General features: G+C 44.4%; 1 protein-coding gene and 2 long non-coding RNA genes across 9 annotated transcripts in view; 2 read left to right on the forward strand and 1 right to left on the reverse strand.

Moving 5' to 3' along the window:
* Positions 1-24130: 24130 nt before the first annotated feature.
* On the forward strand, positions 24131-38752 carry Gm50597. 2 transcript variants are annotated; one of them, XR_001784233.1, is made up of 2 exons: positions 24131-24256; positions 38289-38752. It is a non-coding gene; the product is annotated as a predicted gene, 50597 (long non-coding RNA). The 2 variants fall into 2 exon arrangements; XR_001784234.1 differs by lacking the exon at positions 24131-24256 and adding an exon at positions 32645-32781.
* Positions 31414-45208, reverse strand: Gm34288. 6 transcript variants are annotated; one of them, XR_001784230.2, is made up of 4 exons: positions 45013-45208; positions 38043-38103; positions 34172-34305; positions 31414-31765 (listed from the first exon to the last, which is right to left on the reverse strand). It is a non-coding gene; the product is annotated as a predicted gene, 34288 (long non-coding RNA). The 6 variants fall into 6 exon arrangements; XR_881105.2 differs by having other exon boundaries at positions 43705-45208; XR_881106.3 differs by lacking the exon at positions 31414-31765 and adding an exon at positions 33425-33696 and having other exon boundaries at positions 43705-45208.
* A 2115-nt stretch (positions 45209-47323) lies between these two features.
* Positions 47324-72089, forward strand: part of Clvs1 (clavesin 1) — a 306947-nt gene continuing 282181 nt past the window's right edge. The window contains exon 1 of the mRNA XM_011250126.3: positions 47324-47707. Within this exon, the coding sequence (XP_011248428.1) occupies positions 47642-47707 (66 nt within the window). The 5' untranslated portion in view covers positions 47324-47641. The remainder of the gene's footprint in view (positions 47708-72089) is intronic.

A 72089-nucleotide genomic window follows, 5' to 3' on the forward strand; every position in this document is an offset into this window, starting at 1 on the left:
ATTCTCCCAAGATGAGTGTCCAAGGAGAGATAGACACTTGGAAGAGGAGCCCGGAGAGGAGTTGCCTCACATGCAGCTTCTGAAGCGATGATGTGAAGGTCTACATGAGTCTTTGGTATTATCTCCTCCTCACAGCAGAATATGAGTCCGCAGTGTTTCTCCCTGTAAAAGGCCGACAGTTCAAACCCCACACAGACGCCTGGGAAGCTGGTGAACAGTCCATTTCCTCGCCGGCTAGTGCTGTTAGAAGTGGGCTTGTCTTGGGAGAAATTCCAGTTTCAAGCCATCCTAGTCACACAAGGAAAGCCTGTCCCAATGCAAACAACAAAAAGAGAAGGCCTTTCTATTGGCTTAAAGCTAATCCCCGACTCCCAGCCCCTGCGCGCCTTCAAAGCACAGTGCTGCTCGTCTCTGAGGTTGACTGTGGTTCTCAGATTGGCCATCCAGGTTGCTGCTTCCTTTGCCTCCTCACAGAGGCTCCTCCATTTACACAGACGAAGTGCTCCTAAGCTACCGAAAAAAAGCTATGTATTGGGTCATCAGGTAGAAGCACACCGAGGGAGGTGGGCATGTTAGGCGCACCACAACCCAAGACTTTCCCTCTCTGGCGCTAGCCTGGTGACACAGGCTGCGGCTGTTACACTATGGAGAAACTCCGGGACCTGTGTCTTGTGCATGTCTGTAGAGTGGCACGAACACAGGCTGCTTTCTGCCAGGGAAGAAAGAGCTCTCTGTCTGGCCGAGTGTGGCGCAGGCAGGGCCGTGTATCTCTTTTGGGTTTTTTGTTTGTTTGTTTGTTTTTGTTTTGTTTTGTTTTGTTTTTGTTTGGTTTTGGTGTTCTGTCCATCTTGTTTGGGAAGCCCTCATCTGCGTCACTGAATTCAATCCCCTCTTCTGTTTTTGATTAAACTGCGTTGGGTGGAGACTAACCTGGGGTCATTTATGTCCTTCTGATGCTAATTTGCACAACCGATATTTTCTTTTACACTCTGTAGTTTAAGAGGTTTTCCTTTTCTAAATGAAATGTAGGGTTTCACAATCACATGGGGGACCAGACCGATGGAAGTGGTTCTGCTTGATGCCTTTAAAATTGTACAGAAACGTAAAGGAATTCACTGGGTGCGTGCGTGAGCATCCATTGCCATTTGATTAACATATCTCAAGGGTCAGGGCAGTAGGCATCGGCTCAGGGTGACAGTGGTAATATAAGTTGCCCCACACTGTCTTGGGGGGCTCTGCTCATGGGACATGAAACATGACAGTTAGTTTAGTAGAATCACACAATGGGGTGAAAACTCCCAGGGGCTTGCACATTGGGTCTATTCTAAGCCTGGGTTCTCTTGTGATGGCTTTGGGGGTAACTCAAACCAACCTTCCTACAGAGCTTTAATTATGCATAATCACCAGCAAGCTTTGTTCTGGGCTATCACTTTCATCTGAAGCTCAAAGAGCTCAAACATCATTACCTCATTAAACCTTGCAACACCCCTGCGAGGTGAGGCGATTAACCCATTTTCCAGACGGGGACATAGAGGCACAGAAGGTGTCAGTAACTGTCCTAATGTTACATGAATCAGAGTTAGGTAGACAACAGAGCCCACTCATGTTCCACCCCCAGTCTGCTTCTCAGAACCTTCCTTGCCCCATCACAGAAATAGTCACCCTCAGACCTGGGAACCAGCTCTACCTGGTTGTGCGCTGTGTTGAGCAGTATTCAGAACATCATACCTGGCATTAAATCAATATCAAGATTTAAAAAAAATAAAACTAATGCCTTTTAAGGAAAATGGATATGACAATAATCACTGAAGCAAAATGGGAGTCTCCCAAAGTCCTCAGCGTCTTCTCATAGAGGCCCTTCAACTTTTCTTACATTAAACCAGGAAATTCCACTTGGCCAAGCAGAAATGAAACTTGAACTTTACAAGCCTCAGAACTCTGTTTAAATGGAGGCATGCTAATGTTTGTCTTTTAAGTTTGATAAACAACGGTTTCTCCTTGGCTTCACTTCAGTGCAGGCTGTCTTCACATGAACCTCACGGTTGTTTTGTTGTGGAGTTAGGGGAGGGGCCTTGGTGTGATGGGGTGAGAGTCAACAGGCTTTCTTGTCAATGTTGGGGAACTATTGAAAGCCTGATATCTGGGATCAGGGGCAGAAAAGCAGCATTCAGTGAGAAGTCAGGAGTCTCCCTGGGCCTTTGCGTCTATTTATGATCTGTTTATGCCGCAGACACACTTACACGCAGCTACTGGCTAGGTGCAAAGCAGCTCTAAGGGGAGCAAAATGGAGTAACCATCCTTCAGCAGTTTGTAGTCAGTGGGCAAAGATAAGCCAGCATGGGAATATCAGGGTAGCTAGCCCCTGTGGAAGCATCCCCTAGGCATAGTCAAGGTGATTAGCTCAAATGGCATGCCAAGCTCCTTGAAAAGGTAATGCTTGGACATTGGAGGTGAGTCTAAAGGATTGAAGGCTCTCCTGATGAGGTTGTCATGACTAAACTTCAAGGGCTGTGTGTTTGGAGAAACCTTTCACGTGGATGCAATCCCAGCAGCAGAACCAATGTTTCCAGTGTGTATGAGGAAATTATTCCTGGCTAGAGTACACAGATACATCAGAAATGGGGCTGGTCTTCAGGCAAATTATAACGTGTTACAAAAAGCAGGATAAACTTTAAAAGGCACGTAACAATATAGTTTGACATGTGGTTATTACCACTTTAGAACTTACCCAATAAGGAAAATAGAACTCCAGAGGGAAGGGAACAGAAAGCTGGAATTCTAGAGTTAAGCACAATTCTGGGAGGATGAGAAACTGACTCAGGCCTCCTGCTTTGGGCTGGCTTCTGTTACTATGACAAAATGGCACAAACTGGGTAACTCCATAGAGAAGAGAGATGTATTTCCCTTAGCCCTGGGGGCTAGGACATTTAAACTAATATAGCAACAGTGCTGGCCTGCTTTCTGTCATCAACGATGCGGGCTATCACATGACAAGAGTCACACATGAGAAGAGTCACAGAGTGTGCCCACTGTGCTTTCCTCTTTGCCTTACAAAGTCATGGATTCCATCATGGGGACCTTCTCTGACCTATTGGTTAAAATGATCCATTTTCATATAGTTATCTAGTTCAATGCCACTTGAGAAATGACAATCTTTTCATCCTTTAATTATTTAAATTATGTACATTATGTAAAAAATCAGTTATCGGGCTTTTTTTAGAGCTCCCAATCAAGTTGACACTGTTATGTCTATCTTGTACTAATGCCATAGCATTTTGATTAGGGTAGCTTTGTAATAAGTTTGGAAATTGGGACATGTGAGTCCCCCAACTTGGTTCCCAATCCTAAGGTTGTTTTGACTATTCTAGGTCCCTTTGACTTCCCAGACAAACCTTTGAATCATCTTATCAATTTATGCAAAAATTGAAATGAGCTCACTGGGACTAAGGATTACAAAAAAGTTGTAGTTCGTTTGGGGAAGACTTTCCATACCAATGACAGTTTTAAGTCTTCCAGTTTGTGAACAAAACCTCTCTATTTATTTATCTTTAGCTAACGATCTTTAACCATGATTTTCTGAGTAGAAGTTGTATAGTTAGTTGGTAAATTTATTTCTAAGCATTTTGTTTTTATTGGTGCTTTTGTAAGTGGAATTCTTAAAAACAACAACAACAACAACAACTAGTTGCATGCATGTGGAAGTCAGGGGACACCGTGCAAGAGTAACTTCTCGTCTTCTACCTTTAAGTTGTTGGCTTGACAGGAGTTGCTTTACTTAATGAGCCGTGAAATTCTTTTCTTAATTTCCTTTTATAGTTCATATCATCTAGACACAACTGGCTTTTTAAAATATTATATTTTGATTCCTAAAGCCTTACTAAATTCATTTATTAGTTCTAATGGGAATTTTGAAAACAGGGGATCTTTAGGGATTTCTATGCCAGGCCAAGGCATCTGTGAATCAAAGCAATTGTACTTCTTCTATCTACTCTGTTTTGGAGGCTGTGCCATTGCTATTATGAATAGACAGAGTTAGACTTGAACCTAGAGATCTGAGGCTCCATGCATACCAGACCACTGTCCTCTTCCCCTAGACTGCAGTCCAACTGGATGGCCTTTACTTCAGTTTTTGCCTAGTTTCTCTAGATAGGAATCACAGCTTCTTGAGAGATGTTGTGGTCTATGAAAATGAAAAGCTCTATGCCCCTCCTAAGCTACCCACTGCTAATGTGACCATAAATGTGCTAAACTATGACCCTGGCATCAACTGCTAGACTCTTTTTTCCCTTTTATTGGGTATTTTCTTTATTTGCATTTCAAATGTTAACCCCTTTCCAGGTCTCCCCTCTAGACCTATCTTATCCTCCATCCCTCTGCCTCTATGAGGGTGCTCCCCCACCCCCCAGCCCCCCACTCCTGTCTTCCCACCCTGGCATTCCCCTATATTAGGTCATTGAACCCCCTCAGGCCCAAGGGCCTCTATTCTCACTGATGTCCAACAAAGCCATCCTCTGACACATATGCGGCTGAAACCATGGGTCCCTCCATGTGTGCTCTTTGATTTAGTCCCCGAGAGCTCTGGGGGTGTCTGGCTGGTTGACACTGTTGCTCCCCCCCATGGGGCTGCAAAACTCCCTCAGTTCCTTCAGTCCCTTCTCCAACGCCTCCATTGGGCCCCCGAGCTCAGTCTGATGGTTGGCTATGAGCATCCACCTCTGTATTTGTCAGGCTCTGGCAGATCCTCTCAGCAGACAACCATATCAGGCTCCTGTCAGCAAGTACTTCCCAGCCTCAGTAATAGTGTCTGGGTTTGGTTACTGTATATGGGATGGATCCCCATGTGGGGCAGTGTCTCAATGGCCTTTCCTTCAGTCTTTGCTCCACACTTTGTCTCCATATTTCCTTCCGTAAGTATTTTGTTCTCCTTCTAAGAAGCTCTGAAGCACACACACTTTGGTCTTTCTTCTTCTTGAGCTTCATGTGGTCTGTGAATTATATCTTGGATATTCCGAACTTTTGGGCTAATATCCACTTATCAGTGAGTGAACACTGTGGTGTTCTTTTGGCCTAAACTCTTTTTTTTTTTTTTTTTTTTCGGTTTTTCGAGACAGGGTTTCTCTTTATAGCCCTGGCTGTCCTGGAACTCACTCTGTAGACCAGGCTGGCCTCGAACTCAGAAATCCTCCTGCCTCTGCCTCCCGAGTGCTGGGATTAAAGGCATGCGACACCACGCCCAGCTTTGGCCTAAACTCTTAATGTGTATGAAGGAGAGAGTGGGAGGGTAAAGACAGAGTAGTGAGAGGAGAAAGACGGAAGGGGCAAGGAGGAGGAGGAGGAGGAGGATGAGAAGATGGAGTGTAGACAAGCAAGCTATTCTTCTGTGAGGTGCCCCTGCTTCTGTAATTAGGTGCGGGTGTTCCTGCTCCTCAGGAAGCAATGGCAGTGCAGCAGAGCAAAGGTGTCTTAGCTGCTGCTCTGTTGCTATGAGGAGATACCGTGAGCAAGGCAACTCTTATGAAAGAAACCATTCAGCTGGGGGCTTTGCTTCGTGTTTCAGTTATTGAGACTGTTATTATCATGATGGAGCATGGTGGCATGCAGGCAGGTGATGGAGCAGTAGCTGAGGCTAAATCCTCATACACAGGCTGTGAGAGGGAGCCTCTGGACTTGGCATGAGCCTATGAACCTCAAAGCCCACCCCAGTGACACACTTCCTTCAACAAGGCCATACCTCCTAATCCTTCTAATCCTTTCAAATAGTACCACTAAGCATTAACATATAAGAGCCTATGGGGGCCATTCTTATTCACCATAGAAGGCTTTCATTCCCTTCATGCTGGCAGAGGTAATTTATCTCCCTAATTCAGGATAGGCCCTGTTTTGGATAGAGTACAAATAAGCTCACTTGTTTTAACACTTCCTCCCTGATTGGTGGCATTGTTCAGAAAGGCTGTAGAACTTTTAGAAGGTGGAGCTTTGCTGCAGGGATTAGGTCACTGGGGCTAGGACTCGATGTTTCATAATCCAGCCTGATGTTCTGTCTGCTCTCTACTACGTAACCATCTAGTATACCCTCCTTACCTCCATGACTTCCCTACCACAGTGACAACGGTCTCTCAAACTTTAAGCCGAAAGTAACACCCTTCCTCCCTTAAGTGGCCTCTTGTCAGGGTATTTGGTGACAGCAATAAGAAAAGTAACTTCTTCAGGTAGCATCCAAGAAAATGCACAGTAAGCCATGCAATGAAAAGTTCCACATAGAAAGTAGTGACACAGTTTTGTCAATGGGCCTTTAGAAATGACATTGCTTGGTCTCCCTGGATTCTTGTGAGGACCCAAGTGGAATGAGGGGTTAGGAGTGTGGATGTAAGTAAGGGACAAGGGCTCACTTCAAGGGTCCCCCTCCAAATGCTGTGGTGTGGTGAGGCCATGACACAGCCAGGAGGACGCTGGCTCGGGATCGATTTGGTAGTCTCTGAGTGAGTGTGCTTGTTTTAACTCAGATGAACTGAGGGCTGTTGTATCCTGGTATCTGAAGGAAGTATGATTCTTCAGAGGGTTTGCGGTTTAAGTAAGTATCCTTGAGGTATCCGACTTCTAAAGAAAATTAATCAGCAAATGAGCATGTCTGAATGCAGGCAGCATGAGGCTGTAGACCGTGCTACTTCTGGAATAACAAAAGGCGAGAAGGAACCTTAAGGAAATGGGCTGGCTCAGAATTATGAATCACGGAGCCCATTTCTTACAGTGATTAATGATGAATCACTCTTTTAACTTTGGATGGAATAATGGGCTGCATCTGAGGAGCCCCATTAATCATCATGAGAATTAGGCTTCTGCCGATTCATTACTGCAGGGTCGACATGTGCTAAACAGTTGAGCGGGATTGCAGGAAGGGGTGAACTTTAGGCAAGGGCTGACTTAAAGAATGCAAACATCAGGGGTCTTTTCTCACTGCTGGGTGGGGTTGAGTGGAGAGGACGTCTCCTATGTAATCCCTCAACTGCTGCCTTCCAGAGGCGCAACAAAACACCAGCTACAAAGTCCTTAGGCTTTTAGATCCAGGGTCAGGACACAATAGACAAAATCGGCATGTATCATAAAAACCTGATACTTTCATTCATTTCTTGCTTTATGTTAACAGTCTGCTGTACACTGGGCTGTCGAAAGGCATGCACGCCAGCAAAATGAGCTTATCCTTCTTCTTGAAGAACAAAATCACCCCTACTAATTTTCTTCTTTTCTGAAGATGTCTTGGTATAGATAATAAAAACCCAGGCTGCAGGCAACAGAAGGGAAAAACCTGGTCTATATAAAAGGAAGTCAGATTGGATTCGTCGTTTGGCCAACTTCAAAGCCCCTGAGCTGAAAAGAGGGTTAACCAGTTGTTCCGACAGATTTAAACCAAGGGACTTCAAAGGGACAGGCAGTGTGCACAGCTCTTTGGCGTTGGACAGAAGTGATGGGAACCCCTAGGGAATGTCATGTAGTCCTTGACTCAAGTAGATGCGATTGTCATAGGATAAAAATCACACCTAGATCACAAAGGCTGCACATTGCTTAATGTCGTTAGCTCCAGTGGTCTTGTTGAGTCATGATGCCCATTCCAGTCACCATCTGGACTCTTACCTTGCCCGACAGAATACAGTTTTTAATGTGTTTTTTAAAGGATTATATACAGCTTTAATTTTTTGTAGTAAAAGAATAATTGTAATTGACATGTTTGAAAAGTAAATGCTTTTGTCAGTACTTATGAGAAGGAATGAAGAACTGCTTAGCACATAGAGAGCTGCTATATGTAGCTTACGCCTACCAATGATGCTGTTATGGGACTTCAGTGGCTTCATAGCTGACTTCTCTGTCCCCAGGTCCTTTCTCAATCAGCCCATTTTTCATACCTGACAGAAAGAGCCCCTGAAGGCAGAAGACATCTGAATCCTGCCTGCAGTGAGACCCTAGTGGGGCAAAGGTCCTGGGTCCTCATCTCCAACCATCTTAGGCAGTCAGCATGGAGGAGGGGGAACAAGGTGACCGTCTCCAGTCATGTACACACACCCCTTCAAGACAAACTGCCAGGCTTGTAGAGAGTGAAACTTGCAAGGGACCAACTAAAACATACTTCAAGGCATAGCTAAAGGTATATTTTGCAAGGTGTGGTGACATATGCCTTCCCTCCCCAGAATAAAACATTTAATGCTGAACTTTTAAATTATATCTGAAGCATGAGTTCATTCAAGAAAAAAATAATCTCATTTGGATTCTTTCTTTTAAGCATTTACAAGAAGGAAATAAGAGCAGGACAACATCTTATTATATTCCAGAGGATACATGACCATACACAGACACATACCCAGATACACTGTCAGACATGATAAACAGCAACAAGACTGTGAAGGCAAGGAGGAAGCATTATAGACGCTTTGTTGTCTTCCTCTCGCCTTAGACAGTTGTCTACTCAGTCAGAAGGGACTCTATGCAGCATCAGTAGGGTCTATCAGCAGGGAACACTACTTGGGAATGTGTGGTTCTTTAAGTGAAAGCTTTAAGCTTTCACTGCCACTTCAGTAAAAATATATTGCTACTTTTAAAAAGTGTTTGCAAATTTTTAGATTGTAATACAATTACATTATTCTGCCCTACCCTCTCCTATCTCCAAACCCTTCTACACACACACCCATCCCACTTTCTGTCAAATTTATAGCCTCTTTTTTTTCTTTAATAGTTGCTGTTGCTCTGTGTATATTCGTAAATATATAATAAATACCTTTAATCCCGGTGCTTGGGAGGCAGAGGCACACAGATTTCTGTAAGTTTAAGACAAGCCTGCTCTAAATAGAAAGTTTCAAGTCAGCCAAGGGTTATGCAGTGCCACCCTGCTTCAAACAAAACAAAAATGACAAGAAGAACCAAGATAAAAATTCAAGACAAACAAAGAAAAACAAAACAAAGATTTAGCTTATTTTTTTAAGAAAGAGAGTGAGGAAGAGAGAGAGAGAGCACATGTGTGTGTGTGTGTCTGTCTGTCTGTCTGCACCCAACTGAATATGCCCTTGGAGGTCAGAAGATGGGGTTCGATCCCCTGGAGCTGGAGTTAGAGTTACAAGTGGTTGGGAGCTTCTGTGAATGGAATCTGGGTCCTTTGTAAGAGCAGTATGTGTTCTTGACCACGGAGTAAGCTCTCTAGGCCCACTCTATTTACTTTTGAATACATTTTCTTAATATTAAAAATAACCATTTTCATGTAGAATGTCCCAAAGAGGAGGGGTGGAGGGAGAGGGGGAGGGAGTGGGGAGAGAGAGATCTTCAAACTCCAAACACTTTGGGATCAGCAACTACAGGACGACAGGATAGGCCAAAGCACAAAGGGCAGCTGTGGTGTATGACCCACAGCAACCTAAACGCAATTATTTCTCCACTTTGAGTTTTACTTCCTTGCACCTGGGGTCTAGGATGCTTTCCTGATCCTGTTGCAGTTCCTGCAGGTGAGCTGGCCTTGGCTTGCTGAGCCAGTGTTAGATGCTGGCACCATTTGTCCTGTCTCTCCTCGCTTCTTACGCCCCTCCCTTCAGCAGTTGAGCAGATGAGTGCTCTAGCGGGAGCATTGAGGGCTCTTGGTTAGGGTTTGTCTTGTTGAACTATATTCAAACATGAAGTCAATACCAGGACTGACAAACAGTAAGACTGGGGCATAAATACTCGCTGAAAAAATAACATAATCCCAACAACGTGTAGGCACCACCATGGGGGCGCGCGGGGGGGGGGTGGGGTGGCTAGTGCTTGAATAGCCAGGAGAAAGATCTCTGATAAAACCGAAAAGGTGGGAAAGAGAACAAAATATTTAGAAAGGGCTTAACTTCAGAAGGTAGAGGTGTGGTTTGGAAGGCACAAAAGGCCGTACCGGAGGAGGATTGGACACCTGGACAAAGAGCTCTGCGCTCAGGCCTGTGCATTAGACCAGGAAGCAGGTGCCAGAACCTGAGTAGGCGTCGGAGGGTGGCAGCTCTGAGCTCCAGGCAGGATGACAAGCAGCTCGGGTGCAGATGGCTTGGACGGAAACCCACAGGGACAGCTGGGTTCCGTTCGTCTCTATTCTTCAGAGACTCGGCCGTGGAAGTTTACTTGGCTAGGCCTCCAGGTACTGTGGAGCTCGGAGATAAGCATCAACGCCTCTCTGCTCTCTGGGCCTCTCCATTACACTGAGAAGAAAAGACAGGCTTTGGGGTTTGGAAGCCCGTTGCTGAGCAGAAGGCCAGGTTCCCAGGGCTCATTGGAAGGAACGGGTGACAAGCTGGCTTGTGATTGCACGGTTACCTGTGATAACACGCCAGGCAGGAAGGCTCAGGCCACAACTGACACTCATTTCAGAGAAAGGGACCTCGGATGTCCCCTGAAATCAGGGGGAGTATCTTCTCTTAGAAATTGTCCTGCTGGGCTTTGGGCACTACTGCTAACTCTGTTATTTCCATAAAGCAGTGCAGATACAAATGAAGGCAATTCAGAACTCAAGTTACAGACTAGCAAGTTACAGTCTGAAGATTAGACAGGATTGTTGTCAGGGAGCTTTTTTTCCCCCCCTTCCAAACCAAATTAAATTTTATCATTTGGTTCTTAGTCTAGGAAGACTCAGGTGCTTTGGGCTGCTTATACAAAATATCCTTGCTGAGTAATTGGCGAACGTCAGAAATCATTGCTCGTAAAATCGGAAGTCTCGGAAGTCCTGCATCAAGACACTGGAGGTATCTGTGTCTGATGACGGCTCACCGCTCAGAGACTGAGTGTTTTTCTCCTGGTGGAAGTGATGGCATCTTTCCACCCTCTTTTGGAAGGACACTAGCCATGCTCTTGGTGGTTGCCCCTACTTGATCTCACATTCTAAAGGCCCTGCCCCAATGTCATTACCTTGGGGCCTAGTTTCAACACGTGAGTTTGGAGGCACACAAACAAAGTGTAGCAAAGTCCAAACCAGAGAGGGTGGGGCATTTTCTTTGAAGACAAGTCTACCCTTTGTTTGCAATCCCCATTTTTCCAATGATGTGACTTGGTGCCAAAATTCTAGCAGGGGACTCAAGCAGGAGTGTTCCGTGAACATCTTTGTAGCATCTTCCCATTCTCCGGAGTTTAACGCCTTAGCTTGTCCTTTGCGTTGAGCCTCGTTGTGAAGCAGCGATTTTTACGTTCTTTTGCCTTACATGCTGGAATCTAAGTCATTCGTTGAGTAGGCATTGAGGGTCTAAAGGAAGCACTCTTTCAGGCATTTGGGATTTATCAGGCAACAATACAGAATAAGTTCCTCTGCCCAATATTTAGTACAATGAAATTTGCAATGTTAGCTGATAAATAGACTCCAACTAAGTTTCTCCTTTCCTATGAAAGTGATGGTGTCTGACTCAAACTTTTCTGAGCCATGCATTACTGTTGATCTTGTAATTCTAGTATAAGATGGCTCCACAGAACTCTACTGCAGTCCATTTTAATCTCAAGGTGTCTGTCTGTTTAGTATCTGTCTCCTCCCCATCTTTCTCGGGATCTGCCTTTCATCGGGTAATATGTACCTTCCTAAGAGTGTTTGGAAGAAAACATGAAGATTAGGCAAGATTGTTGTCAGAAACTGATTTTTTGTTTTTGTTTTTGTTTTTTTACTTCCAAACTAAATTTAAGTATTTGATTCTTAGTCTGTGAAGAGTCTCAGCTGCTGTGGGCTGCTTATACAAAATGTCATTGGTTATGCTTTCACGTGTAAGCCCAGGTGAAGCTGTTGGAACCTCAAAGACCATAAAGATTTAGTCAGATTAAATACAAATCTCCACCCAGGATTGTTACTTTGTCCTAATTTAGATTCCCTTCCTTCTGTTTGTAACCTTCCATGTAATACATCTGCTCGCATCTGTCTGTTTATTACAAGTGGAATCTGGATTTACTGTGTTAGAAAGATCTTTCTTCTGCACTGGGCAGGCAGAACCACTGAGTTAGGGGCCAAGCTTGCTCCCAAGTCAGCGTCTTATTTCAAAGTGCTCATCTCTGTTGAGCCGTAAGCAGGATCACAGTGCATCCAGAGGCAGATGGTGGCTTGCTTCACCAGGTGCCTGAAGGAGGAGAGGGTCTCCCTAGGATCTGCACACATCCTTTTCCATTTGGGATTTCCTCTGGATGAGAGCGCAGTCTGAGGAGCTGCTATGATGGAGAAGAGTGAAGGCCATATCTGATTCTCATTAATTCTTTTAGTAACTTCTGTGAGACTCTGTTATTCTCTTTTGCAACATAATGAAAATACCACTTTAAAGATCTAACCTAAGATATTTCCTTAAAAGTGCTGGGCACCTGGAGCTGATTATCATGGCTAGCTGTAGGCTTCCTTCTAATTTAGAACCTGAGAATATGACATCAACTAAACTTACCACGTTGGATGTGCAACAGGTATTTTTAGTTCTAATATATAACTAGACCATAGAATATATAATAAAATGAAAAGGACATGTCTCTATAGGTGTAGATGCTTTACGCAAATATTGCACAAGGACACAATTCTACAAAAAATTACTTCATTGTTTACTTGAAATCTACGTTTTAAAAGACACTAGAGCGCACCTCACTGCTTCCCTTAACTCTTTCATTGTCCCGGGGTGGGGGACAGGGGTTGCTGCTGGTAATCCCCAGTTGCTCTTTTCTCTTTAGGCCTCCAAGAAAGGGGAAATAATGCACTTGTGGAGTTAATCCTGCCTCCCATCATTACATTACCAATGGGGCAGGCAGTGGTCCTGACAGCCAGGAGACACAATTCATCCAGGAGAAACCAATGTGGGCACAGTTGGTGAGCTGCCCTTCGGCCCAGGCTGCCCACACACTCCACTAAGATGGCCTCCTCCCAATTCTCCTGCTCATAGAATCCCCAGGAAAGCCAACTAAATATAACCATCAATGGAGGTAGAATCCCCCTTTCTTGGATTAAAATTTTCTAAGGTTTAAAAACCTCCGATGGCATTATAATTTTTTAATTTACAAAAGTTAAAACAACACAGCTTAAAATTTCCCTTGTTAACCACTTCTTAAGTGTAAAGTTCAGTTGTGTTATGTGTATTGACGGTGTTGTGCAACCAGCGTCTAGACGGTTTTTATCTTGCAAAACTGCTTCTCTGGACACATTAGGCAAGCCTCTCTATTTCCTGCCTCCCCCATGGGCTGGCAACCGTCCTAAACGCTTTGCATCTTTAGGAACTTGGCGACTCTAAGTGCCTTGCATAAGTACAACCATAAGATATTACAGCTATTAAAATATTTATATGGAATTTTGATTGAAGTTACATTAAATTTATAGACTTTAAAAGAGACTTGGTAATGAATTTTGCTATAAGTTACCACAGGAGTCCCTTAAGGTCAACCCTGCAGATTTCTTATTGAGTACCACCTAGGCGTTTTGTGTTTTTGATTGCTCTTTCTTCTCCACCATGCTGGGGCTACATCTAGGCTGTAACACTTGCTAGACCAGTATTCTTTGCTCTTTTTCTTCTGAGGTAGGGATCTCATGCAGATTCATCAGTTTCAAACTCCCCATGGAGCTGAGGTTGGTCTTGAACTCTTAACCTTCCTACCTCTGACTCTCCTATGCCGGGTGGGATAGGAGTGCACCAGATGCCTGCTTCTCTCTTGCCTGCCTTTTATGATTGAAATCTTCTCATTATATTTCAAATTGCTGTTTTTTTTTTAAGGAACAGGAAAAAGAAAATGATATTGTACAATCCTATTGCCACTACAAGATGACTACTGCTATTAAAAGTCACCCCCTCTGACATACACTCACCCTTGCAGTTTCAAACACTGTTTCCAAACACATACTAGTGAATTTCTGCTCTAATCATAAGGACGTTTTCAGACAAAACCATGAACTTGCTGTATTAGATTCATTGCTACATTCTTTAGTAAATTTGCTACATTTCACTATTAAGTTTGCTAACACTGTGTGCAATTCTTTTCGGTTGCAGGTAAGAGTCGGACTATCGTTTTCTCTCTTGGTATTTGTAAGATAGTTTATTAGAGTTTGCTATGTTGGTTGCACAGTAATGAACATTTCTATCATTTTGAAAGCTTTGGAGTAATTCAAGTAGACAGAGCTATCAGACTACATTTTCTTTAAAGGCTTGAAATTCTTAGCCAAGTGAAGTCCTGTAGCTAGTACAACACATACAGGCTGTAAGTTAGAATCAACAACCTGGCTGCCTCACTTTTTAAAAGACTCAGGGCACAGATCAGCTTCTCGTATTATTGAAAGGTAGACAAACATCCAAGACTGTTGAGGCGGCAAGCCCGGTGGGTGCTGGAGCAGGTTTGGAGTCTGCTGTTGCCAGATGACTTGGCTCACCTCTGTAAAGTGGGGATAACCACGGAACTGTCACACACGGCAGGGTTGGAGGTGCTGTCAGTGAGTAGCATTCATCTAGCAAATACAGGCACCAGGCCCAGCACTGAGACACAGCGCGAGAAATGGGGGTAGCCCACACAAATAAGCAATAGCCAAGCAGGCTGGTCTAAAAAACAGTTTTGTTAATTCTTGGCAAGTTTCATACATTATATTTTGACCACCACTTCTATTCCTTCCCTCATCTTCTCCCAGGTCCACCCATCATTCTATAGTTACCCAACTCCATACCCTCATTCCTCTCCTTTTATTTGTTTATTTTTTATTCATGCAGTATAATCAGTGCTGACTATGCACTCCTGAGTGTGTGACCATCCCCTAGAACACGTGAGACCTGCCAGGAGCCATAGCCTTCAACAAAATGTACCCAGTTTTATTTGCACAATCTGTTTGTCAGTCTCTGGAAGGCTCCCGACACTATCATCAGTAATTTGGGGCATCTGGTACATGGGACATCAGTTTGGGAAGATAGCCATCCCCGTATCCTTCTGCACTGACTATAATGACATTCAGAGCAGCTGACACTTTGCTTGCAGCTCTGGGCCACGGGAGCGTCCCACAAACACTACCTTACAGAGGAAACCTGTGGTCTTGGGGGAATGAGGTGCCGCAGCAAACTAAGACAGAAGACAAGAAAGCACACCATGTACTTGTGTGACAACAGATGATTTTTATAGTCTTTCCCAATCTCCGAGTTTATTCCTCTGTAACTTGTGTAACAGTGTGTATCCTAAAATTTTAGCCACTTAGCTGTAGAAAAAGGCAAGCTATGGCAAAGTGCAAACTATGATGGCTCAGTGGTTAAGAACACTTGCTGTTTTTGAAGTGGACATGCCATATCGAGTGGCTCACAGTTGCTTATAACTTCAGTTCTAGAAGAAATTGTGCCCCCTTCTGGCCCCTATAGCCAGACCCCTGCACACATGTGGAGCACATATATACACCCAAGCACACAACACATACATATGAAATAACAAATACATCCTTAAAGATTCTCAAGCACGAAAAACTAAAGGCCTAAGATTATGAAAGAGGTATTTATATAACTGTGTATGTACACACACACACACACTCACACACACACACACACACACACACACACACACACACACACACAGCATTGCAGAAAATCTTGAATCATCTTAGCCCTTGGTCAAAGTATCCTAAGGCACAGTGTGTGTGTGTGTGTGTGTGTGTGTGTGTGTGTGTGTATGTGTGTGATTTGCACCAGGTGTCACCACCTCTCTGTGAAAAGGGCTAGGTAGTAAATGTATTTGGTTTTGTGGCCTTTGGGAGATAGTCACCTCTGTCTCAGGCTGCAGAAGTCACCACACACTACACAGAAATGAATGACGGTGGCTCAGTTCCAAGAAAACTTTCTGGATACTGCAGTGTGGGTCATTTTCACATGTCATGAAATTATACTTGTCTCCTTCAATCATTATATAGGGGTCAAAAGCCCCCTATAGTAGCTTGTAGGCCATGCAGCAGTAGATGTTGGAACGCTCTCTTGCTGCTCCCCGCTCTGCCAGCCACTACACAACTCTTTGGTAGAATCATCTGCACTCACAGATGTTAGACTGAATGGCAGAAGAGCCTGATGCAAATTCAGCAAAGCACCACTGAAGCAAGCAACTTGCCTGGAAATCTCCCACGCTCTGAACCAACTGAACCCTCTCCACGGTAAGGAACGACTTCATCAGAAATGAAGAATGCCCAAGCCACTTTGCAGTCAGAGAAGGGATCAAAAGAAAAAACAAAAAAACCACCAGTCAGATTTTGGTTTGCTTTTGTGGTGTTGTGGATCAAATCCTGAGCCCTGTGCAGCTACCAGTGAACCACAACGTCCCTCAGTTGCTTTGGGTACTGATGAAGCCGCACACTAGCAAGCTACTTGCTAAACGACGCTTCTTTCCCTTTGAGAAAGATGGTGACCGCCTCATGCATCATTCTGAGGTCTTAGGGAATAGTTGTAAATGAAACATGTCTACCAAGAGGTCTAGGAATTGTCAAAAGAGTCCCTGATGTTCAAAGCATCCTAGAAATATTTAGAGAAAGCAGGCGACCTTGTAGTGCTCTCAAGTGAAGAATTATTTCTTGTCTCTGCGCTTTGAGAGTTAATTATCCATTTAAGTCATTCTACATTAAAAAAAAAAAAAAAAGCAAAAGAACAGAAGTCCTGGTGAGTTTCCATGAGTGTCTGTGGTGGGGAAGCCAGAAGGTGCTTTTTGAGTGCCAAGAAAGCATTACGCAGTCTTCTGGATTGTCATTTTTTATCATCGATGGCACAGGAGAACCTGGACTCTTTTAACCTTCTGAAAAAGCTGCATCATTTCCCCAGTAGACAATTTTGGAAACACCCCAGCCCTTGGTAGGAAGCGCATTAAGGCATAAGGACACAGGAGCTGGCAGGACAGAGCCTTTGCCTAGGAATTCAGTTCTTAGGCATTAGGACTAGTTGAACCACGGTGTTCTGGTGTTCTCATGAGCGAAATGAAGCTGACAGGCTGCTAGGTGTCTCTTTCCAACATGGCTAAGCAAAATGAGATGTCCTATGGAAAATAATTAGTACAATGTCTGGTACCTGGTAAGGACAAAAATGATAGTTCTTATCATCTTGACAGTTGGACTTACTATGTGCATCCATGCTTGTGTGTACAGGTATGTGTGCCTCTGTGTATGTGTACATTCATGCATGTGTTGGACTATGTCTCATAAAAATCATCGAAACTTGTGACACTTAAACATATATGCAACCAGTCTGGGAAATAAAGCTCTCACAAAGGCTTCCTGGCGTCCATGGAGGAGTCAGAGTCCGAATGAGCAGGCACTGTGGCCTGTGAGATCAAAGAAGGACGGGAGCATTCAAAGCATGTTTGCTGTCATGTCAAAGCAAACTGCGTGCAGAGGCATCGGATCACAGCAGACACCGTACCCATCCGCTCACGTACATCGATACAGCAGGAAGTATATTCTGTGCTTATGTTGTTTAAGGTAGCGTAGCATGGAACTTCTTGAGCTTTATAGTGAAATAAAAGCACACAAATATATGGAGTGTACTTAGATTGGAAAAGTTGCCTCCTGGAAGAAGGCTGGGGACATGGAGACATGGGAATGCAGCAGCAATAGGAATAGCTGATACAGTGAACGGTAAGGAATTGGAACTAAGATGCTGCCGTGCCCATGGGGAGTGAGCACTTAACCTTTGGCGCAGGTCTCCTCTGGGTTAAATGCTAAAACCTCAGAAGAGAGCAAAGCCAGTCATAGTGGCGTGGTAGTCACCTTTCCACTTGAGAGAGCTTATAGAGGGGAAGGCTCATTTTGAATTCCAGGCTTGGAGGTTTCAGTTTAGGGCCATTTGGCATTTGGTCTCCTTTGGAGTCCCTGACTTCCCAATATGCAGAAGCACAGGTGGGTCCTCTCATGGCTGAGAGACCAACAAGAGAGGGAAAGGGGCTCGAATCCCCAGTGAGCAGAGGTCCACAGCTCCACTCTTACAAGTTCTACCACCTTCCAGTAGTGCCACCGGCTGAGGGACAGGCTCCAGTGACCCTTTCCAGGTTCCAGCATCTGATAGTATCTAGCTCTAGTAGGACTGAATCAAGTTTCAGAGATGACCCAGGTAAAGGGAGATAATTTGAGTTTGTCCTCTTAATCTATGTGTCCTCCTAAGGACGGATCAGAGGAAGGCAGAAAGACTGTGGGAAAGAATACAGGGACTCTGTCATAAGTTCCTGTCACTCAAAACCACTCACATGCCGCACATCATGATGGCCTCATCTACAAAGTACTCATAGCCACAGGTACGGCAGGGGAGTAAGACCTGTACTCATGGCCCTCAGAGTTGTGGTAAAACCAGATTATTTCAAGGTGCTCAGGCTGGGAGTAGAACTTGCCTGATTTTTTCCTGCAGCTTAGGGGCCAGCTTTCCAAATTCATCATTCGGCTCCCTTGTATCCTGAATCCTACTTATGATTTCTTGCGAGTTAAAAACTATTGACCCGACTCACACCTGCAAATCCAACCGTAAGAAGTCTGATTCTTGAGGGCTGTGGCAAGTTTGAGGCCAGCCTGAGCTGCAGAAAGACACCTTAGGTGCGGGTGGGGGTGGGACAGGGGGGTGGGAAGAGGAACAAAGAACAGCAAACCAGGAAATGAAAGGCTACGTGAGAGCTTGATCTTATGACTTCTCAGAAGGCGGTGAACATGATAAGGCTTTCCCACCAGAGGAAGGGGCAGTTCAGAAAGAACGTGATTAGATGGTGTTAGTCATCAAGGGAAGGCTCTTGAGAGAAGCCACAGCCCCTCCCCCACATCTGTTGCCCTTTCTGAAAAAGACTCTGACAGTTCGAAGCACCAAAACGTTACTGTCTTCCCTATTAACGTTTGTGGTTTCTTCTAGTTTTATGAGTGTGTCTGCTTTTTACAAATTAGTAAAAACCAGAGAGATACGTGATGCTTTAAAAAGTTTATAATTCAGACCTTTTTGTCTAGAAAAAGAAAATGTTAATTCCACCAGTGATTTTGTAACTTCCTTAAATCTCTTGTTCCTGATACAGAACAAAAGTCATTGACGTTTTAAGACCAGAAAATTGCAACAAATACATTTTTAATTACGGCAAACTAAAAAAATATGAATAGTGATGCTTTAAATTATTCCTCAACCTCTCATTTCTAATGAACAATATTTCAAAAAAAAATTTTAATTTTTAAAAAAGATTTATTTATTTATTTATTTATTTATTTATTTATTTATTTAATGTATATGAGTACACTGCAGCTGTTTTCAGACACACTAGAAAGGGACATCAGATTCCATTACAGATGGTTGTAAGCCACCATGTGGTTGCTGGGAATTGAACTCAAGACCTCTGGTAGAGTAGTCTTAGCTGCTGAGCCGTCTCTCCAGCCCTACATTTTAGGTTTTTTAAAAAAGAATTTCTATGGTTTTGAAATTACTGGAAATAGTCTCTTATTATTAGTTTAACAAGAATCTTTTTACACTCCTAAATTGGCAAAGTATCTGTCAGGGTGATTTTATCATTCCTTTGTAGAGTATTATGGCTTTTATTGTTTCATTTTTATTAAAAAAATTAATTTGAATATAATTACATTACTTCACTGTATCCCTGTCTTCCATTCAATCCCGCCCATCCCCTCCCACTTCCTCTCACATTGATGGCCTCTTCATGATTATTATTGTTACATATATATGCATTAATATATAAATATATCCTGCTAAATCCATGGCTTGGATGTATATGTTTTCATGACAGACTCACTTTGTATTGGACAGCCCATTAGGGAGCTGATCTGGCCAGAGGCTAATTTTCCATCTCTCCACAGTCATGAGTTGCCTGGAGTTCTTTGTTTAGGAGGTGAGACACAGATTTCCCCCTTCCACTTACTGGGTCTATTGATATTTACTTTATAGCCATATTGTTGAGGTATCATTATGAAGCGTCCGTGCCATTTCTAAGAGGCATAAGCTCACAGCAGACTTTCTGGTCCTCTGGATCTAATAATGCCCAGGGATTAAGCCCTACAGAGAACAGTCCAGTGCAAGGCAGCAACCACAGCTGTATTTTGGCCAGCCTGGGATTCTAGCCTTTTGATCCATGTTTACACTAGAGCTTTGCCCCTGTGCTGGAGTGGCCCCATGACCACACCAGACAAAAAGCAAGTTGGAGCAGGGCGGGTGGATGTGGGGGAGGAGGAGGGTGGTTGTGGGGGTTGGGGTTGGGTGTGGGGGATGGGGGGCAATGGTGTCTTTTTTTTTTTTTTTTCTTCACTCCAAACATAATAAGAAGAAAGAATGGACTTTGGTTTGATTCTCAGAGATGGATTTGTTTTTTTTTTAAACCATCTTGTTCTGATACAACAAAAGCAGAGACAAAAAGACTTACCTGCAGTGAAAATGTTACTTAATCTTAAAAGAAATGGATACAAGGCAGTCATTAAAAAACACAAAGCCAGTAAAATACCTCCAGGGCAAGTAGCTAGCAGGATGGCTTTCCCCCTGAGGCTACTTTTTCACACTTAAATCTTATTAAAGAACAGCACTGGAAAAGTCTTTGGTCACTGACTAAGTTTTAAAACAGTGTTTCTAACTAACACAGGAGACAACACTCACATTCAGAGCAGCTCATAGATTCCAGGACTTGATGCTGATGCTGCAAGCAACAGGGTGTGCTGTCTGTGTGTAGTCCTCGTCTGACTGGCCATGACTGCTGCTCATTGTCTTAAAGATGAGGAACTTATAATTGTCTTTATTTGTTAAAAATCATTGGTTTTAGCCATTGATCTTTTTTTCCTCTTAAATTTGTCCATTTTCTCTAGGATTCTAGACTACCGTGAGTTAATTTTGTTCGTGGAGATCCTTCTGTGAACACTCAGGCTCTGGCACATAAAATGCCCCACTCGCAAGTAAGCAGGACCTGAACGAGAGGGACAAGGGACAAGGGGAAAGGGGAGCTCCTGAAAGTGCTGACAGCAAACAGTGGCAGATGTCCGGTGGAATGCTGGCTCACTGGGACAGAAGCAGGGTGCCGAACACTTCAGGGATACTTCATCATAGCTCTCCAGCATGCCTCTCGGCAGCTAAGGCTACTTCTCCAAACTGATGGCAACGTGGATGAGGACGTATACAGAGACGAAGCAAACGTCACAGGGTCATAGGGTCAAAGGACAACCTGGGCTAATAGAAAGCCAGGGCTCTCTTCTGCAGCCAGTTCCCTCTGCTGCCTTCTCCTTCCTGAGCCCTATACAAAGCACTCAGTTTAGTATCAAAGTGACCCTTGTGGCTGTCAGGGGTGCTGGGGACAAAATGGGAGCAGGATATGGCAGCTAGATTCAGAGAGTCACACACAAGACTTATGCAGAAAGGGTTCCTCAAAATGACAGGGAGAAAGGCAATAGCTGGGTAGCCCCACATTTTGGCTTGTTTGTTTCAGTTATGCTACTTTCCTCATGAAGTTCTAGTGGAAAGAGACATCACTGAGATTTCCTCGAAAACCCCTTTAAAGTCCAACATCCCATGTTGCCTCAAAATACGGCTCTCAAAACAGAGGCAAAACCCTCTCCTTGTTAGGACGTCTGAAATAAACAGTCAGCAATTTTCTAACACTTGTTTAACTTAGTCCAGAGGGATTTTTTTCTAATGATAAAGACTTCATTGGCTTACTGTTTTATTTCAGGGTCAGAACAAGATCCTACTTAGTACCCACAAGGCTTGCTAGGAGGGAATCTTAACAGGGGATATGCAAATACGGGGCAGAGATTAATAGTGAGACCCAGCGCTGAGCCACACAGGATGAACTATAGTGACAGATAATATATTTCAGTTTGAATTTTCAACATTATATAAATGTTCTTAATTAATATTAAAACAACAATTAATGATAAATGAAGCAGTATGTCTTTCAAGGGCATTAGTTTTTTTTGTTTTTTTCCTCCCCTCTCTAATTCCAAATGTAATACAGATTAAGATTCAGCCATGGCTTTCAGTCAGTATACAAGGAGTTAGAGATTACCTGCTCTGATACTTTCCTGAATCCTGTGGAGGTTTGCCCTCCCATACTGACAGAGACTATCCTACATTTCCATCTCCTTTCTCCTTTTCTTTATCCCTCTCTCTTATGAGAGTACATACCATCAGAACATAGGAAATAGTCAATGAATTATCAACATTGTCCAAACTGTTATGTGCAGCAGCATTTTTTTCCAATATTGAGGCCATAGATGATAACTAGTTTTGTGTCCAGTGAAATTGTTAGTTCTTAAAAGCAGTGAAGTAGAACAATCATAGAAACTGTATTGATTTTTGTATTATAATAGCCAGAAACATAACTTTTTTTTTTGAAAGAACAGAGTTTGTCATGCACTTCCACATCGTTTTTTATCACTGAAGGAAGTCAGGACAGGAACTCACACAGGGAAGAAATGTGGAGGCAGTGGAGGGGTACGGCCTATGCTGCTTACTGACTTGGTCTTCTTGGTTTCCTTAGCCTGCTTTCTTATGGAACCTAGGACTACATCCCGGGGTGGCCCCAACCACAGGCCCTCCCATGCCACTAACCAATTAAGAAAATGCCCTACAGCCGGGCGTGGTGGCGCAAGCCTTTAATCCCAGCACTCAGGAGGCAGAGGCAGGTGGATTTCTGAGTTCGAGGCCAGCCTGGGCTATACAGAGAAACCCTGTCTCAAAAAACCAAAAAAAAAAAAAAAAAAAAAAAAAAAAAAAAAAAAAAAGCCCTACAATCTTACCTGCAGCCAGATTTTTCCCATTGTTTATTAGATATTTTCTTTATTTACATTTCAATGTTATCCCCTTTCCTGGTTTCTCCTCTGAACCCCCCCCCCCCCATCCCAACCTCCCTCTCCCTGCTCACCAACCTACCCACTCCCACTTTCCTGTCCTGGCATTTCCAAACACTGGGCCATTGAGCCTTCATAGGACCAAAGACCTCTCCTCCAAATGATGACCAACAAGGCCATCATCTGCTACATATGGGGCTGGAGCCATGGGTCCCTTTATGTATACTCTTTGGTTGGTGGTTTAGTCCCTGGGAGCTATGGAGGTACTGGTTGGTTCATATTGTTGTTCCTCCTATGGGGCTGCAACCTCCTTCAGCTCCTTTGGTCCTTTCTCTACTACCTCCATTGGAGACCTTGTGCTCAGTCCAATGGTTGGCTGAGAGCATCCACCTCTATATTTGTCAGGCACTGGCAGAGCTTCTCAGGAGAGAGCTATATCAGGCTCCTATCAGCAAGCACTTGTTGGCATCCACAACAGTGCCTGGATTTGGTGACTGTATATGGGTTGGATCCCCAGGTGGGGCAGTTTCTGGATGGCCTTTCCTTTAGTCTCTGCTCCACACTTTATCTTTGTATCTCTTCCCATGGGTATTTTGTTCCCCCTTCTAAGAAGGACCAACATATCCACACTTTGGTCTTCCTTCTTCTTGAGCTTCTTGTGGTCTGTGAATTGTATCTTGGGTATTTCAGGCTTCTGGGCATACCAAGTCTGTTCTTTTGTGACTGGGTTACCTCACTCAGGATGATATTTTCTAGTTCCATCCATTTGCCTAAGAATTTCATGAGTTTGTTGTTTTTAATAGCTGAGTAGTATTCCACTGTGTAAATGTACCACATTTTCTGTATCCATTCCTCTGTTGAGGGACATCTGGGTTCTTTCCAGCTTCTGGCTATTATAAATAAGGCTGCTATGAACATAGTGGAGCATGTGTCCTTATCACATGTTGGAGCATCTTCTGGATATATGCCCAGGAGCGGTATAGCTGGTCCTTAGAACTCTGTCCAATTTTCTGAGGAACTGCCAGACAGATTTTCAGAGTGGTTGTACCAGCTTGCAATCCCACCAACAATGGAGGAGTGTTCCTCTTTCTCCACATCCTCGCCAGCATCTGCTGTTACCTGAGTTTTTGATCTTAACCATTCTGAGAAACACAACTTAAAACAACTTTATCATGGCCAAGGTCTTGCTGATAGCTATAGCTTGAAGTCCAGAGAAAGGTTCACTCTTCTGCTCATCTGATGCCAGTGGTTAGAACACGGCATCACCTCCTACAGCACCCCGTCCTGTCTGTCCTTCCTCCCATTCCCATCTCTACTTGCTTCTGCTAGATTATCCTCCCATGCTTCCTTTTCTCTTCCTCTACATTGCTGAGCAATCTTGGGCTGATAGCTGTGCCTACCAGGATCCAGCAAGAGAAGGCGACTTCCTAGCAGCATAGAAAGCTGACTAGCTGAAGTTGCAAGTCTGCTCTGAGCTAATCCTGCTTCCTGAGTGTGGCTCTGACATTGGCTGGCGACTCTGTTCTCCTGGTGAGTGGGTAGGGGGCTGCTGGTGATCCTCCATTTCCTAGCAACGACTTTGCCACAGTACAGGTTCTTTCCACAGAAATCAAGAGATAAGACTTTCAGGTCCATGGGCTAAACAGTGAACTGTCCCCGAAGAGTTTTCTCCACCAGTTTAAGAGTTTTTCTTAAATGGATTCAATTTAGGATTAAGTCTCAGGTTGACCTGCTTTTATTAAAAAAAAAAGATGTTTATGAATTGAAGGGAGACAGAATGACTTTTAGTTGTGGAACACTGGTTCTTGTCTAGAATGCTGTCTAGAATGCACTTGACAGTCCACTGATTGCTATCAGCTGAATTGGTAACTCATTGAGCTATGCTACACCGAAGATTTTATGTGCATCCAACTGGCTATTTGTTTTCAGAAAGTGCCTTTGCCCAGTTCAGACAGCCACAGCTTCTTCTCACCAGCTTTTTTGTAAGCCATGGTAGTGGGTGGGAGGGTATGAAACCTTGCTTGTGGAAGCCTTGCATCATTTTTTCCCACAAATGTCCATTGTCCCCATCTGTCCATCGAGCTAGGAGACATTTGTCCCTTAGGATCTCAACCTCAGGGCCAACTGACTGCCCATTGGGAGGGCTTCACTGCCCTTGGAAGAGACTGAAAGAAGCAACAAGGAAAGAATAAAGTCTTGAAGATACTAACCAGCTGCCATGGACCATTCACTCACATGATTGATTTCACTGCGTGTTTTAGAATTCTTATTTAGCAATTGACACCACTTTTGGTGTCCACATGGCCAATCTTGAGCATTTGGAATTCCTGCTGCATGACATTTTAAGTTGAGTATTCTGAAAGCTGTTCCCAGGTGGTGATACTATAGCTTCAGGAATCAGTGTTCACTTGTCCTGCATGGATGGTCTTTCCTATGCTTTCAAACGGATGATAGATGCTCCTGGATTTATGGTGGGGTCATGTCCCCAAAGACCCAATGTAAGATGAAAATATCTTACCTTGAAAAGAAAATATGTTTAGTTTACTTAGTCAACTGTACATCCCTGCTCTGCCTAGCTAGTCTTAAACACTCTCAGAGCACTTTTGCTAGGCAACAGCTAGGCCGAATCACGTGACACAGAACCTGCATCATAATGAAGTCTTACTCAATTGATTGCTGGACAGAAAGCCACGTGTTGACCTATGCCATGTGAGGAAGCATCTGTATTTTATAATCTCTCATAGTCGGAACTGGTTCCCGAGTTTGTTCCAGTTCCCTTTTGTCATCACTGCCCTGTAAATCCGTCCCCAGATGAGGCTACTGTTTTGTATCCTCTTTGCCTTAGCTATTGTTACAGTCTGTTGTCGGCTCCTGCAGCAAGAAGCCCTGATTAGTAAGTTGTGGAACATGGCCTGAAATCCAGGGCTCTGGACAAGATCAGCACAGGCTTTCTGCCAGGGCAGGGGCTGCAGCGACCCTCTCCATCTGTGTTTCTCAGCCCGTTCCAATGGTGAGGGTAGGATGGACATTTTGAGACTTCACTTAGACACAAATATGCTTTGAGTTTCTGTAATGTGGCCCTTTCTTTTCATTCTCCAGCCCAACCACTGAAAACTGCGATGCCAAACCAGTGCCTTTGCTGTCAAGCTGCTCAGGGCACTCATCTGTTTCCTACTGCAGCGAGTCGGGTTCCTTCTAGAATCATTGCAAAAGGCAGGCCTTTAGTCTTCCCATGCTCCTTTTCTTAGAGACTAAGCCCACAGTTGTCCCATTGGGTTTCTTGTTGTTATTGGTATTTTTGATGCCTTTGAGACTTCTTCTTTCATTGCACTGGTCACGGTTCCAGCCTTTTCCTGAACACTCCTGATCCACTTGTGTTTCTGCACCAAGAAGTTCCCATCTCTGAAGCACATCAGACTTCCTAAGAGTGATGGCCCTCGGCCGATTCATTTGTTGGGAGGGACGCCACAGGCAAGTCATCTGGTGAGATGGAATTGTCTCCAACTAAATGGAACTACACTGGTAGTAACTCATGGTTGTTGTTGCCCAGACACCTTAACAGCCATTTGTCAAGTCAGTCACTCTGTCTTTGAAAAGGAGAGGCAGAGCGGAGTGTTTCCTGTGGGGGAAGAGAATGAAGGCTGGCCACGCAGGCAGGTTGTGTTGTGATTAGTGAGCATTGATTTGTGTGCTTGCTGTGCTGCTGCTCTGTGGAGGACAAAGTACCTCAGACAAGCTAGCGCTCTCTCTCTCTCTCTCTCTCTCTCTCTCTCTCTCTCTCCTCTCTCTCTTCCCCTCCCTCTCCCCCTCTCCTCCCCTCTTCTTCCCCCTCTCGCGCCCCCCTCTTCTGGCCTGGTAGGAATTTGCTGGCCAGAATTGCAGATACTGCTTCTCCCTCCCAATCTGTCTCTCCTTAAAATGCAAGCAGGTTGGAGCCTGCCCGAGCCCATCCAGTTACTACGATGATAATCTTCCAGACTCAGAATCGAGTGGCTTATAAAGAAACAGAAACGATTTCCTCCCAGTTCTGGAGGCTGTAAGTCAAGGGTCACAGCACCACAGGGTGTGTGCCCTGTGAGCATCTTCATCCACAGGGTGTGTGCCCTGTGAGCGTCTTCATGGATGGAGGGCACTTTTGATTGGCAGCCTTGCTATCAAGGCCAAACAACACTCCCTGGACATTTTATAGGGCATTAACTCCGTGCACCAAGGCCCCACCCTGGTGACCTCACTTTCTTTCTGAAGGTCCCACTTCTTCCTATCATCCCAGGGACTGGGTTTCAGGATATGACTTTAAGGACAACATAAGCATATAGACCTTAGCCGAGTCTCTCCCTGCTGTGAATATTTTTCTTAGCTTCAAGAGTTAAGAAAGGCCCCGTGTTACCTAAGGAGCAAAGAGTATTACTCAGAAAAGAATCGGTCAAACATTAGAAGAGGAAGGTGGTGGGTTTTGTTACAGTTAAGAGAAAACACTTTCTGGCTCAATCCTGATAGTCTCAAGGAAGATTCACAGCCCCATGCCCTTCCTGCTCTCTAGTGTAGATTTCCATGTGGTGAGCCACTCCTGAACTTAATGGCTTCTGACAATAATCATCTTATAAGCAATCACCAGCAGTGAAGGTCAAGGTTCAGGATGACTCAGATAAATCCCAGCCCAGGGCCCCAGGAGCCACTGTAGACCAAAGCGGGAACAGTGGGGAACTGGAAGGTGGGTGCTGCCAAGGCTGGCCTCTTTTGCCTCTCTCCCTTTGGGCAGTTTCAGAGATTCCCATGCAGCCTTCCCATATAGGCCAGCTTGAGTCCCCCCATAGCACAGTGGCTTTTGGGTTGCTAGAATTATTAGCTGGATACTTAGTGTCCCATAGCGAGTGCTCCAGGGATCACCTAGAAGTCCCTGCTTTCTACGCCTCCTAAGCCCAAGTGCGTAACCTGCTGGCCAGCCATGCAAGGGCACACTAGGCCAGGCTGCAGGGAACTATTCATCACTCACTTCTCAGTTTCAGAAGGATTTGCAGAGATATGTGAAAAGTACCTAATCTCTTTAACACCATGCTAATTTGTGTCTTAGTTAGGGTTCCTATTGCTGTAACTAAAACACCGTGACCAAAAGCAAGGTGAGGAGGAAACGGTTTATTTGGCTCACACTTCCATAATGCTGTTCATCACTGAAGGAAGTCAGGACAGGAACTCAGGCAGGGCAGGATTCTGGAGGCAGGAGCTGATGCAGAGTCCATGGAGGGCTGCTGCTGCTTACTGGCTTACTTCCCTGGCTTGCTCAGCCTGCAATCCTATAGAGCCCAGGCTGAGCAGCCCAGGGACAGCACTGCTCACAATGGGCCTCGGTTGATCACTAATTGAGAAATTCCTTGCAGCTGCAACTCATGGAGGGGTTTCCTCAACTGAGGCTCCTTGCTCTCTGATGACTGTAATTTACTCGTGTGAAGTACAATAATCTTTATATTTTAATTTAATTTGTGTGTGTGTGTGTGTGTGTGTGTGTGTGTGCCCGTGCACGCGCACCTGTGCAGGTGTAGCTGCGGGTATCTATGGTGAAGGTGCGTATGTGGAGGTCAGAAGAGAGTGCTGGAGAACCTGCTCTCTCCTGCCACCTTGTGGGATGCAGGGATTGAACTCACATCATCAGGCTTGCACTTCCATACTGCAGTGAATGTCCACTGAGCCGCCTCACTCGCCCTGTCCTTCCTATTTTAGTATAAATGTCCACAGCCCTTCCTTTAAAACAGATCCCAGTGGATCAGTTGGTTTAAAGAGTTAATAAAATGCTTACCATAAGGTTCCACTTCAGGTTGGTGTGTCAGGGGCATGGCATGATATCACACAGGCCCTGTTCCTGTGGACAGTTAGTGGAAAAGTAACCGAGCGAATGAATGAATGAATAGATAATGAATAAGTTCAGAAATCTGCCATCAATCAAAGGAGCTTTAAAGCTGAATTGATTAGAAGCCAACAGAATGAATTATAATTTGGCATCTTGGGTGAAAAAATATGTCTCTAAAACATAATTAGTATAGCGTTTGTTTTACTTTGTTTTGTCTTATTTGTATATATAATTTAGTTAAAAGACAGCTAAATATATATATTTAAGTTACTGTCTGGCTGGATGAGAGACACAAGGGTAGAGAATATTTTCTGAAGAGCATTTGGAGGCTCCCTGGAAGGAAGAACCTGGAGTGTGCGGGCTGCCGCTCTCCCACTGTCAGGGAGGGAAGTTTGGAATACTGATGATGCTGTAGGTTTCATGGGGGCTCCCCATGGGCTTCTTCCTTCTTTGCAAAATTGATGTCAGAGCCGAGGATGACAGAGTTATTAAATTTCTAGACATATAACATCCTATTTTCATTGGCCCTAACGGTCAAAGGGGTTTTAGAGCATCTTTCTTTAGTCTGGCCTCCATTTACACAGCGTTGTCCTGGGTTCTTTTCTACACTGAGGTTATTCTGAGGATTTCCAAGTGGCACACCAGGGAATGCTCTATGTATGCAAGGGTCCTGTGTCTGGGCTCCCAATGGCTGGTCCTTACCACCATGTCCCGGTCTTAAGATACCCAACAGTGTTCTCTAGGGATATCTTTCCAACTGTGTTCCCAACTTGGGTTACAGCCCTATATAGGAGAAGACTTTGCCACCAATTTGCCACCATTTCAGGTAAATTTCTCGGAAGCAGTGGGGAAAGCCTAGAGATGGGAGGGATGGTGCATTGTCACCCCAGGTGGAGTCACTGCTGCAGCATCCAGGTGATGTTGGTTCTGTAGGTGGCCAGCAGTGCACATACTCAAGTCTGTGGGACAAATTTGAACTGATATCAATTACATGGGGCCAAGGGACAATGCTGGCGAGGAGAGATCTTATATCTGAGAGTGTTTCTCTCTGCGTGGGGCAGAGTGTGGCCAACTGAAACAGATACCAGAGGAAGAATAAAAGTGCTTAGGGAGGGCAGGGCCAAAGGGTTGCCTTAAACGTGTATTACCAATGGAGAAGAAATGGAGGATCACAAAGGTGCTTGCTTACCCATTGCTAAGAAGTTTCTTTCCTGTGCATCTGAGAAGATTCAGTGTCTAACCATTGTTCTTTGCATAACATGAATGAAGGAGCTACTTGTTTAGACCCACATATGAAAAACAGGGTCTCATTGTGCAGCCATGGCTGGCCTAGAGCTCACTATGTAGACTGGGCTGGCTTTGAACACAGGAAGTCTTTACTGCCTCTGTCTCACAAGTGCTGGGATTAAAAGTGTGCCCCATCTTACCTGACCTGGCTTTTTAAAAGGTTGCTTCTTTTATTTTTTGAGATTGTAACATAATTACATCATTCTTTTCTTCCCTTTCCTTCTTTCAAATCCTCTCATATACCCCTCATTGTTCTCTTTAAAATTCATAGTCTCTTCTAAAAAAAAAAAGAGTTAGTTATTTTATGTATATGAGTACACTGTAGCTGTCTTCAGACACACCAGAAGAGGGCATCAGATCCCATTACGGATGGTTGTGAGCCACCATGTGGTAGCTGGGAATTGAACTCAGGACCTCTGGAAGAGCAGTCAGTGCTCTTAACCAGTAAACCATCTCTCCAGCTCTCATAGCCTCTTTTAAAATTAATTGTTGTTATATGTATGTGTACATACACATACAAACACACACACACATAAATAGGAATATACATGTGTATGTGTATGTATATATTTCTACATACAATCTACTCAGTCTGTAGAATGTTTGCTGTATTTATGTTTTCAGGGCTAACCCATTTGGTATTGGGTAACCCATTAGTGTGCTCTTCTCCAGGGAAGACTATTTCTCCCACTCTCAGTGTTCCTTAGCTGCCTGTAATTCTTCATGTAGGATTTTGTGGTTTTTCCCCTATGCAAGTTAGCATGATTATTGCTGTTGTTCTTGTGTTTGGGCAGTCATATTGGCAGACTTTATGGGTGTTGTGTCTGACATTACTAGGAGACACAGTCTTACAGAAAATTCCCAATCCTCTGGCTCTCACTTCCAAAATGTTCCCTGAGTTTTAGGTGTGGGAGTGTTTGGTAGATACACACATTAGGACTGGGACCCGCCACTCTGCATTTAGATTGGTTGTGGTTTTCTGTACCGATGTCTGTCTGCTGCAAAGAGAAGTTTTCTTTATGAGGGGCGAGGACTGCACTGATTTCTGAGTATAAGGACACATATTTAGAATGGGGTTAGGGATTATGCCGGCTGAGTCCAGCAGTGGAGGCTGATTCTCCGTGAGGATCTATGACGTCATTAGCCCTGAGTAGTTGGTTGGGTTTCTAATACCAGGCATGGCTTCCCGCTTAGTGAGCAGGTCTTAACTCCATTTAGAGAGCTGTTGGTTACTGCGGAGATATGAATAATGTAGCATTGGATTCTGTGGTAGGTTGGTTGTTACTGTGGTTCACAGATATCACATCTGGGTAGGACTGTGAGTTGCTTTCTTCCTTTGGAAGTTTACACAGTGCCTTTTGGTAACACGGAATCTAGGCCTTAGCAAGGAGACTGTCAGATCAGGTCCGGTTCCTGGGCCTTTGGGCCCTGCTTCAGACGTACGTGGTGTCTTCAGCAACAGGGATTTAACTTCTGCCTCTGGGGGGCAATACCAAAGTTTACATGATTTTAGAAGTCTCTTGGACAACCCACCAAGAACTCAGAAGAAGGCTTCTCATGCCTGGTGCTGTTTTTATTATTATTAAATAGTCTTTTTCTGGTCCTAATATTTTCTATTTAAAATGAAGAATTTATAAAGGTGGTGGGGAAGAAATCTAGAAAATGAGTGATTCAACTTCAATAAAATTTTAGTTTTGGGAAGTCCTGCTGATTCATCCTCTGATGAAAGAATCAGGGCAGAACAGGCGCTGCTTGCAGGCAAAGGCGCCGCTACTGCAGGACAAGTAGAAGGAGATGGGAAGGGTTCTTTTGTTGTGCAGTTGGCTGTTGCCAAGGATAACTAGGGAACGGTGAGTTCAGCCGTGTTGGATGGTGGGTAAGCATTTCTTCTGGCTGCTTGTTACTGGCAGCTGAAATGGAGCAAAGACAATAGAGAAAAACCTTACATTAGTTGTGAAAACCAAATCACTTTAGTTTTGGGAATTGTCACAGCTTATGCAAAGTGGGAGGACTTTACAAACATGATGTGGTCCTGGCTAACAGAACCACCTTAGAAGGTGAGAACAAAGGGAGACGATAGGACACGAAGAAATTACTTTTCAGGGCAGATCAAATTTTGCTCAGCCAGAAGAAATGCACATGACTATGACTTGGAGGTCTCCAAACCACGTGGGCTTCATTTTAAGGAAGGGACCCTCCTCTAGCATGCTACAGGCTACCTGGGGAAGTGAGTGGGTCAAGAGTGTGCCACAGTGACGAGGTCCTAGTTACCTTGTCAGCTTATCCTAGATAATAAGTGATCTGGCCACTCATGGAGATCCAGTGCATTTGCCAAAAGAGAAAGAGCAGGGCAGACTTGACCAAAGGAACTCACCCTTAGGACCATTGCTGGGATCCCTTAAATAATAGAAAGATTTATTGCAATTTTTTTTGAATTACCAAAATCAAGACATGAAAACCCTGAACTGGTCCAATCTTAGGTAATATTCCTTTTCTTGGAGGGCTAGTTTAAAAAGGAAGGAGATTCAGTGTGGGAGAGGGAACACTGCCAATAGTCACTAGAGTGTGTTACCAGGAAACCAGAGAAGATATAGGGCGCAGAATGGTCCTTCAGGGTTGTTAGTACCTGCCCCCAAGATGCAATCACAAAATTTCACAAAATTGGAAGAGGAACTCTGTCTAATGGCCCCTCTTCAGCCATATATTTCAGCTCCTGTGGCATTTGCCCATCTGTGTCTTGGAGTTCAGGGTTTTTTTTTTTTTTTTTCTCTTTCTTTTCTGTTTTCTTCAGGGAATCAGTCTTTCTCTTGGGATCGGTGAGTGATGAGCCTTGTGTGACTGAGTCATTGCTGCCCTGAAGCCCAAAGCTGTTGAGTCCTGCAGAACCTCAGATGCCCTTAGAACAGGGTGTGGGCTGATTTAGCTGGTGAGTGATGGGGGCTCTGGTGTCCCTACTGGCACCCTGTGGCCAAGTTCATGAGTAAACAATACCAAAGGGATGGGTTAGCATGCACACAGCATGTCTCCGTGTAAGGTGACACTGGGTGCTTGGTTTCATCTGTCTGACAGCACCCAGGCATCAGCCTGCTGCTTTGCTGTAACCAGGCATGATATGGAGCCTTTGATGAGGAAGGCCCCACAGGGAGAGCCTTCCCTTATCTGCAAACCTGGCCAATAGTTGTCTCTTCTCTTCATGGTGCTAAACAGCAGGGATCTGGATAGAGGACATTGTGTGACAGTGTCTGAGGTGTGCAAGAACCAGAGTTCTCCCCTAACCCTACTGAGGGCACTTCTCTGAGTTCACAGCTTCCATCATCAACACTCGTCAGAGAAGCATTTTTGAAAGCTTTGATAACCCTGGGACAAATACCATACATCGTCCTCAAGAGTCTCCCAGCCTACTGGGAAGGCAGAAAGGAGGGAAAACCATTTCAGTGGAGTCAAACACTGAGTTATAATATATAAATTAGATAAATGCAACACACACACACACACATACACGCACACGCACACATACATGCATGCGCTTATGTTTACAAAGAATGGAATCATTGCAGAGGAGCTAGGACCAGGGACATGTCCCCATAGTATTCTATTTTTATGGTGCCAGCAATTGAACCTAGGGCCTCATGAATGCTAGAAAAGAGTCCTCCCACTGAGCTGTATCCACAGGCCTTTCCACAGGGTCTTGAAGAATGATCATAAATTAGCCACATAGGCAATTATCTGCCAAAGTTCAGGAGGAAGCCACGGTGTAGATAATAAAGGATATGGCAGAATAATACTCGTCTTGAAGTGGTGAATGTCATGGTACCTTCACACACACACAGGTTCCACACACCTGGATGCAACCATTAGGACAAAAAATATTTTAACACATACATCTATACTGAATACATGGAGACTTTCCCCTCCTTATTCAGCACAGTGCGACAGTTGGAATGCATTCACACTGTATTAAACCGTATTATAAATAGCTTGTAGGTGATTGAAAGCCCGTGGGAGGGTGTGTGCAGGTCATTTGAGAACACTATACAGTTTTACATGAGGGCTTGGAGCACCTACAGAGTCGGTGTTTGTGGAGGTTCGGGCACTAACCATCCATGCATAGTGAGAGCGACCACAGCTCCTTACAGCTAGACATAGACTGTGAGGATGGAGCTGTAAGACTTGGTCAGCCAAGGATGGCGACATCATGGGGGACTTTGCTGCCCTGCTGAGCAGCTGGAAACCTCAAAGGCAGCAGGGCAAAGAACAATCTCTGCTAGACCCACAGTAGTGCTAGAGAATGGATCAGAAAAATTGGTGATACGGACCTTACAATTTGCAAGGTTGGTTTGGAAACCACCTCAGTGGACAGTCTCGCTGATGAAGGCAGGCTTGAAGTTCCGGCCACGGGTCTGTGATAACTTGAAGGGCTATAACAGGCTCTCGTGGCTAGTTGTGACATCTGTGAAGAGAAGGCAAAAAGTGGCTTTGAAGCTTTAGAGCCCTGGACCGGCAGCTTCAGCATTGCTTGGGAACTGCTCTGAAAGGAGAAGTCTTGTCATGAGGCCCAGCAGTCTGCGGTTTTATCGGGGCCCCTTTGTGCTGTGCTATGCTCCAAAGCTTGAGAACCACGGCTCTAGGCTGCCATTTCTGACTATCTCCAGATAAAGGAAGTATTAATACTATCAATAAAAGGCACTATTAACAGGTTTTATTGGATGCTCGTGGAATCTAGGGATTTTGAGATGTAATCTCTCTATTGAAAACTGGAAACACTCATAGCTTCCCGTGCTTGCTTCACCTGAAATTGCAAGAACATGACCCGGTGACATAGGTTAAGACACACTCCCCCCTCTTTTGTCTTAGAAAAGTTAAATCGTCTGTCAGGTCTCCCTAATCACTACTATGGCACGGTGGGACAGAGCAATGAGGCTCATCCCCCTTGTGCCCGCAGAAGGTGGCAAGGGTGGGCCTTCTGTGTAGGCTGGGAACAAAGCTCTTTAATTGTGTCTCCCAGTTCTGACTATGACCCGGTGAGGCTGGAAGCTCTAAGGGATCTGGATTCTAGGAGGGTCTCAGTATTAATGCACCATGTTTGAGAGATGGGATGATCCACCAGGACCCCCCAGTGAGGAAGTGCAAGGTCCTTTGTCCATCAGTAGCCACACCCCACCCCTGCTGTCTTTGGATCTCTTTTCACAGCAGAGGAAGCTTTCTAGTGAAGAAACACAAGAAGGGAGAGCAGGGACATCAGAGGCTGAGTTTGAGTCTTGGGTGTGGGTGTGTTCTCAGGGGCGGGGCCTCAGACACAGGATGAGATTCATCTGAGCCTCTCGCTGTGTCCACACTTAGACGCTGCCTGTCTTTCTACTTCGTCCCGAGGCCTTAGAAGGGATACATGCTAGCTGGACCTTGCCTTCCAAAGATCCACTGTTGGAAACTCACATCCTAAATTCACATGTGGATAGCCTTTAGGTGTGCGGCCTTGGGGCGGGGGTGGGGGTGGGGGACAAAAGGAAGGATCCTGTGCTGGACCGTGTCAGCTGGGAAGATCTTCCAGTGAGCACTATTGCGCTCTTTGGTGTTGTGAGTTCCTCTACCACGTTGGAAGCAAGACAGCCCCTTGCCAAATGCTGGCACATTTACATTGGAATTCTAGCTTCTATAACTTCAAGAAATGATTTTTTCCTGTTTATCAATTACCCACTCTGTCCTATTCTGTCCTAGCAACAAAATGAGTCTGAAGCAGAATGTAAGACGTTAGCACACAAAATCCACAGTTAAGTTTTCCTTTTCCTGAGCTGTCTATTAACTTCGGCAATATCCTTTCGTTGTGTGCCCAGTGCACTGATGTGGCCCTCCTGGGTCTTCAGTGTTGCCGACCTGTCAGCCTGGATCTCTGCCACGTTCCCGAGCCTCTGGAATTGCTTTCCCCCTCTCCTCCAATGATAGCCTCCCTTTTCAGGGCTAAGCTCAGTGCTACCTTGCCATCTAATTAAAGTCTGATGCTCTAGGTGAACCTGACAGGCCAGAGACTTCCAAGTTTAATTGCTTTGCCCCTTCCAACTCCCAGTGGAGCCCAGCAAGCTTTAGCTGGCAGGTGGAAGCAGACGGCCGGGGCTAGTAGGCACATCTGAGACTTCCTGCAATGAGACGTCTCCCCCTGCCTTTATTTACTCTAGTGATGAAGATGTAGGGATTACTCAAGTATGACTCATGTTCCGTGCTAGTTCCAGGAGCTATGAAGGTGAATCAGATGGTGCTGACATGCAAGCAGCTCAGAGGAGGAGAGCAGATGGACACATAAACAGACTATTAAGCAGCTCCGTAGAGTTATAACGAAGAAAGGGGTATTTGGGACATGCAGAATAGACGTCTAAATCAGTGGGACTAGTAGAGAAGATGCTTGGGGGAAAGTCTGAGTCCTGAAAGACAAACTAATATGTGAGGCAAGAGAGGGCCAGCTCCATGCAAGGCAGCGTTACCAACAGCAGCAAGTCAGACCCAGGCATATTTTTTGAAACTCAGAAAACCATAATCTGGCCTGTTGTTTTGAATGGGAATTTCCCCTGCAGCCTGGGATTTTTGAACACTTGGTTCCCAGTAGACAATGCTATTTAGGGAGTTGTAGCCTTGCTGGAGGAAGTATGTCATTGGGGGCGGGTGGTAAGTATTTATAGCCTTGCCCCACTTACAGTTTGCTTTCTCTGGTCTGTGCTCATGGTTGAAAATGTCATCTATCCAGAATGCTAGCCACTTGCAGCCATGCCTCTCCACCATGAAGAACTCATATCCCTCTGGAACTATATAAGCCAAAATAAATCCTTTCTTTCATCAGTTTTTTTGGTCTTGGTGCTTTATCACAGCAACAGAGATCAAGAGTGTGGTGGCTCAAGTCTTTAATCCCAGCCATTGGGATGCAGATATAGATAGATCTTCATGAGTTCAAGGCCAGCCTGAAATACAGACTAGGTTCCAGGACAGCCAGGGCTACAACTTGAAACCTTACAGAAGCAAAATGAAACAAAACAAAACAAGGCACGAGAACAGAAAAATACCTGGTTTGTAGAGTTTGGAGAGTGTTTACGGTGAGGCTGACCTCATATAACTCAGAGGCAAAATTTTCACTTGTAATTGCCGTCTTCTTCTTTGTTAGACAGGTCTACAACTAGCCCAGGCTGGCCTCTAAGTTGCTATGAAATTGTGTCAACCTTGAGTAGTTTCAGGCCTCTACTACCCAAGCTCTGGGATTACAGACGTGTACCACCATACTCCGTTGACACCTGGTAATTTTAATCAGTTTATGAGGAATCCTTAAAAGCACTCACTGAATAGCCGGGTTTAGTTGAACGTATAAGGCTTTCTTCAATGTCATAATAAGAACAGCCTGTTAGTTCACTTGTTCAACGCAGATCTCTTTGCCATAATGTGGAGGATGGGCCTGAGAAAGCCAGGACTGAAGGCTGGGATGCCTGGCAGCTACCAGATGTGGCTATGATTGGACATGGAATGGAGAGGGAGGGTTGCTGAGACCTTCCCCCAGGCCAGCTCCAGTGGAGGCAGAGAGAAGATAGTATACCCTTTAATCATGAAGGGCACATTCTAAGACCCTCAGAGGAAGCCTGAAACTATTCATCCTACTGATACATATATCCTTAGGTATATTTAATATATTTCTACATATACACACCTAGGTCAAAATTTAACTTATAAATTAGTAAGTTAAATCTATAAATTAACCTACAACAAGGTTCAGGAAAAGGTTAACGAGAGCAGTAAGACAGAAAATTACAACAAACGTTAATAGTCATTTTCTCTTGTTTTCTAAATGTCTTTCTGAAAGTGTAGATCTTAACAATGTTACTAGACGTTTTGTTCTTTTCTTATTAAGCTTATTATTATAGCACCTTCCCATTTATCAAAAGCACTTTCCAACTTGTCTTTGGCACGCCTAAATTCCTAGCATTGCCTGTCTTGCTCGAAGGGGTTGTTGTACAAGTAAATTTGGTTTACTGAGCACAAACTTTGTGATACCTCAATAAGCGAGCTGAGGGTCACGTGAGTAACGGGAAGGTAGCCTATATAGTGTGGATACAGAGAACAAAGGTTCGATTCTCATTCCAGATAGGAAGGGACTGGATACTGTGAAGTGTCATTGCCCCACTTAGAATAGCATTCAATACAAAACGTACAACTTACTTATGTATGGAACTTTCCACGTAACATTTTCAGAACGTGGGTGAGGACAGATAATTGAAACCTGGAAAAGAAAGACTGCTGGAGTGATGTGGGTTGGGCTAGCTGAGTAGAGGGATTGGGTTCCCATTGTGAGGATTTTATGGGGCTTGTGGCTGGTGGCATACGTTTGTATTTTATCCTCAGATCCGACCTGTCCACCCTATGCACTGTCGCTCTTTTCAACTTGACCTCATTTGACCTTGTCAGGCATCTTCAACATCCATCAGTCCTTCAGGGAGGAAAGCCTTTGGACACATGGCTTCTCGCCATTATTGGTGTGCAGACAACTTGAAAATTGGCAGAGGAATCCATGCTGGCGAAAGAGCAGTTGAAAGACCCTCAGAAGAGGTCGGGATGCCCTTGGAGGAGGTAGAAAACTTCATGTGTTCCACGCTTCTCACAGCCCCGCTGGGCTCCTGTGGCTTCTCAGTGTCTCATTTCCAGGCTATGCCGGTGCTCCACTCGCCAGCAGAGGGCAGCATTGAGACATCAACGAAGGCGGACTTGGGCGCGCGACCGCCGGGAAGCAGAGCCTCAGGATGGCTGCTTGTCGGAAGCTTTAACCTTTTAAGCAATTCTCCGGGGAGCCCTTCCTGTCATGTGTGGGCTGCCCTAAAATGAGCAGGTGATAGAAATGAAATATTAAACAATTCTGTTCTGCAAAATGAAAATGAGTTGTCATTTAGCATTTTTATCAGTCGATGACACATTCTTCCAGCTTCAGAAGGATTTTGTGAAAATGCAGGAGACAGTGAACTCATTTACCACCAAATCCTCAAGAATCACACGTGGGGGCGCCGTCATCAGGGGCAGGGGTGCAGGGCAGGCCAAGGCTGAGCCTTCAGGGCCGAGGGGCTGGGATCTGGGACCTGTGACGCAGGCCAAGGATGCAATTGTCCTGGATAGCAATACCGAGGAAGCAGGCACATCTCCAGCAAGGCTGTGTGTGGCCAGGCAGAAGGCAAGTCAGCTCACAGAATAATGAAAGGAGCTGAAGGTGGTGAAGTGAGGGCTGCGGGCAAGCTCGCTGGTCGCAGGAATCTCTTTCATACTGCTTTCAGAAGCACCAGCAGTGATGCCGAGCAGGGTTTTGTTTTTGTTTTTGTTTTTGTTTTTGTTTTTGTTTTTGTTTTTGTTTTGTGATTTTCACCTAGTGGCTTTGGTGGCAGCGAAGTCCACTCTGAGCTCAGGCTGTCAAAAGGGCGCTTTGCAGGAACCTGAGAGGGTCTCCAAGCAGAGCTGCAGGGAAGGGTGGGCCCCAGCCTTCCCCGGAAGCTCTTCAGCAGATTAAATCATGGCGTCTTTGGTAGAGGATTCCTGGCTGCCACACAAACAGCCCCTGCTTCCCCGTTTCCAGTGCGATTTATTTCTCTACAGACGGTATTGATTCTTTCCTCTATCCGATCGCTCCTGGGCCTGTGTAAATGAAAGCCCTCTTGTGTAATAGTCATGCCTATAGCTGGGCGATTTGGGCAGGCAGCTGCGTGTTACATGACCCTGTGAGAAGCGATGCATTTTGCTGGATAGATACAGTCGAAGCAAATGTTTGCAACTCATCTAGCAGCCCAACCTGTATTTACGAAATATTCACCCTGTTTTTTTTTTCCCCCTTTGAGTCAAAACAGCTCAAGAATATTTCTGTTATAATATTCATATGAAGGGGCTAGTGGCAGAATGAGATCATTATCTGTTGAGCCAGGTGCTGCCCTCTGTGTTACTGAGGGAAACAATCCAGACTTGTGCTCGGTTTGAGTTCATTTGAACTCATCCAGATGGGACTAACAATAATACCTGTTCCAGGTGGGTACAGATGCATCTGACATAAAATGGACCCAAAGCATCTGCCCCCTTTGGGTCCTGCATAGTGTGAGCCCCATTCTCCATTAGCCCCTCCTTTTCCTCTCCTTTCCTCCTTGGTCTCTCCCTTTGATTCAGTAAAGTGATCTCACTGAGACATTGACACCAAGAGAGCCTTGACCTCGCTTGGATATTTATTACTTAAGAAAGGTCAGTGCGATCAATAAAGGCATCAAACATATTTCTGGCTTTTTTTTTTTACTATTTTATTTCTGCATTTATTTATATAGTAGATGTTGACACACACACACACACACACACACACACACACACACACCACATTCTCTTTTCCTCCCCACACCCTCATAGCGTGTAGTAATGGGTATATGTTAGCTAGCCACTACCCACATTTGCAAACCTCTTGTGAAGCCCCAGGTTGTGTGAACACGGACTGACATTTTTATCTTTGTTTTTCTGTTTGTACATAGTATCAGGAGTAAATGAGATTTTGTTCACTTCTCTCCACATCTGATTTGATAATTTAAACCAAACCAATCCAAACTAAACCATCTACTCGATCCTTGCCTTCCCTCCACAGTAAGGGTGGAAGTCAGCTGCTGATGTAAGGGCATAGCTCGGCCACTGTGTGATGATAAAAAAAGGTCTTGTTTCGGGCTGAGCTCCTGTGGGGCTTCCCTCTCTTTGTAGAATACCGGAGGGTCTGAAGGTGGCCATCTATTTTGGCCATTTAATTTCATTAGCTATGACTGTTTTTATGTGTTGGGGCTCCTCACAGGCACATGTGCCCAGTGTCTCATGTGTCCAGGTCTCCTCTGGGTCATAGACTTGTGTGTTGTTTTTGCCAGTTCCCACAGTGCCCATGACATAAGCTTGCCAGGAGGAAAGGACCCACGAAGAGCCACTGACTGAGAATCATCCCTGGAAGGAAAGGATGGGAAAGATGCCTGCTTCCTGCCTGGCCAATGAGGGTCATAGGTCACTAGGTCACTGTGTTGTCTCTTTCCTCCTGAGTTGTGTCTGGTCCTGGCCTTGTGGGAAGGTATGGGGCTACCATCTGCCTTCTCAGTTCTAAATTAGAAAATGAAATTCTCATGAGAGGTGAAGAGGTAGGGACCTCTTTAATGCCAGGAAGGCTTGCTTCTCTATGCATGTTTGGAGCAAACAATACTTTCACAGATCAAGTGAATTTATTCTTTAGATTCTGGACACACTTGTCAAATGAGGGATGTGAGGCCGTCTGCTCATGCACGCCACATGACACTATAACATTTTACTGAAGGACTGCAATCAGTTGCCTTCTTTGTGTGACTACCTAACTAGTTGAGCTAACTGTAGCCTTATATTTTTCTCTAAGCCTACTTTTTTTTAAGGGGTTTTGAATGCTTTAACCTCTCTTCTAGCCCACCGACCAGAGGGGGAAAAGAAGGTTTCTAGGAAAAGGGAGTGGTGGACCTAGTTAGAAGTTGCTCTTTGACCTACAAGGGCTGGACCTGGGCCTCCTTGCACATATGTAGCAGATGTGTGGTTTGACCTTCACGTTGGTCCTGAACAACTGGAACAGGGGCTATCCCAAAAGCTGCTGCCTGTATGAGGAATATTTTCTGCTAGCTGGGCTGCCTTGTCTGGCGTCAGTGGTAGAGAAAGTGCCTAACCTTGAAGAGCCTTGAAGTTCAAGGCTGAGGGGGGTGGATACCCAGGAGAGCCCCCAGCTGATCAAAGGAGAAAGGGAGTGGGGGTGAAGGAAGGACTGTGAGGGGGAGTGACCAGGAGGTGGGCAGCAAGCAGGGTGTAAAGTGGATAAGTAAAATAAATAAATACAATTAAAAAGAAAAAGCCATAGTTCCTTGGGGGCGATTCTACTCTTTGTGGTCAGGATACCAGCAGTCCAGTCCAATAGCAAACAGCAAACATGAATCGGTAGCAGCGGCTCAATCCAGCAGAAACCACAAGGCTCCGCTGGATCAGCATGAGTCAGAGGAACTGCAGGAATCCGCCTGAATACCATGAGAAGTCCCTTAGCATGTCTCCCTCTGTGAAGTGAAGGCCAGCGAAGCGCTGCCAGCTGTAGTTGATTATTTATTTATTTTTATTTTTATTTATTTTTTATTTTATTATTATTATTATTATTATTATTATTATTATTATTATTATTATTATTATTTATTTTTTTTTTTCGAGACAGGGTTTCTCTGTGTAACCCTGGCTGTCCTGGAACTCACTCTGTAGACCATGCTGGCCTCAGAAATTCGCCTGCCTCTGCCTCCCAAGTGCTGGGATTAAAGGCATGTGCCACCATGCCCAATGAGGTTGATTTTCTAAAACAGTGGGGCGCAGAGCTTCACCTTTGGTGAGTACAAAGATCCACCAACTCTTCATATTTCAAAGCACTTTTAACATCTGTGGAAAATACAGAGAGCTGTCCTTGACTTGCTAGTTTGTCAGTGGGCCAGGCAGGTCCTAAGGGGCGTCTCTTGCTTCTCCTTTTACTTTTACTGGAGAGGACCCTCTACGCGATGGAGATCTTATCATGAAACATGCAGAGAGGAAACAGAAGAGACGTTGTAGGTGTGGGTTGGAGTTTCAGCCTAAGACTTGAATGGGATTGTGTCTTCAGTGAAAATCTGTGATCCAGCGTGGGGAATGCTCTGAGTCTGAGCAAGGGCTTCAGACAGCCACGTGTCCTCTGAAATTCTCATTCCTGTAGGACTTAGCAGCTGGCAGGCTTTACTTGTCTGAAGAGCAGTTCTATGTCTCAGAAGTCAGAGGGAGGTATCATTGCTGTTGCAAGCCTAGTGCAAGTTGAAAGGAACACGACCTGATAGTCAGAAAACCCAAGAAGAAACCTGTCACTTCAGCTGTTGCAAAGTGTCTGGTCTTGGTATACAGACAAGTGAACTAAGAGATTCAGTTTTTAAAATATTTTAAAATGATAGAAGGTTGGAAGAGAGGGAAGGAGGCAGATCTGATGAATCCTGATGGTATTTGAGCCAATACATCTGGAGCCTGCACCTTCTGTTGCTGTTTGTTAATCTTTTTATTTTCCCTCCCTCCCTCCCTCCCTCCCTCCCTCCCTCCCTCCCTCCCTCCCTCCCTCCCTCCCTCCCTCCCTCCCTCCCTCCCACCTTTCTTCCTTCCTTCCCTTTAAAAAAGTTTTTATTGGGTCCTTGTGAGAAGAATCACACTTCTGGGTGCCTTTAGGGGCACTCCAACCCCATTCGTTTCTCTGTCCCTCCATATTCACTTCCCACCCAGAAAGAAAACAAACATTTGTTGAAGCATGTTGCACAGTGCCCTTTTGTCTGAACAGCTTTTTTTGAAAGGTTCATTGCAGCAAGTCATTGCCTAGTTTGAAATGTCTGGATTCTGCTATACTCTCAGTTCTAGATCCTCACTGGGACTCCTCTTAGATACACTGTTGTCATCCTGTGTCTTTGAGATCCTGCAGCTTTGGTTCTGGGGGACTGGCCCTTCACGTGTTCCTAGATGGGGTAGATGCTAGGGTGAGCCAATTCAAAGCCCTGGATCTGGGCCTGGGTGGTAGCTGAGTTGGTCAGCCTAACAGATCTCTCATGCTCATGCCATCTAGGCCAGCTCTCTCACGCTTACCCAACCAAGTGGCAGCTCAAACTAGGGACATCCACATGGCCTTTGGTGCAGGGCCAAGGACCTCACCCTGGCCTCAGATAGCATCACTGGCTACTCATATCAGGCTGTTCCTCACTTCACCAGAGTCTCCAGTCCCACCTCTCCTCACTGTGCGCACACTCTTCTGCTCCTCTTTCCCTTCCACCTCTCCCTTGCTTACCTTAGTGGCACAAGGGCCTCTGGGTATCTTCAGTGTGATGCTAGGTGGGGTCGTCTCTGGTGGGCTTAGCCCACCCAGGCCAGTTTTGCTTAGTTTTTAAGGCAGAGTCTTATTCTGTAGAGTGCTCATCATAGCAGCACAACCCCAGTGCTGGTGGCATCACAGGCATCCCTTGGGTTGCTGGCAGCTCTCTCTAACTGCCACCAAATACAACTAATATAGCCAAAGAGAGTGCTACAGTTCGAGACTAGACTGAGAAGAGCATCAAATGACCTTTACAGTTTATCATAACCTTGAGCTTAGCTATACTTCATGTTTCAAATTTCTCTTTCTCCATACAAATTTAGCATGCCACAGTGCTCTGGAGCCCTATCAGCAGAAGCCATGTGGACTTGGTGGGGGCTGTTTGGGACAGGGTGTGCTTGCAGGCCGAGGAGAAGCGGGATGGGTTAGGGACCTGTGGCTGCCACACTGCTAATGACTCATTTCTGAGGCACTGAGGGAAAGCCTTTTTACCTTTTTGTTTTCGTTCATATTTTATGGATGCAAACACTAGTGTCTTCCTTGCAGACACGTTTTGAGAGCTAATTAAATATTTTCAAAGTATCCCTGTGATCCAAGATAAAAGGTACCTAATACAAGCTCAAATACCCAGAAGCTGAGTGTGGAGGTGCATGCCTGGAAATGCGGTGCTTAGAAGGCTAAGGCAGGAGGATTGCCAGGAGTTTAAGACTAGCCCAGCCTGGGCATCCAGTGAACAGCAAACCCCACAGGGTTATGGGGTAAGGCACCTCAAAACAAACAAACAAAAATGCCATATAACCCTGGCGTTCTCTTTAATACCTGTCCTGTGATAACTGTCCACATCACTTGCTAACGAATGTGTATTGATGCGTGGTGCACATGCCTATGGGAAAAGAGAAGCGGTCCACTGAGTGAGAGGAAAGGGTGCAAGCCAAGACGCTCCTGGTGGTGACATGGAATTACTTGGAAGACCGGGTTGAGTGTCCAGCATTATACTTCCACTCATCGCGTACCCCAGCAAGCTGCGTTTCCCAGCCGGAGAAAGCATGGGCTTTGACCCCAGAAAGCAGCAGATAGGGCCAGAGACATGGTCCTATCCAGGCATTAGAGTGGGTTTTGGTGGCTTAACCTCCTTTTGGTGGTTCTATCAGCTCTACCCCCTCATGTTAGACGCTGCCCTTGTCCCCTGCAGTGGCCCACAGTTCATGGGGAGCATGTGGGCCTTCTGGCCTAGTTTGGTTCTATTACCAGCCCAGAGCAGACCTAGGAGCTTGCCAGTTGTACCTCACTGCAGATCTCCAGGGCAGCAAGGCCTCTTCAGTGATGCCATTGTGAGGTCGTGCGTGGCTGTGGGTAGGGTTCTGTGCTGACACGGGCATATGTTCTCTTGTCTGTGTGACATCTGCCCTCTGGGATGTCAAAACAGCACCTTCTTTTGCTGTGGTACTACGGGAAGCCCCTTCACCACCCAGGTCCACAGGGAAATGGCTCCGCTGTGCCAGTCAGACACACTGTGGAAGCTGTGTTGAGATCACATTGGTCTCTGTTGTCAGTGACTGCTCACTGTGTAAAATTAGCAATTGCTCAGTACACGGCTTGCCCCAAGTGATTCCATTTTGCAAGGAGCATTTCCTCCATTTTGCAATCAGTGTTTTACTCCATTTTGAGGACAGAGGACTTTATCTGCGTGGACGTGTGAAGGGCACCATCTGTTTGGTACCATGCAATACAGATTGATAAATGACTTACTCCTGGGAGTAGAAAGGGTCTCATAAATTCTGTGGGAGAACTGGGACTGCAGGACATGTGGGTGCATTAAAACCATATCAGGAAAAGCAGGCCTGAGAACTTGGTGAGCATACAGACTGAGGAAAGGAACAAGTCCTTCACCTGAGTCCTATTAGGAGGAGGACACCTAGCACCATGGTGACAACGGCTTCCCTGACCTGCTCTCTGACCACCTGGTGTGTGCATCAAGGAACAGAGAGGAAACTCCAGACTGTCCCTGGAGTTTCAGGTCAGTTGGTTGCTGCTCTCCAAGTGACCCACTTGTGTCTGCTCGCCCTCTTGTTTGTCTGTCTGCTGTCCACCTGTCTGTCCATTCACTAGTCTGCTGTCCCTTGGTCTGCTATTCACCCAGCTGCCCATTCAGTAGCTTGGATGCAGTGCTGTGCTGTTCTTTATTCCACGCCTGCAGCTCAGCTCTAGTTCTGCAGCCCAACTAGAAGACCTGCAGCAGCTTCCCCAGATGGCCGGCTTTGCCATCTTACCCCTCAGACCTCTGTCCAAACTCTTTACCTCTTTAATACCACACACACACACACACACACTACTCACACTCATACACACACACACTCACTCACACACTCACATACACACACACTCACACACACACACTCATGCACACACACACTCACTCACACACACTCACTCACACACACACTCACTCACACACACTCACACTCACACACACACTCACACTCACTCACACACATATACACTCACACACATACACACTCACACACACAGACACACACACATATACACTCACACACATACACACACACACACACTCACACACACACACATATACACACACACTCACACACACATATACACACACTCACACACACATATACACTCACACACACATACACTCTCACACACACACACACACTCACACACACACACACACATACACACTCACACACACACACACTCACACACTCACACACACACATACACCACAGATTATGGTAATGTTACTATATATATTACTATATAGAGTGTATAGTATGTGATTTGAGAATTAATATTAGCAATTAAGATTGAAATAAATAAACCTGTGTTTGCCTCAGCCTTGACTGTCAAGGAAAGTGTCTGGCAAACTGCTGACACTGAAGCTGCTGTACCTTGGGAATTTTTAGTTATTCAATAAGTTCTGACATTGTAGAAAGACAAACATGTTTGCCTGTTTTGACATCTGCCATGTAGACTTTAAGAGTGACTGCTTCTCTGTGCTGGGAGGATGTGAATCTGGGCCTTCTAGAAGCCCCTTTTTCTGACCATCAGCAAAACGCTGTCTGTAGAAGGAGAAGGAGGCCAGTCCACGGAGGAAGTCAGAAACAAGAAATCAAGGCACATGGATATTGTGAGGAGTGCCCTGGACTCTGAGTCATAATCTCAACTGTGAGACTCACTGTGTTGGAGCAATCAGATAGATAGCTGTCACTGGAGAGCAAGGACCCCTGGAGGCTGAACTCACTGGTTGCTGCTGGTGGCAGGGATGAACTCTTAAATGTTGATGTAGACAATGGGGGAGGGGCAGCCATGAATCGATGGGAAGTGAGAGGCAGCTTCTGAGAGAACATTTCATAGCCCAGGCAACTTAGAAAAACAACTGCTTGGTGGGGAACAACTGAAGTTATTCTTCAGAAGATGCTGAAGACAAACTAGAGCAACTAGTCTTTAGAACTATGATGTTCTCCCAAAGTCCATGTGTTCAGGGCATGGCCACTAGCTGCTGGCTCAGGGCTTGGGCACTAGCTGCTGGTTCAGGGCATGGGCACTAGCTGCTGGTTCAGGGCATGGGCACTAGCTGCTGGTTCAGGGCGTGGCCACTAGCTGCTGGCTCAGGGCGTGGCCACTAGCTGCTGGCTCAGGGCGTGGCCACTAGCTGCTGGTTCAGGGCCACTAGCTGCTGGTTCAGGGCCACTAGCTGCTGGTTCAGGGCATGGCCACTAGCTGCTGGTGCTTTGGGGATGTGGAGAACCTTTAAGATTGTGGTCCCTCCTTGGGGTGTGATAGGTCTATGGAGTGCGCTCTTGGGGAGACTATAGGAATCCTAGTGCCTTCCTCGCTGTTTTGGCTGTCACAAGGAGAGCATCCTTCATCACCACATGCTTCTACCTGAATGTGCTATGCAGCCCATGCCTGGAGCAACACAGTCAAACAGCCATGGACTGACACCTCCAAAACTGTGAGCCTAAAACGTTTCCTCTTTTTAAACTGATTTTCTCCCATGTTTTGTCATATCAATGAAAAGTATGTATTAATATTTTACTCACACACACACACATATATATTAATTATTGATTATATATATAATTAATGATTATATTATAATCAGGATCTAAATTGTTTGCCTGCCCTCTTGTTTGCTTGTCTGGACCTGCTGTCCAGATGTCCATCCATCTGTCTGCCCATTCATTATTTATTATTATGTTATTTATTTACCTGCTCATTCATTAGCTTGGAGCTAGTGCTGTACTTTGCTTTACTTTATACCTGAAGCTCAGCTTTAACTCTGTGGCCTAACGTGTGTGTGTGTGTGTGTGTGTGTGTGTGTGTGTGTGTGTGTGTGTGTGTGTATTTTTTTTTTTCTGTGTTTCCACCCCACATCACAGCTGGGGTACCAGAATGCCACTTGGGGAGGCAAAGCACAGAGGTGCCAAGCTACATTTTTTTCTCCTGGTTGGGGTGCCCGGTTTCTGGGATGGCAACACCGGCTCAGGGGAGATGAAACACAGCCTAAGATAGGGGCCCCAGCCCATTTTTCTCCAGGTGAGAAATGGCAGGGCCTGAGGCAGAGGCTATGGTTCTCAAGCTCCTGGGCACCCAGATGCTGCTTGGAACCTTGGAGAGTTGAGAAAGAAACCCTCAAGCCTGAGGTGAGCTGGGACAGGGGATCTGGCTTAGCTCAGGGTGAGTGCCAGCAGTGTGGAGGTGCCTTCTGTAGGAGACTTAGGCGTGGCTCAGTATGAGGAAGGACCCCACGGTGGCCCTTGATGGGAGGAGACAGTCCTTCCTGTCCAAACTGTGGACCAGAGATTGAACACCTTTGCAGGAAGGGAAGCCTGGGAAGGGAAGCTCATTGGTTAAACCCTCCAGCCCATCTAGATACCTCATTAGCAGGGAGAACTCCAGGCTCTGTGCTACGTGACCAGTTTTCATGCCCCTCTTAGTGAGGCATCATAGCCATGTGCTCCAGGACAGGAATCTGGTCTGGAGCATGTCCAATCTGCTTGATTTTACCAGATTCTGCCTGGTGACAATGGTTCCACTTGCCTCACAACTCCTCCTTTTTCTTTTTATAAAGGGGAGGTGTCATTGGAATGACTGTCTCTTATGTTATTTGTAGTTAAAATTTTGGGTACAGTGGATATTAAATTAAGTATTAAAATAAAACACAACATAAGCCAGAAGTGTAGGGAGGGGTGGGAACTGGGAAGACAAGGGATTATTTAACCAACTTAATTGCTCAGTGGATTGAAGTTGAGAGTGATACTATACAGAGTTTGTAAGGTTATTAACATTGGTCTTAAACAACATTTGATGAATCTACATAGACATAACGTTTTCCTAACTATCATGCAAGTTCCCCAAGTTTAGTAGCTAGTAGGCTCCACAAAGAGAGTCCATCTGTTGCTGGAAGGATCCAAGGCTGTCAGAGAGAAAAGGGAAGACTTCAAGGCCTGATGTGACTCTCACAGGGCAAAAGGAGTTAATGAGGGGTGAATGCAGCTCTGCATGCCCTGGCTTTGCGGCTGCCTGGTAGCTGGCCTAGGATCTCCTGCAGTATAACTGTTTGTTGAACTCAGTAGCTGCAGGCAGGGGCTGCTTCCCATAGTTCTGGAGATAAGTCCATCAAGCTATGAGTAGGTCGAGTGAGTGAGGACCTCTTCCTGGCTGTGGATACTAGTCTTAGGGAGAGAGGGAGAGAGGGAGAGAGGGAGAGAGGGAGAGAGGGAGAGAGGGAGAGAGGGAGAGGGAGAGAGGGAGAGAGGGAGAGAGGGAGAGAGGGAGAGAGGGAGAGAGGGAGAGAGGGAAGAGGGAGAGAGGGAGAGAGGGAGGGAGGGTCAGCCTCTTTTTCCTTCTATGGTACTAAATCCATTCTGAAGTCCTCACTCTTAAAGCACCGTCTAAATCTAATCACCTGTGTGCGTCTATAACAAATCACCACAGAACGGGTCATTGCAAATGACAGGAATTCAGATCTCACAGTTCTGAGAACAGGGAGTCTAATATCAAGGCCCCCAGAGAACTCAGGGTATGGCGAAGGGAAGGGTGATGCTGTTCTCACCCCAGTCCTTCCACACGAGAGGAAAGGGAAGACTCATTCCTCACAAAGTGGGAGGTAGGCAAAGGACTATCTAGGTGGCTCCACCGTTTCATAAGGGGCTGATCCAAGATGCACAAGTCAATTGCTCCGCAAAGGCCCCTGTCCCTAGTCCTGTTGCCTTGGGATTAAGTTCTGAAGGGAATTTTGAGGCACAGAAGATCTGCAGCATCTCAAAGGCCCCACCTCCACACACAGTCACACTGTGACAGACCTTTTCATACTAACTTTAAAGAGATAGTTTCTTCAGGTAACTGAAAACAGAGGACCAAGACCCAAGATGCGGCTCTCTGCATAGTGTAAGCAAACTTCAAAACGGGCAGTAACACATTCAGCTCCTGACAGAGGCAGATTTGCATTTTAGAATTGCCCGTTTGAATGCTCAAATTTGAATTTCTGAACCCAAATCAAGGAGCCACACTTAAAATGTGAACTCTCAGCATTCGCAGAACAGCAGTCACAGCGCTGTGTCAAATGGCTGGCTTCAGGGGCTTTCTGACAAGGTTTACAAGCCAGAGGAAGGAAATGGCTTTCCCAGATGTTGATTGCATGCAAGGCATTTCTCCAGGGTCAGAAGGTGTGAAGAGAATCAGGAGTGCTGTTTGGTTTGGTTCAGGCAGCTGGCAAGGTAGATGGAAAATAAAACCTGTACTTAACAGGAAGAAGAAGAAGCAAACAGGAGAGTCGGGTTGCACCACAGCGGAGAAGCTGGGAGACTGGGCCAAAATGCTGCAGGTCCTCAGGGCTCTCAGGCAGCTCTAGCAAAGGTGCCCTGTGGCCTCGGGGCTTTGGAAGGAGCTTGGGGTTGCCTGGAAACCGAGAGCTGCCTACTGCATTCATCTTCCATCTGTCCCTGTAATTCGATGGTTTCATACTTTGTCTTGTGATTCAGGTTACTCTCAAGAATACTGGAAGGAGGGGCACATTCCAGCCTCCTACCATGGTCCTGAGACTGGTCCTACAGAACTGCACCTGTACCCATGAGGGGGAGGCCAGGCCAAGAGGCAGAGCTAGATCTTTCTTCTGAAGTCTTTTTTTTTTTTCCTTTTTCTTTAAAGAGTAAATATCCTGGGAGCCAAAAGACAAATCTATAAATCAAACGTGACTTTCTTCTTCCCCACAAAGCAAAGAAAGCCAAAAAGGCAAAGGGAAGCCAGGAAGGAGTACAGGGTCTCAGCTTTGCTTGTGTTTGCTGTTTTTTCTGCAGTTGCGATTTTCTTCCCCCTGGTCGTCTGTGCTGCAGACCATACTAACATGAAACCAAGGTAATGTTTGCTTTGTTTTGGTTTTGTTTCCCAAAGGAACTAGCGTTCCCCCCCCCCTCAACCCCAGAAATTAATTTTTGTCTGCCCCACTTAAAGGTAAAATCAAAATGGTACCCTTCAATCACAAAATTAAAATCAATGGAATTAACATGTTAAAAGAAAAACAAAAACATTCCAATTCAAGCAGCACAAATGACCACGGCAATACACCTGTCTGAAAACTTGTAGCCCCCGCCGTTTTGGAAGATGCTCGATCACTTTTGAGAGGGGTGAGGCAGTGGGAGGGGTGAGAAGAATGCTCAGCTTTGCTTAACTTGTGGTTTGAGCTGGCTAAAGGATACAAAGTAGAGAAAAATGTAAAGTCATAGCCCAGAGTTTGCTCTGGAGTCTAGACTGCCCGATCCCAGCAAACCTGCCAGCCTGCAGTCCTCTGTGGGAGATCACAAGCGCTCTGCTCCACAGGGCACACTAGAGATGAGGTTGCTGTTCTTCATCTCCCTCCCAGATCCTCTCTTCTGGATGACTGTGAGAACTAAGGTTGCCTTTCTGTAAGAACCATGACAACACCCAGGCACTAGGGGGACCTCGGGGAATTCTGCAAAAGAGGGCGGGGGTGGGGTGGGGTGGGGAAACCTCGGCCAGAGGCATCAAGGACACCACAAGAAAACCCGCAGAATCAACTAACCTGGGCTCATAGGGGATCATAGAGACTGAATGGACAACCAGGAAGCCTGCATGGGACTGTCTAAGGCTCTCTGCATATATATTACAGCAATGTACTTTGGTCTTCTTGTAGGACTCCCAGCAGTGAGAGCAGAGGCTGTCTCTGACTCTATTATTGGCTTTTGGGACCCTTTTCTCATACAGGGTTGTCCACCAAAATGTAAACAGGAGATATGTTCTGTATTGTTTTTTTTTTTTTTTGGAAAGCTACTTCTCACATTACTTTTATAAAGCCCACACGCTATGACATTGGCAATTAACATTACTTCCAAATCCAAAAATAATAAAATAAAATAAAATAAAATACCCCCAAACATCAGAAAGATGTATTTATCATGGATTAAAGAAGTTCTTAAAGATGCTAAAGTGTCAGCTTACATGTGATGAGAAATCACTTCAGAATTTATGAAGGAGAAATAGAGCAAAAGTTAAAATTAAAAATAATTCTGTGTGCATTTGCATGGGGGTGTGTGTGTAGGTGTGGGTGCAGTACTTTCAGAGGCCAGGGGGGGCAGTCGTTTCTCTGGAGCTATAGATATAGATGGTTGTGAGCTACCCAATGTGGGCACTGGAAATTAAACTTGGGTCCCCTGGAAGAGCAGTGTGTGCTCTTATCCACTGGTCCATCTCTCCAGCCCAGCTACTTACTTCTTACTTCAGATGCAGTGCAGTAGTGATGAGGTTTGGAGCAATTCTCTAGAAATGAGTTGGCAGCCCCATATTTCTGATGAGAAGCGCCCATGGTTCAAGCCTCTTCTTTGACAAAAGGGAGAAGACAGTGACCTTAGAGAACCTAACTATGTAAATTCCAATAGCTGTTGGCTTGATTGTTCTCACCACTGTGGAAATCAGGTGTCGGCTGGTTAAGGTCATCTTTGCACCATCACTTTCCTGACTGAGCAGGAAACTGGCACTTCTTGCTGGCTTCTTCCTTTGGTACCTGAGCTCCCAGTGTATGCCAGCTTACAGTGGACTAGGCACAGTCCTGTTCCATAGGACACATTTTTCCATGCCTTTGCTCCCCTCACACCTCCACTTGATGGAAGTGGATATCTTTTTCCCATAAAACAACTGAAGTAATGCTAACTCTACAGGCAAGATGTACTCCATATACAACCTAGTGATTGTTTTAAAAGGCACAATGACACTTGCTGGACACAGAAAAAACTGAGTTGAAAGCTTGCTTCTTTTTTTTTTTTCAGTTTTTTTTTTAAATTAGGTATTTTCCTCATTTACATTTTCAATGCTATCCCAAAGGTCCCCCATACCCACCCCCCCAATCCCCTACCCACCCACTCCCCCTTTTTGGCCCTGGCGTTCCCCTGTACTGGGGCATATAAAGTTTGCAAGTCCAATGGGCCTCTCTTTGCAGTGATGGCCGACTAGGCCATCTTTTGATACATGTGCAGCTAAAGACAAGAGCTCCCGGGTACTGGTTAGTTCATATTGTTGTTCCACCTATAGGGTTGCAGTTCCCTTTAGCTCCTTGGGTAATTTCTCTAGCTCCTCCACTAGGGGCCGTGTGACCCATCCAATAGCTGACTGTGATCATCCTCTTCTGTGTTTGCTAGGCCCCGGCATAGTCTCACAAGAGAAAGCTATAACTGGGTCCTTTAAGCGAATTCTTGCTAGTGTATGCAATGGTGTCAGCATTTGGAAGCTGATTATGGGATGGATCCCTGCATATGGCAGTCACTAGATGGTCCATCCTTTTGTCACAGCTCCAAATTTTGTCTCTGTAACTCCTTCAATGGGTGTTTTGTTCCCATTTCTAAGAAAGGGTAAAGTGTCCACACTTTGGTCTTCGTTCTTCTTGAATTTCATGCGTTTGGCAAGTTGTATCTTATATCTTGGGTATCGTAAGTTTCTGGGCTATTATCCACTTATCAGTGAGTACATATTGTGCGAGTTCCTTTGTGATTGGGTTACTTCACTCAGGATGATACCCTCCAGGTCCATCCATTTGCTTAGGAATTTCATAAATTCATTTTTTTTAATAGCTGAGTAGTATTCCATTATGTAAATGTACCACATTTTCTGTATCCATTCCTCTGTTGAGGGGCATCTGGGTTCTTTCCAGCTTCTGGCTATTATAAACAAGGCTGCTATGAACATAGTGGAGCATGTGTTCTTCTTACCGGTTGGGACATCTTCTGGATATATGCCCAGGAGAGGTATTGCGGGATCCTCCAGTAGTACTATGTCCAATTTTCTGAGGAACCGCCAGACTGATTTCCAGAGTGGTTGTACAAGCTTGCAATCCCACCAACAATGGAGGAGTGTTCCCCTTTCTCCACATCCTCGCCAACATCTGCTGTCACCTGAGTTTTTGATCTTAGCCATTCTGACTGGAGTGAAGTGGAATCTCAGTGTTGTTTTGATTTGCATTTCCCTGATGATTAAGGATGTTGAACATTTTTTCAGGTGTTTCTCTGCCATTCGGTATTCCTCAGGTGAGAATTCTTTGTTCAGCTCTGAGCCCCATTTTTTAATGGGGTTATTTGATTTTCTGGAGTCCACCTTCTTGAGTTCTTTATATATATTGGATATTAGTCCCCTATCCGATTTGGGATAGGTAAAGATCCTTTCCCAATCTGTTGGTGGCCTTTTTGTCTTATTGACGGTGTCTTTTGCTTTGCAAAACTTTGCAATTTTTTGAGGTCCCATTTATCGATTCTTGATCTAACAGCACAAGCCATTGCTGTTCTATTCAGGAATTTTTCCCCTGTACCCATATCTTGGAGGCTTTTCCCTACTTTCTCCTCTATAAGTTTCAGTGTCTCTGGTTTTATGTGGAGTTCCTTAATCCACTTAGATTTGACCTTAGTACAAGGAGATAGAAATGGATCAATTCACATTCTTCTACATAATAACCGCCAGTTGTGCCAGCACCATTTGTTGAAAATGCTGTCTTTTTTCCACTGGATGGTTTTAGCTCCCTTGTCAAAGATCAAGTGACCATAGGTGTGTGGGTTCATCTCTGGGTCTTCAATTCTGTTCCATTGGTCTACTTGTCTGTCACTATACCAGTACCATGCAGTTTTGATCACAATTGCTCTGTAGTACAGTTTTAGGTCCAGCATGGTGATTCCACCAGAGGTTTTTTTATCCTTGAGAAGAGTTTTTGCTATCCTCGGTTTTTTGTTATTCCAGATGAATATGCCGATTGCCCTTTCTAATTCGTTGAAGAATTGAGTTGGAATTTTGATGGGGATTGCATTGAATCTGTAGATGACTTTTGGCAAGATAGCCATTTTTGCAATGTTGATCCTGCCAATCCATGAGCATGGGAGATCTTTCCATCTTCTGAGATCTTCTTTAATTTCTTTCTTTAGAGACTTGAAGTTCTTATCATACAGATCTTTCACTTCCTTAGTTAGAGTCACGCCAAGGTATTTTATATTATTTGTGACTATTGAGAAGGGTGTTGTTTCCTTAATTTCTTTCTCAGCCTGTTTATCCTTTGTATACAGAAAGGCCATTGACTTGTGTGAGTTAATTTTATATCCAGCTACTTCATTGAAGCTGTTGATCAGGCTTAGGAGTTCTCTGGTGGAATTTTTAGGGTCACTTATATATACTATCATATCGTCTGCAAAAAGTGATATTTTGACTTCTTCCTTTCCAATTTGTATCCCCTTGATCTCCTTTTGTTGTCTAATTGCTCTGGCTAGGACTTCAAGTACAATGTTGAATAGGTAGGGCGAGAGTGGACAGCCCTGTCTAGTCCCTGATTTTAGTGGAATTGCTTCCAGCTTCTCACCATTTACTTTGATGTTGGCTATTGGTTTGCTGTAGATTGCTTTTATCATGTTTAGGTATGGGCCTTGAATTCCTGATCTTTCCAAGACTTTTATCATGAATGGGTGTTGGATTTTGTCAAATGCTTTCTCAGCATCTAACGAGATGATCATGTGGTTTTGTCTTTGAGTTTGTTTATATACTGGATTACATTGATGGATTTCCGTATATTAAACCATCCCTGCATCCCTGGGATGAAAACTACTTGGTCAGGATGGATGATTGTTTTGATGTGTTCTTGGATTCGGTTAGCAAGAACTTTATTGAGGATTTTTGCATCAATATTCATAAGAGAAATTGGTCTGAAGTTCTCTATCTTTGTTGGGTCTTTTTGTGGTTTAGGTATCAGAGTAATTGTGGCTTCATAGAATGAGTTGGGTAGAGTACCTTCCATTTCTATTTTGTGGAATAGTTTGTGAAGAACTGGAATTAGGTCTTCTTTGAAGGTCTGATAGAACTCTGCATTAAACCCATCTGGTCCTGGGCTTTTTTTGGCTGGGAGACTATTAATAACTGCTTCTATTTCCTTAGGGGATATGGGACTGTTTAGATGGTCAACTTGATCCTGATTCAACTTTGGTACCTGGTATCTGTCCAGAAATTTGTCCATTTCGTCCAGGTTTTCCAATTTTGTTGAGTATAGCCTTTTGTAGAAGGATCTGATGGTGTTTTGGATTTCTTCAGGATCTGTTGTTATGTCTCCCTTTTCATTTCTGATTTTGTTAATTAGGATTTTGTCCCTGTGCCCTCTAGTGAGTCTAGCTAAGGGTTTATCTATCTTGTTGATTTTCTCAAAGAACCAACTCCTCGTTTGGTTAATTCTTTGAATAGTTCTTCTAGTTTCCACTTGGTTGATTTCACCCCTGAGTTTGATTATTTCCTTCCTTCTACTCCTCTTGGGTGAATTTGCTTCCTTTTCTTCTAGACCTTTTAGGTGTGTTGTCAAGCTGCTAATATGTGCTCTCTCTAGTTTCTTTTTGGAGGCACTCAGAGCTATGAGTTTTCCTCTTAGGAATGCTTTCATTGTGTCCCATAAGTTTGGGTATGTTGTGGCTTCATTTTCATTAAACTCCAAAAAGTCCTTAATTTCTTTCTTTATTCCTTCCTTGACCAAGGTATCATTGAGAAGAGTGTTGTTCAGTTTCCACGTGAATGTTGGCTTTCTATTATTTATTTTGTTATTGAAGATCAGCCTTAGTCCATGGTGATCTGATAGGATGCATGGGACAATTTCAATATTTTTGTATATGTTGAGGCTTGTTTTGTGACCAATTATGTGGTCAGTTTTAGAGAAGGTACCATGAGGTACTGAGAAAAAGGTATATCCTTTTGTTTTAGGATAAAATGTTCTGTAGATATATGTTAAGTCCATTTGTTTCATCACTTTTGTTAGTTTCACTGTGTCCCTGTTTAGTTTCTGTTTCCATGATCTGTCCATTGGTGAAAGTGGTGTGTTGAAGTCTCCCACTATTATTGTGTGAGGTGCAATGTGTGCTTTGAGCTTTACTAAAGTGTCTTTAATGAATGTGGCTGCCCTTGCATTTGGAGCGTAGATATTCAGAATTGAGAGTTCCTCTTGGAGGATTTTACCTTTGATGAGTATGAAGTGTCCCTCTTTGTCTTTTTTGATAACTTTGGGTTGGAAGTCGATTTTATCCGATATTAGAATGGCTACTCCAGCCTGTTTCTTCAGACCATTTGCTTGGAAAATTGTTTTCCAGCCTTTCACTCTGAGGTAGTGTCTTTCTTTTTCCCTGAGATGGGTTTCCTGTAAGCAGCAGAATGTTGGTTCCTGTTTGTGTAGCCAGTCTGTTAGTCTATGTCTTTTTATTGGGGAATTGAGTCCATTGATATTAAGAGATATTAAGGAAAAGTAATTGTTGCTTCCTATTATTTTTGTTGTTAGAGTTGGCATTCTGTTCTTGTGACTGTCTTCTTTTTGGTTTGTTGAGGGATTACTTTCTTGTTTGTTCTAGGGCGTGATTTCCGTCCTTGTATTGCTTCTTTTCTGTTATTATCCTTTGAAGGGCTGGATTCGTGGAGAGATAATGTGTGAATTTGGTTTTGTCATGGAATACTTTGTTTTCTCCATCTATGGTGATTGAGAGTTTGGCTGGGTATAGTAGCCTGGGCTGGAATTTGTGTTCTCTTAGTGTCTGTATAACATCTGTCCAGGCTCTTCTGGCTTTCATAGTCTCTGGTGAAAAATCTGGTGTAATTCTGATAGGCTTGCCTTTATATGTTATTTGACATTTTTCCCTTACTGCTTTTAGTATTCTATCTTTATTTATTGCATTTGTTGTTCTGATTATTATGTGTCGGGAGGAATTTCTTTTCTGGTCCAGTCTATTTGGAGTTCTGTAGGCTTCTTGTATGTTCATAGGCATCTCTTTCTTTAGATTTGGGAAGGTTTCTTCAATAATTTTGTTGAAGATTTTTGCTGGTCCTTTGAGTTGAAAATCTTCATTCTCATCCACTCCTATTATCCGTAGCTTTGGTCTTCTCATTGTGTCCTGGATTTCCTGGATGTTTTGAGTTAGGATCTTTTTGCATTTTCCATTTTCTTTGATTGTTGTGCCGATGTTCTCTATGGAATCTTCTGCACCTGAGATTCTCTCTTCCATCTCTTGTATTCTGTTGCTGATGCTGGCATCTATGGTTCCAGATTTCTTTCCTAGGGTTTCTATCTCTAGCGTTGCCTCACTTGGGTTTTCTTTATTGTGTCTACTTCCCTTTTTAGGTCTAGTATGGTTTTGTTCATTTCCATCACCTGTTTGGATGTGTTTTCCTGTTTTTCTATAAGGACTTCTACCTGTTTGGTTGTGTTTTCCTGTTTTTCTTTAAGGACTTGTAACTCTTTAGCAGTGTTCTCCTGTATTTCTTTGAGTTATTAAATTCCTTCTTTATGTCCTCTACCATCATCATGAGATATGCTTTTAAATCCAGGTCTACCTTTTCAGGTGTGTTAGGGTGCCCTGGACTGGGCAAAGTGGGCGTTCTAGGTTCTGATGATGGTGAGTGGTCCTGGTTTCTGTTAGTAGGATTCTTACGTTTACCTTTCGCCATCTGGCAATCTCTGGAGTTAGTTGTTATAGTTGTCTTTGTTTAGAGATTGTTCCTCTGTTGATTTTGTTACCCTCTATCAGCAGACGTGGGAGACTAGCTCTCTCCTCTGAGTTTCAGTGGTCAGAGCAGTCTCTGCAGGCAAGCTTTCCTCTTTCAGGGAAGGTGCACAGTTATCTGGTGTTTGGACCTCCTCCTGGCTGAAGATGAAGGCCCAAAACAGGATCTTTCCCAGAAGCTGTGTTGCTTTGGCCAGGAAGGTGGCGGGTTGTCTGGAGCCGAAGATGGTGCCACCTCAGAAGCTCTGTGGCTCTCGCCTGTCCCAGAAATGGCTGGCCTCTGTATTCCACACCGTCACCCGTGCAGCCTGCCCTCCACGGAGTCCCGGAGCCAAGGAGGCTCCCGCCGGGGCCTGAGGCACAAACCTCTTGGGCCGGGCGGACCCCTGTGCTCTCACCAGGAAGGTGGCCGGTTGTCTGGAGCCGAAGATGGTGCCGCCTCAGAAAGCTTGCTTCTTATTGGCTACATAGTATCTTAAGGTGCTATGCAGGCTGTTGGAGAAGAGCAAGTTATTAACAATCACACTTAGCTGTAGATCCTTCCTGCTACAAAACTGACCTGCCTGGACCAATATGCCCACTAGTGCACTAGAGGCATAGATATTATAAGTAATAACCAACAACTTCTTCATTGAGTTTGAGGCATGCTTTATGGGAGAGAATACACGCCTGGTACCATAGATTGGTTGAAATCTTATGTGGGGCAGGCAAGATGGCTCAGTTAAAATAATAATAATAATAATAATAATAATAATAATAATAATAATAATAAACAAAACCCAAACCAAACCCTCCAAAGCCTATGGCTAGGGAGGTCACAGGCCCCATAGAGATCCCTACTTCTCCAATCAGGCATGTATTAAACTGCCTCCTAAATATTCATATTTATATGCACACAGTAGCCTAGATCTCTGTCTTGGTCAGAAGTCCTCTTGTAGTGGATGATGGCAAAGCCGAGACTCATAATGGCCAAGTGACAAGAATAAGTTATTTCTGAGTGCTTGGCTCTACACTGGACATCCATGTCATTCTCTCTGAGGCTGCAGGAACCCAAAGATGTTGAAGAGTGCAGGAGGCACTGTCTTCTGGATAAGCCTTGGCTGCTGTAGTGACGAACACACAGGAGCTATGTATGACCTGGGGGTGGGAGAAGGATCCTGGAGGGTGAGTGTGATCACAATGCCTTGAATAGAAGTATTATATTGTCAAAATGATCCAATTGAAAAACTCAACAAATTGGTTCATGTACTGCAACATGCATACTCAGAACAAAGAACCAACTATCTCACATCATCTACAAAAATCACTTGAAGGCAGATCATGGACCCACATAAAATGTAAGATGGTAAAGCCACTGGTCTCAACAGAGAGGCTGCATTTTAAGGCACATATTTCTTGTACAGGACCCCGGGAGTCACAAATTGCTAGAAAATACACATGGATAAATTAAGCTGTCAAAATAGAGTGAATCAAAAACCATATAAAATTAATATAGGAAATGCAAATATTTGAAAAATAACCCACAACTCACAGAGTGACAAATGTTTGGTACTTGGTGTATAAGGAATTGCAGTGTAAAGACCAAGCAGGACCAGAGAGAAAGGGGGGGGAGGGTGAGGAGGGAGGGGGAGGGGAGAGGGAAAGGGGGAGGGGGAAGGGGAGGGAGAGGGAGAGAGAGAGGGGGGGGGAGAGAGAGAGGGGGGGGGAGAGAGAAATTATAAATAAAAGGGAGAATGACTCAAAGCCTTCTGGAATGAGAGTGTGCCGGTAGAAGCACCTGGCAGGCCGCATAGTATCCTTCAGGGAAGGCAGAGTAATGACACAGACAAACCACATACATGCAGCTGCAGGAGAGAGCGCTGGGCTGGGCATTCTTGATGTAGGGACAGCGGGTTGTGCACCTTGCTTAGCACTACCGTTTTCTCCCCGTGCTCAGCCTCCTCCCTTCGTTTCTCTCCCTTCCTCCCTTCTTCCTCCTTTTCCTTCACTTCTTGTTTCTTGTTTTGTGAGCTTTTATGACATAGGGTCCCTTTATACAGTCCAGGCTAGCCTCAAACTCACAAAATCATTCTCCTTCTGAATGCTAGAATTGCCAGAATGAGCCAACACATCTGGAATGTTTAGCACATTGCTGGAAGTTTAACATCTGTCAAACCTGTAAGATCTAAGTATTTATCTAACAGGAAGGGAAATAAAGTGTTTGTAGGAGCTTTATACAGTTTCCCCCAACCATAACTTCTTGGGTGTTCATCACTGGAATAAGTAAAGAACTATATACAAGGAAATGTTACTTGACAATGAAAAGAAAAAAAAGCTATTTTTCTTAAAAGCTTCAGAAGGTGGCCTGGTGGCCCCAGTTTGTAATCTGATACTTTGGAATCCTGAGTTCAAGGTCAGCCTGGGTTACTTAAGGATCTGTAGTCTCTAAGTAAAAAGTAAAGAGCAGTGAGGACATGGGTCATAGCTGGGTGCTTGTGTGAAGTGTGTCAACCCTGAGTCCTCAGCGCAGCCAACAGATCAACCAAAGAAAGAACTGTTGTGTCCGGCCAGCAGATCACAACATGGGTTCTAGCCTGGAAAGTCATTTTGGAAACCTGGAAGAGAAGAGGGGCTAGGTGGCGAGATAAAGAAATGTAGCTAAGACAGTCATTCTGATCAAAGCTCAATTTTTACTGTTGCAACACTCAGTTATGAAGGAAGGGGGAGGGGACCCGATTCCCGCCGAATAATCTCGGAATCCAGTAGTAGGGTGAGCACGTGGTGGCACCAACAGCAAAGCTGCACGGTCCAGCAGTGGGCGTGGCAGAACGAATGAGCAGGAAGCTCCACCCCTGAGCAAGCAGGTTTCAGGCTGGGGGAAGGGAGACTACAAAGAACCACAACAAAACCAAACAAACAAAAACTTTGCTAAGTGAAACACTACATTTCTTGTTTTTCTTTATAATGTCAATTCTGCTTATGTAAAATTCTACATGAGGCCAGATGGCTTCCATGATAAAAATCAGGTCAGAGGTGAGATCTGGAGGATAGAAGAGGAAGGGACACAGACTTCAGGGCTACGAAAATGCTGTATTCTTTCATATGTGCTCACTAAGACCTACAAGACTTAAGCTAGGAGCCTTCTACTGTAGCTCAGCCTCAGTAGGAGGCTATGAGTGCTGAAGGATCACTGAGAGGCAACTAGCGAGTTTGGAGAGCTTCTGCACAAAGCTATGTATACCAAAGGAATAAAGACAGATGGCCTGGCTACAGGGCAGTGTCAAGGAGAAAGAAAAATACAAGACAGCATCCAAAACAGACTTGGGAAGAGTGACTGATGATGCTGTCTTGGTCTGCTTCATGTTGTTATAATAAAATATTTGAGATGTGTGACTTATAAAAGGTTTGTGTGACTTATGTTTCTGGTGCTAAATAGCAAGCATTGGTGTTCGGGTTCATCAGCGCCCTCTGGCTACATCACACTAAGTTAGGAAAGGGGCAAAAGGAGCCACATGAAAGCAGAAGCAGCCAAAGTGCAGGGTAGCCTTAACCTATAGAATCTCCTCTCATGGGAAATAACCCATTCATGTAGCAGCTGCATTGGTCCTTTCACAAAGGAGGGCTCCCTGTGGCTTTAAATGTCTACCGAACTCCACTTTTAAAGGTTTCACCAAGTTCACGCTTCCACACTGGGGATCCAGCTTCTAAGATTTAGGACCTTTGAAAAGATAAACCAATATAGAGGACAGATAGGTACACTTTGTATTCCGTATCATAAGAACATGTTTATACCTCATTTTGTAATGTTGATATCCCTGTGTGTACATACTGTTAACGGTTTGTTTGTTATGAGTTAACCTTTGTGTGGGAGGTTGTGGGTTGTGGTACATGTTGTATGTGTGTGCTTGTACCTTATGTTATTTTTGACACAGGGTGTCTCCCTGACCCAGAACTCACCAACTGGCTAGTGTCTTAGCATTTCCATTGTTGTAAAGAGACACCATGACCAAGGCCACTTGTAAAGGCAAACATTTAGAGATTCATGGTGAGAATCATGGCGTCGTGCAGGCAGACATGGTGCTAGAGGAGCTGAGAGTTCTACATTTTAATCTAAAGGCAGTCAGGAGGAGGCTCTCTTCAGTACTGGATGGAGTTTGAGCACTAGGAGCCCCCCAAAGCCCACCTACACAGTGACACACTTCCCCCAACAAGGCCACAGTTCTTAACCTCGCCACTTTCCATGGGCCAAGCATATTCAAACCATCACAGCTAGACAGGCTGGTCAGTAAGACCCTGGGATGCCCTGTCTCTGCTTCCCAGCACTGGATTGGTAGGCTTGCACTGGCCTTTTTACATGGGTTGCAGGGGTTGACCTCAGGCCTTCATTGATATACAGCAAGCGCTTTACCACAGAGCCATCTCCTAAGCTGCTGAGGGGCATGGGAAGCTGCGCTATAGAGAGAGAAGAGGAGCTGACGGGAAAAGGACAAACGCCATCAATCTCCACAGCATGACTGACAAACTCAAGTTTGTCATTTCCGATTCCCTTTGCTTTGTCTTCCAGTGTCATCTGCTGGCTGAAGATGGCAGGGTTTGATATAAAAGCCATGGGTCTGCCATCAAAGGGAAGGAGTTTATTCTAGAGCCAATGGGAATGATCAAGGCCTGGGGACACAGATTCAGGCCATTTCAGTTCTATGTTCCGAATGCTAACAGTCTCGTGAGATTGTTTTCACAGTAACAGAACTGAGAGAAAAATGTAAATGCATGCTTTTTCAGACTCAGTCGTGGAACAATCAGGCAGGTGAATGACAATGAAGCTGGGAAGCCTCTGTTAAAAGCCTACGATACTATCTGATGACACTGTGAGCGTTTGACTTGGTCGAAGCTTAGGGCTGGTTTGTACATTCCAAATAACAGACATAAGGGCATCAGTTCACACAAGAAGGTGAGCAAACATGGCCACCAAGAGGACTAAACGTAGCCATGATAACTTTGCCTCCCAATTTGTAACACCCCCACTCTCTATGTCCAATGAGTATTATAAGTATATTTTTGTTTGAAACTTCAGTTCACACTGGTGAGACGTGGCATAAGGATATCCATCCATTGTCTTCTCAGGCTGCCAGCTGTCTGAATAAAGGACATCGTTAGCATTCAACCGCTCTGGCTGCTCATTGGCTTCTGTGACAGGCTGCACGGACAGAATTTTGGTTTCAAAGTCACATCGAATCCCTATCAGATGATGAGGATACCAAAGAAGCAGTTAATCCTGTGTAGCCATGACGTGCTGATAATAGAAGCCACTGCTCTGTAGTCCTGGGCTATGCTCACCAATGAATGGTTACCTAGGAAGAGGGGTGCTCTGGTAGCGTCTCTGCTTCCCTTAACCTGCCCTACCCCCTCAGACTCCTCCTGGTTTAGTTAGTTCTGGGGCCGGTATGGTTAATTCCAAGCTGCAAAGAAATGACAAGGGAGATATTGCTGGCAGACAAGGTTGCAATGAACCCTGACACAGAGAAGCTGCTGAGAGGATGGCTGGGTGAGGGGGAGACTGACTCCTCCCTGGCGAATCATTTGAACAATGGCTTGCTGTCTCCATTAGCCAAATTGCATTTGAACCAGAGAAAAGGACTTTTATTTCCCCGGCCTCCAGAACCATCTAGTCCTTCGCACCAGGCCTCTTCCTGACCAGGCACCTCAGTCATTCGTCATGAAGGAAATAGCTTGCTGAGGCTATGAAACGGTGGCAGTCCAGGCTCAGGCCTAAATCAATTAGAGAAAAATTGGGCCTTCATGCCCTTGATTTATTGCCTGGAGGAGAGACAATGACTGGTGTGACATGCCTCTGGGGCTTTGTCTATGCCCAACAGAAAGTGAGCTGTGTCCACAGCAAAACCCAGAAGACACACGAGGCCCCTGTTCTCAGAACAGGAGTGCAGGGCCATCAGGGAGCCCCTTGCTTCCCTGTGTTTTCTCACAGATCTTACAGTCTTACAGAAGATTGCTGTTCTTGCTTTTTATGTAGACTTAGATTTTCACAGACACCAAGACTGGCTGGGTCTTCCTATGGATGCTCTCTCTCTCTCTCTCCTTTTTTTTTTTTTTAAGATTTTGTTTTATGTATGAATACACCGTTGTAGCTCTCTTCGGACACACCAGAAGAGGGCATTAGATCTCATCACAGAGGGTTGTGAGCCACCCTGTGGTTGCTGAGACCTCTGGAGGAGCAGTCAGTGCTCTTCACTGCTGAGCCGTCTCTCCAGCCCTGTGGACGAGCTTTCGATGCATGAGTTGGGAAGGGTAGGCACATTTCTGTTTGCGTTCTAGTCTGGGCTGCTTGCTAGCGAGTGTGAAGGACAGACTGAGCATCAGAGCCTGGAGGATTCTGTTGGAACAATTTCGCAGACTCAGCTGGATTGTAACCTCACTTGTATGTTGATGACGGTTATTAGCAGCATGTTCAGAATCACTATCAATAGTATCAGCCATTAGACTGGCAGATGACAGCTTGTGAGAAATGCTTCCTTTTTTAGCTTTTATTTTCTCATTATGATTCCTTCCCATGCAAAGGAATCTACATTTAGTCAACAAATAAAATAAACAACATTCCTAAATAAAAATAATTCAGTATATATCATGAAACTATAGTAACTCAATTAGTATGGTACCAAATAAAAGCAGATATGTAGATTAGTGGAACAAACTACAGAGCATAGAATTAAACCAACATGTTGCCAGTCATGGTGCAGAGCGCACACAATGGGACAGGAAGGCTGAAAAGCCAACAGTGGTTGGAAGATGCATCCCTGTGAGGAAGCACAAAACTGGTCCATATCTTAGACTTACATCACCTTTGGAGTGTGGAAGAGTCAGGCCAAGACCAGACATTGAAAAGGGCTCAGAAGAAACAGTAGGGGAAATAATCTTGATCTTATTGTGAGCAGTGTTTTGGTTAGGACCCCTCCCCCTAGGTAAACAAATGAAAAACAAATGAGAGAGTTTCAAACTGAAATGCTTGTGTACAGCAAAGGAGACAGTACACAGAGCAAAGAGACATGCCACTGTGTGTGTTTGTGTGCATGTGTGTGTGTGTGTATGTGTGTGTGTGAGATTTGTATGCCAAACATCTGAGAGTGGGTTATTTGAAAAAAATGTATGAATAACTCAACTCAATAGTAAGAAATAATAACCCTATTAAAAACACACAGGGACCTCAGTAGACATTACTCCAAAGGGATATTTTAAAAACACCACCAGTGGTATTCAGTATTACTAATTATCACAGAGTGCAAGTCTGTACACAAAGAGACGTCACATATTTAGGTGACTGTCATCAAAACCAGAACAAGTCCTGCTGAGGCTGTGGAGAGGGAGTTCCAGGTATTGTTGGAAAATAATCAGCAGGCTCCTCAACATCTTAGAAATGGAACTATCACATAATCAAACCATCACAGAGATTATGAAACCAGTGTCCTGAACACATACCTGGTCCATTATTGTCTTGGCAGCATTATTTACAAAGGACAAGATGTGGAATCAACCTTCAAATCCACCAAGAAAACAATCAAGATGAGCTGTATTACCAAATGGAACCTTATTCTGCCCTAAAAGAAGGAAATCCTGCCATTTTCTTTTTCTAAATTAAAAAAAATATTTTCTAGTTGTTATATATTTAATTTTAATCATTTAAAATTATGTATATGTGTGCATGCACACAGGTGTGTGATATGTATGTGATGTGATAGATTCTGTGATGTGTGTGTATGAGTATGTGTGTGTGTATGCGTGTGTAGGGTATCTGCATGGGAGTGGAGGTGACTTCGGAGGCCAGAAGAGTTGGTCCCCCTGGAGATAGAGTTATAGATGGTTATAAGCCACTCAGTGTAGGTGCAAAGTATTGAATGTGAATCCCTTGTAAGAACAGTATGTGGTTTTAACTGCTGAGCTGTCTCTCCAGCCCCTAATTCTGTAATTTAATAACATAGATAATTTTGAGAAATATGTTAAGTAGAATAAGGCAGGTACCAAGAGAAAAACACTGTGTGATCTTTCTTACTCATATAAGGAAGCTAAAACAACCATATGTATGCCATAGAGTGCAAGAGTAGAGTGTTGCTTGCCAGGTGCTTGGAATGGTTGGTGCTGGGTAGTGGAAACATGCCACATAAAGAGTGTGACATTTATTACTCAATATTAAGTTCTGGACCAGCACTGGGATTATAAGTAATTTTACTAAATTGTTTTTGCAATTCACTAAAAGAGAGGCCAGACTATGCACACATACCTGCAGAGGTGACAACCTGATGTGATAGATATGCTAATTTACTTGATGGTGTCCAGCACCTTACTTTGTATACATGAACAAAACATCAGTTCACCTTCTGGTTTCTGTCTGCTCTCGGACTCTGTACCACAGCTCTCCATACCCAAATACTGCTGGGAGAGAGCTGGTCTCCCAGGAGTGCTGACACACCTGAGAGCATAGGTAAGACCACCATTGCTGCTCTGAGGGACCTGCCTGGAGCCCTCAGGACACAGGAACAGAGGAACAGCCTGGGACAGGATCCTTTTGGTTTCTGTCAGCACTAGAGCAGATCCTGTGTCATAACTCTCTATACCCAAATACAGCCAGAAGAGAATTGGCCTCCCAGGAAATCTGATAAACCAAAGATCACTGGCTCACAGGACTGCAGGAGGGGCAAGCTCCACTCAGAGACAGCAAGACCAACTACACCAGAGATAACCAGATGGCAAGAGGCAAGGGCAAGAACCTTGCCAACAGAAACCGAGGCTTCTTGGCATCATCAGAACCCAGTTCTCCCATTACAACAAGTCCTGAATACCCCAACACATCAGAAAAGTAAGACTCTGATTTAAAAATCACATCTCATGTTGATGATAGAGGACTTTAAGAAGGACATAAATAACTCCCTTAAAGAAATACAGGAGAACACTGGTAAGCAGCTAGAAGCCCTTAAGAGGAAACACCCAAGAGGAGTAGAAAGCAGGAAATAATCAAGCTCAAGGCTGAAATCAACCAAGTAGAAACTAACAGAACTATACAAAGAATCAACTAAACAAGGAGCTGGTTCTTTGAGAAAATCAACAAGGTAGATAAACCCTTAGCCAGACTAACCAGAGGGCACAGAGACAGTATCCAAATTAACAAAATCAGAAATGAAAAGGGAGATATAACAACAGAAGCTGAGGAAATTTAAAAAGTTATCAGGTCCTACTACAAAAGCCTGTATACAACAAAACTGGAAAATCTGGATGAAATGGAGAATTTTCTAGACAGATACCAAATACTAAAGTTAAATCAAGATCAGATAAACCATCTAAACAGTCCCATAGCCCTTAAAGAAATAGAATCAGTCATTAAAAGCCTCCTCCCCTAACCCCCCCCCCCCAAAAAAAAACACCTCAGGATCAGATGGGTGTAGCACAGAATTCTATCAGACCTTCAAAGAAGACCTAAAACCAATACTCTTGAAACTATTCCACAAAATAGAAACAGAAGGAACACTACCAAATTCATTCTATGAAGCCACAGTTGATACCAAAACCACACAAAGTCCCAACAAAGAATGAGAACCTCAGATCAATTTCCCTTATGAATATTGATGCAAAAATACTCAATATAATTCTAGCAAACTGAATCCAAGAACACATCAAAATGGTCATTCACCACTATCAAGTAGCCTTCATCCCAGGGATGCACGGATACTTCAATATATGAAAATCCATCAACATAATCTATTTTATAAACAAACTCAAAGAAAAGAAACCACATGATTATTTCATTAGATGCTGAAAAAGCATTTGACAAAACTCAACATCCCTTCATTTTAAAAGTCTTGGAAAGATCAGGAATTCAAGACCCGTACCTAAACATAGTAACTGCAATATACAGCAAACCAGTAGCCAACATCAAATTAAATGGAGAGAAACTTGAAGCAATCCCACTAAAATCAGGGATTAGACAAAGCTGCCCTCTCTCTCTCTCTATCTATTCAGTATAGTACTTGACATTCTAGCTAGAGCAATTAGACAACAAAAGGAGGTCAAAAGGACACAAACTGGAAAGGAAGAAGTCGAAATATCACTATTTGCAGATGATATGATAGTATACTTAAGTGACCCCAAAAATTCCACCAGAGAACTCCTAAGCCTGAGAAACAACATCAACAAAGGGGGTGGATATAAAATTAACTCAAACAAATCAGTAACCTTCCTATACTCAAAGGATAAACAGGCTGAGAAAGAAATCAGGGAAAGGACACCCTTCACAATAGCTATAAACAATATAAAACATCTTGATGTGACTCGAAGGAAGTGAGAGATCTGTATGATAAGAACTTCAAGTCTCTGAAGAAAGAAATCGAAGAAGACCTCAGAAAATGGAAAGATCTTCCATGCTCGTGGATTGGCAGGATTAATATAGTAAAAATGGCCATCTTTCTGAAAGCAACCTACATATTCAATGCAATCCCCATCAAAATTCCAACTCAATTCTTCATAGAGTTAGAAAGAACAACTCTCAAATTCATTTGGAATAACAAAAAACCTAGGATATTGAAACTATTCTCAACAATAAAAGAACTTGGGGTGGTGGTGGTATCACCATCCCTAACCTCAAGCTGTACTACAGAGCAATTGTGATAAAAACTGCCTGGTATTGGTACAGAGACAGGCAGGTAGATCAATGGAATAGAAGGAAGACCCAGAGATGAACCCACACACCTATGGTCACTTGATCTTTGACAAAGGAGCTAAAACCATCCAGGGGGAAAAAGACAGCATTTTCAACAAATGGTGCTGGCTCAACAGGCAGTTAGAATGTAGAAGAATGCAAATGGATCCATTCTTATCTCCCTGTACAAAGCTCAAGTCTAAGTGGATCAAGGACATCCACATAAAACCAGAGACATTGAAACTTATAAAAGAGAAAGTGGGGAAAAACTTTGAAAACATGGGCACAGGGGAAAATTTCCTGAACTGAATACCAATGGCTTGTGCTCTAAGATCAAGAATCGACAAATAGGACCTCATAAAATTGCAAAGCTTCTGTAATGCAAAGGACACTGTCAATAGAACAAAATGTCAATCAATAGATCGGGAAAAGATCTTTACCAATCCTGATAGAGGGCTAATATCCAATATATACAAAGAATTCAAGCCTGGTAGTAGTGGCACCTGCCTTTAATCCCAGCACTCGGGACGCAGAGGCAGGTGGATTTCTGAGTTTGAGGCTAGCCTGGTCTACAGAGTGAGTTCCAGGACAGCCAGGGCTACACAGAGAAACCCTGTCTTGAAAAACAAAAAAAAAAAAAAGAAGAAGAAGAAGAAGGAGGAGGAGGAGGAGGAGGAGGAGGAGAAGGAGAGGAGAAGAAAGAAGAAGAAGAAGAAGAAGAAGAAGAAGAAGAAGAAGAAGAAGAAGAAGAAGAAGAAGAAGAAGAAGAAGAAGAAGAAGAAGAAGAAGAAGAAGAAGAAGAAGAAGAGGAAGAAGAAGAAGAAGAAGAGGAAGAAGAAGAAGAAGAAGAAGAAGAAGAAGAAGAGGAGGAAGAAGAAGAAGAAGAGGAAGAAGAAGAAGAAGAAGAAGAAGAAGAAGAAGAAGAAGAAGAAGAAGAAGAAGAAGAAGAAGAAGAAGAAGAAGAAGAAGAAGAAGAGGAAGAAGAAGAAGAAGAAGAAGAAGAAGAAGAAGAAGAAGAAGAAGAAGAAGAAGAAGAAGAAGAAGAAGAAGAAGAAAAGAAGAAGAAGAGAAGAAGAAACAGCAGCTAGATGCCAGAGAATCAAATAACCCTATTAAAAATGGGGAAAAGAGTTAAACAGAGAATTCTTAACTGAGGAATACCAAATGGCTGAGACACACCTAAAGAAATGTTCAATATTCTTAGTCATCAGGGAGATGCAATCAAAACAACCCTATGACCTCACACCAGTCAGAATGGCTAAGATCAAAAACTCAGGTGACAGCAGATGTTGGCAAGGATGTGGAGAAAGAGGAATACTCCTCCATTGCTGGTGGGATTGCAAGCTGGTACAACCACTCTGGAAATAAGTCTGGTGGTACCTCAGAAAATTAGACATAGCACTACCTGAGGACCCAGCTATACCATTCCTGCAAATATAACCTGAAGATGCTTCAACATGTAATAAGGACACATGCTCCACTATGTTCATAGCAGCCATATTTATAATAGCCAGACGCTGGAAAGAACCCAGATGTCCCTCAACAGAGAAATGGATACAGAAAATGTGGTACATTTACACAATGGAGTACTACTCAGCTATTAAAAATAATGACTTCATGAAATTCACAGGCAAATGGATGGAACTTGAAAATATCATCCTGAGTGAGTTAACCCAATCATAAAAGAACACACATGGTATGCACTCACTGATAAGTGGATATTAGCCTCAAATCTCAGAATACCCAATATACAATTCTCAGGCCATATGAAGCTCAAGAAGAAGGAAGACCCAAGTGTGGATGCTTTAGTTCTTCTTAGAAGGGAGAACAAAATGCTCACAGGAGGAAATATGGAGACAAAGTGTGGAGCAGAGACTGAAGGAAAGGCCATCCAGAGACTGTCCCACCTGGGGATCCATTCAATATACAGTCACCAAACCAGGACGCTATTGTGGATGCCAGGTAGTGCCTGCTGATGGAAGCCTGATATGGCTGTTCCCTGACAGGCTCTGCCAGAGTCTGACAAATACAGAGGCAGATGCTTGCGTCGAACTGAGCTCAGGGTCCCCAGTGGAGGAGTTGGAGGAGGGACTGAAGGAGCTGAGGGGGTTTGCATTCCCATGGGGGGAGCAACAGTGTCAACTGGCCAGACTCCTTGGAGCTCCTGGGGACTGGACCAGGAACTAAAGAATAAACATGGAGGGACCCTTGACTCAGGCTGCATATTGTGGCAGAGGATGGCCTTTCTGGATATCAGTGGGAGGAGCAGCCCTTCGGCCTGAGGTTGTTAGGTGCCCCAGTGTAGGGGAATGCCAGGGTGGGTGAATGGGAGAGCACCCTCATAGAGGCAGAGGAGGGGGGGATGGGATCGAGTGTTTCTGCTGTGGAGACCTGAAAAAGGGGTAACATTTGAAATGTAAATAAAGAACATATCCAAACATCACTCCATGCACCTAAAATGTAGCAAGTTTCATTTGCCAGTTACTCCTCAGCAAACCCAAAGAGTCCAGAAAGAAAATAGAATTTTCACAGTCAAAATATTTTTTGATTAAAATAAAAAAGAAAAGATAGGACACAAATAAGTTAGAGAAGTGAGAAAGAAGGAGAAAAGAGGAAGGGAAGGGAAAGTGGAGGAGAGAAAGAGGGGAGGAGGGATA

Source organism: Mus musculus, chromosome 4 (assembly GCF_000001635.26).
Source record: "Mus musculus strain C57BL/6J chromosome 4, GRCm38.p6 C57BL/6J".
Lineage (NCBI taxonomy): Eukaryota > Metazoa > Chordata > Mammalia > Rodentia > Muridae > Mus > Mus musculus.